A 72,089-nucleotide genomic window follows, 5' to 3' on the forward strand; every position below is an offset into this window, starting at 1 on the left:
GGATTTGTTTGGGGATTTTTTTTTCTTGCTGCATTATAAATGCTAAACTGTGTGGAATACACACTGTAAAGCACCAAGCAGGCTATAAATTGTATGCCAAATATCACACCTTATGGACTGGCTACATTAGCACAGCGAGGAAGGAAAGTTGAGTGCCGATATGGCATGAATAATATATGATGTATCCTCAGTTCTGTAATCTCAGTATTTGTTTTCCCTTTTACCAATGAAAGTAAGCAAGAAAAAATTGTGGATTTAGCAAGTGTATATTTCATTTCACGTGGAGAAATATTAAGAGTTATTAACTGGACCCGTTTTTAGATGGCATAGTTGCCTCAAGTTACTTCAGTTTTTGGCAGTGCTACAGAATTACATACACAAGTGGGCAGTTCCCAAGTAGCCAGGCATTTCACCACATGGATACAGACCAAAGAACACAGAATTTAAGTACACCCCTTTCTTCACTGGAAGACTACTGTAGTGAGATAATAAGTAGCCTTATGCTACTTATTAGCCTAATTCTCTTTTTTTCTCATCCTTGCAGCTGAGTGTCCCTTCTTTATCAATAGGGAGGAAGGCTAGTGACTAATGTAAACATGTCCTCTCTAGGGGGCCGGGAAATCAAAAAAATCAAAAGCCCCAAATCAGACCAAATAGTCCTTCACTTTAAAAAAAACCTCATTCACATATATGATCCTAGATCCCTGCAAAAACCATATATCAGATCTGCCCTGAAGGTCTGAGGTAAAGAGAGAGACCAGGCGTTTAAAGAAAAAAAAGGTCATAGGGATTATTTCCTTAGGGGAAAAAAAATCCAAAAGGCTTTGGATTTTTTTTTTTTTTGAGGCTTTTTCACCTCAAAAACAACAAAAAAGAAACCTCACAACATGAAAATTCCTCTAAATAAAGCGAAAAAAACCCAAAAACAAAAACAAAGCAAGAGCTGGAAGCAGTCACCCAGCATGGAAAATTAACTAAAAAGATGGAAAATTATCAAACAGAACAGAAAATAGTCTTATAATGGGAAATATCAGGCAACCCTAGTAAAAACTGAATCTTCCACTCCCACCTGTAATCACCACCACTGCACTCTTAATAGGTAATCTACAATTAGACACAGATGGTGAGAGAGATGGTGCAATCTTCTGTTGATACTTGTGGTTATATATTTTGTTAAACAAAGTGCTCAGGCAAATTAAGGGCACTCCTGGAGATTTCTCCTTTAGCTCTCCAAGATCACCTCTCACATCAGAGGGCAGGAGTTAACAGCCGAAACAAACAATGTAAAGACAAACTCTTAATACAGATAACCTGGATTATGATAGAATATTGTGTTTCCTATTGTTCTAGTGAATTCTAAGTGATGATAGACAGTCTATTCCACATAAGTCTCTTTTCCTACAAATGACAAATGAATTTACTAAGAATTCTATTTTGGAGAAAACACAAAGGAAAAACAAAATCATCTTATGCACAAGTGCATGCTGAGAGATAAAAGCAGAATTCTATTACTGAAAAAAAAATCAGCAGGATATTTTAGAAAAGCCCTTTTCTGTTTTTAAAATAAATTGCATTGTGTTCAGAATGCTTCAAGGTGGTGTTTGGGTTGAAATCCATACTTCAACAGGGTTGATATGTAAATACTAAGTTAAACAAGCTCACTTTTCACAGTAAGACCTTGTTTTACTCCCCATAAAATTCCACTGAAAAAAATATTTTCCAATAATTTTTAAACATTTTCTTCTCTTGATATCAAAGAATATTAAAATACACTTCTTTAGAACTTCTTTAATACATCTACAATGTTTTTTGTTTAATAATGAAAACACTGATTTGCTTCTTAGACATTTAAATGTGTCTTAACTTGAAGACCAATTTGCAAATAGTTTTTTTCTATTCATGATAAGAGAAAATTAATAAGGCAGATGCACAAAGGCTCTCAAGGAAGGAAAGATGCCAGCAGCATGTTTTGAAAATGCAAACAAAAATATATGTCTTCCATCTTAATTAAATATCCAGGAAGAAAAAAAACCAAAAATTTTCCCAGAGTAAGCAAGCAAGTGGACTCTTTGCACATCCCTCACCTTACCCCTTCTTTTTGCGGTCTTTCTGCAAGCAAACCACTAATTACTGTATTCAGAACAAAGAGCCAGAAACCTGAGCTGAGCTGAGCCACTTTTAATTCAATGCTGTTCCATCACCATCACCAGCGAAATGAAATTAGTTTGAGCAGAGGCAAATAATTATAACCATTATAAAAGAAATTCTATTTCTTCAGGTATTAAGATGTCACACAGTTTAAGACAGTAACAGCTTCTCCTGATAAAAACCATTAAGCTTACACTACATTTTCCCAGAAATAAGAATAATTCACATGATGAAGTGAAAAATTCGAAGAAAATTTATGATTACTAGGACTAGCTAATTTACTAGTCTTAAAACTGATCTCAGAATGGAGAAATCTCTATGGAGTTACCAAATCTTCAATTTCATAGAACTTGGTTAAGATCAGTCCCTTTTATCCACTGGACTTCGCACAATATTGTTGTGGATACAATATTGCTGCTAGCAAGAATTTTCTTGCTTCTTTCCAGTCCCGTGAAATATCTTTCTCTCTCACGAAAATAGTAGCAGAGTTCTAGAAACTACGAACACCTGCGACCTTGCAAATCTTTGTTTATAGTACAGTAGAAAAATATTTTGACAATGGATGTTTTGGGATTTTAGTCAATCACCCCAAGGGATGGCTGATCCTTTGACCAATTAGACTATGAAGAAAAAAGTCTATAAAAGAGTTGTAAAATAATTAAATAAATCAATCTTGCTGCACAATTCCTGCCTGGTGGATCTCTCTTCTCCTTCCTACCACTGCGGGGCACCGTGATATATACGTGACAGAATGTCTTTAGTCTCAAAACTGTTTTGACAATTTAGAATCAGTTTAGTTAAGTAATGTAAGGCAGAAAAGTCCACAATCAGTTGCAGAAATATTCTGCCCCCTCAGAAGGCAAAACTGTTCTCAGAATGGCCACCTTTGAAATGCACATACTAATTACTGTTAGGTTTGGGCTTATGATTGTCACTTAAATTGTAATGCTTTCTTTCTTTCCTCCCCGAGACATGGCAAAATACCCTGGCAACAGGTATCTTGTCTCTCAACATACATCATTACACCAGCCAAATCTATAAGACTTGCAAAGAACAGCTATCAGACTTTTAACCTGACAGTATTTGCTAAATAAAACCCCTGAGTGAGAGCTGCAGTAGCATCAATCTGGATATTTTGAAACTGTGGCAACTCTGACAAAAGTTAATTCAAGCAGACAAACAGACACTCTCAGATTATCATGCTGTTTTAAGGATATGCAACTACATATATATAAAATCGAGGGTTTTGTCTTAGTTCCATTGTGATGTCTTACACCAATCTGGTTGTTGCAGCCAAAAACCTCTTTCTGACATAAACTTTCTTTCCTATCTAAAGGAAAATAGTTGGCTTCATACAGCTTAGAGTTTAATTAGGCACCCTCTAGGACTTTTTCTGAACCAAAATGCAATGCCTTCTAGGCAACCCCAAGCATTCAAATCCTAAACAGCCCTGTCAGCCATGAACAGCAATCAGCCTTAGCCATAGGGAAAAACATTGTGCAGAAGTACCTAGGCTCAGGCTGGAGGGCTGCAGGAGTGTCATCATGAGTGTAAGTGCAAAAAAAGGTGAGGGGAATGCTCCAACTAATTACTGAATGAGGGACCTGAGTAGGCGAAAAGAAATGAAAGAGCCCATTTTCCACTCTCCGGGGACACATGCACATCAGTCATCAGCATGACACCAGTAATCCACATGCCAGATTTGTTCAGATTATTATGCAGAATGAAGAGAGCAAAGGAAATTCAGACCCAAGTTTCAAAAAAGTTTTCTGCAAAGGATTACATCTGTAATGATATTTTAACAGTGGTTAAAGAGGACTATGCACTCACCACAGATCAGTTTGCTGCCTGAGACTTTACTAATTATATTTTTCTGAGAGGACTGTCAAAAAGTGTAGAATCCCTTCACCAGAGTATTAAACCACCTGTTACATTACCTCCTTGAGACCCATTCCCAGAACCTCTTACGATCCATAGGGCAGGTCCCCCTAGTGTCAGAGAGGTTTTTGATTCATTATTCATCTTTATTATAAAGACTTTCAAGGGACACTTTTTATTCTGGGAACTGAGGTCACAGGCATATGTAGGACTTTCTCTTCACTATTATAAAATAACTAGACATGTAGATAACTAAACATTTAGAAAAACAAAACTGAAGTAGAGTAAATCGGTTTTACTTTAGAAGGAGGTTGAAACATTAATGCAGCAACATTCACCCAGCCACTGGTCAATTTTCTTCGCTTCTTTTGGGATCAAATAAGCCTCATCTTCCTTGGGTTTCCCCTCCAAGATTCTTCACACACATTAAGCATTAGAAGTCAAAAACTCAATCTTTTATTTAACAGGAAAGACAAGGGTCTTCTTGGCTGCTTTATAGGGATATAAATAGGACAGCACAAGGTGAAGAAATGAGTCGAGAAAACTTGCTGACTGCATTTTGACACAACTCTCCAAGTTCCCTGTTTTTAAGAGACACCAGTGTTTGAACTCCCAGAGGCACAGCTTCAGAAAACAAACCTCATCAAACATTAAACACTTTAGACTGCATAAGATTAAGAAGTGGGATTTTTATAAATCCTTCTTATGTTCAGGATCCCTAATGCCAGCAGAGGTTTTGCCCTTATTAAGAAAGGTGAAACTACTAGGCAATTGTGGGATATGCCCAGCCACTGCCCTGGAGGGATGTCTGCTGAGATAAAAGATTTTGCAATCGCCCAGCAGGACTCCCTGGAAAGGTGACTACTTTGAGTCATGGTGAGGAAAAGTAGACCCACAATCCTTTGGGAGACCCTATGCAGATCGTTCTGTAACCCATTGGTCTATCCCAGACCCTCTGTAATCCATTGGTCCCCTTGCTGATCCCCTGTATCCCTATAAAAGAAGACCAATTCGCCTGTGTGAGGAGAGAGCTCGTCCCTGGCTTCCCTTCACCAGAGAGGACCCACAATAAAGCTACCTTCGTGCGGAACCAGCCACACGGGCCTTCTCGTCTCTCTCTCTGGTCTGGTTTGGCCTAGAGGCTGCCCTGCAGAGCTGAGCTGGAATCACGAGCTGATATCACTAAAGAGCTGACAGCTTCTACAAGGGCCCCTCTGCCAGCAGCTGAGAGGAAGACACCGGACCCCGGGAAGGCGATTCCTTTTGGGACCATCTCCCTGGACCGGTCATCTCTTCCTGGGTCACAGCCTCGGACCCCACTACCAGCTGTAATAACTGGCGCCCGAACAGCCATTGGACCCCGGAGCCCTGGACCTGGCCTGAGCTGCGTCTTGATCGCCAAGACAGAACCAGCTGTTCGTGTGCTGCTCCTCTGAAGATACACCTACATTTTAGCAGGCCTTTTGGACGGGGACAGTTCGAGACCCTCTCCTCCGACCTAGGACTAAGTCCCTGAGGATCGAACTGCCAGACCCTCCCCCCAGCAGACCTTTCCAGGAGCCAGCCCCACCAGAAAACGGGATTTGTAAGTTTAAACTTGGGGCTCTGCTCTCCTCTTGCGTGCATTTTAAGTTATTTTGGTTTTTTTTCTCTTTTTCTGCTGAGGGAGGAACTAAGATGGGAAATAGGCAAGCTAAACCCAGCCTTTCCCAATCTGAGAGAGACCTATACCCCTTTCTTCTAACCCTTCTCTTAAAATCTGACTTTAAATTCCGTAAAGGTGTTCTTTCTAAGAAAAATCTTAAATCTTTCAGTAATTGGATATCTCTAAATTTCCCTGAAGCTACCACCGATTCTGTTCTTTCTGATTCTTTCTGGGACAGTGTGGGGAACAAACTGTATTCCTCTCAAGCCTCGGGAAACCTCTCAGTTTCAAAATTAATTCCTTTATTCCATTTACTGGTTAAAACGTGTCGTGTGAAAACCCCCCCTCAGCCAAACCCCTTCTCTGCCCTTCCCCCTCCCACCCCCCCTCTTCGCCTCCAGCAATGGCCAGCCCGAGCGCGGACCCAGCCAGCTGCCCCGGCCCTGGCCCGGCAGGGGCGCCGGCCCCCCCACTTCCCTTCCCCGATCCCCTGTTCCCAACGGTATTCCCCTGTCCGGCCCCCCTGCTCACCCCCTCGGTTCCACTGTCAACCCCCAGGCAGCGCACGCGGCACCCATCCCAGACTCATCCCCCCTCCCCGGGATGCATGCCTCTGAGCCCCCCCCAGCCCCGTCTCCCTGTGCCCCTGGTATCCCGCAACCCTCCCCGCACGACACCACCCTTCCCCCTCTCGCACCGACCCACGGTGCCTCCAACCCCCCCACCCCACCGCGTCCCACGCCCCCGCGTTGCAGTCTCCTGCCGCGTCCCTGCTCCACGCAGTCCTGCCCCCCCCACACCCCAACGCGGCAGCCCCGTCCCAGCAAGCCGCCCCGCCGCCGCTGCTGCCCCCCCCAGCACCCATGGAGCAAGCATGGTACAGCACGGGACCGGTCCCGCAGAGCTCCACGCACACACCGTGGGGCACGGAACAAGCGTCACGCCCCCCGCCAGCGTCTGCCCCTCTCGCCGCTGGCAGAACGCAGCTATCTGCAGCACCGCCTCAGGCTATCGCCCATAGAATAGAATCTCCCTCCCCCCTTCCCCCACTGCAAATTGCCCTGACACCCTGGCAGGAGCCAGCACACCCGCTCTCCCCCCTCCCAGCTGCATCTTGTGCAATCCCTGCTGATGTTCCCCCTCTCCCCGTACCCCCCCCCCCCTACTATGGGTTCTTGCGCAATCCCCATTCCCCCCGCTGCTGCGCTAGAGCCTACTGCCCCCCCCACCCTCCTTTCGCCCACCCCGACTCCACAAGGAATTGCGAAACCAGAACTACCTATAACCTCACCCCCCCCCCCAAACGACCTGCTGCTGTACAACCTCTCCACCCATATGCTGCCATAACAGGACCCCTTCCCACCCCTCAAAGCACCCCGGACCCCCCGCCATCCCTGCCCTGGGTAAAGCAGAGCCGGCATTTCAAAAACGCCTTGCTACGCCCCCTGTATCCCAGCCCCACCCTGCCACAGCCTATCCCTCCTGTTCAGATGACAGTAGCAGCAGCTCTGACTCTGAATCTGAAGACCGATGGGCACAGACACGCAGGGAAGCGAACTGGGAGGGGGATTGGGAGTTGGCTCAGAAAAGTTCAGCTTTTCCAGTCATTATAGGGAGAGGGAGGAGGGGTGGTCCATCTACAAAAACATGGGAACCTATCCCATACAAAGAAATCAAAGAGCTTAGCAAGGCAGCAAAAGACCATGGGAGAGGGTCACATTTCTTTAGAAACTTATTGGAAGCCACTTTCTCTGCCTATACATTAGTACCACATGATATTAAAAACATTATTAACTGCATCCTTTCCCCTGCCGAATATATGTTATGGGAAAGGCATTGGAAAAGACATTTAAAAACACTGTCTGACACTTATGCTAAAGATGCAAATCAGACAGATTGGACAATAGAACAACTGGCTGGAGAAGGTGACCTCCAAAAACCCTTAGATCAAGCTACAACCTTACCTGAAGTAGCATTACAAGACATAGCTATTGCAGCTAAGACATCGCTGTTTCTCACCCCTGATGATTCTGTTCCTACACAATATTTCTCTAACATCAAACAGTCAGCAAATGAAAGCTTCATTCAGTTTGTTGATCGTTTGAAAGCTAGCTTAGAGAGACAGATAGAAAGTCCGGATGGACGAAAGGAACTTTTGGGCAAACTTGCCATGGTAAATGCTAACGAACAATGTAAGAATATCTTGAGGGCCCTACCCATGGACACAGAACCCACAATAGAACAAATGATAGAGACCTGTACTAGACACACATCCACAGAGAACACAATGACCCAAGCAGTTGTAAAGGGCATCACAGAAGGAGTTTCCGGTGCATTTGCTGCAGCAGTCTCTAAGGAGAATGCCCGCTGTTTCTATTGTGGCGAACTTGGACACTTTATAAAGGACTGCCCACAAAGGTCACCCACCCAGGACCATCGTGCCGCCTACCAAAGGCACCAGAGACAGCAACAGCACCAGCAGCGTCCAAAAAACTTCTATCGGAGCGCGGTGTCAAGGCCCCGCGCCCAGACAACAAATCAAAGGCCATACTACCCCGCTCAGCTGTGAACTCCACATCAGACCACCGAGAGCAGACAGCTGGACCTCACCCGGCACCATCATCCCAGGCGATCCCAGAACACATGAGAAGGATCCAACACACGGAGCGCTACCGATCGGAACAAGACGCCAACTGGTAACATCACTGCCATTTAACTTTGTTGACAAGCGTTTTTATCGTATTCCCACAGGAAAGTATGGACCGCATGACGGCCCATGGGACATTCTTATCCTAAGCGATACCATCCATGGTCCAGAACAACTCTTTGTATTACCTGAGATACAAACAGTGCACCCTGGACAAGAGATTCTTGTCCAGCTTTGCTGCACGGACACACCTTTCTTTCTCCCACAGGGAACACCGATTGCTCAAGGTTTTTACTTCCACAGAACCGCCCAGAACAGCTTCCCCTCAATCCTACAGCAATGTGGATAGAGATTGTGGGCTCAAACAAACCGACCATCAAGTGCAGCTTGTTCTGTAAAGGAGAGAGGGTCTACCGCCCAGGGATGCTGGACACCGGAGCAGACGTGACCATCATCGCCCGCTCCGAGTGGCCAGGGAATTGGGAACTGGAGCCAGTGGCAGGTATGATCTCCGGGATTGGTGGAGTTGCAGTATCCATGAGGAGCAAACGAAATGTTGTCATTGAAGGACCTGAGGGCAAGATAGCGACCACCCGACCATTCGTGGTAAGAGCCCCCATCACCTTATGGGGCAGAGACCTTCTATCCCAGTGGGGTGCCACTCTTACCATTCCCAGCCAGGATTTCTGACTGGGGCCACTGAGAAACGCGCGCTGCCATCTACTCCCCCGCTCACCTGGAAGACTGACAACCCAAAATGGACAAGGCAGTGGCCCCTTGATAAAGAAAAACTCAGCGCACTGGAAGCCCTGGTGGAGGAGCAACTTGCCAAAGGTCATATCACTGAGACTACAAGTCCTTGGAATTCTCCTGTCTTCGTGCTGAAAAAGCCCAGCACAAACAAATGGAGACTACTCCATGACCTACGAAAGATCAATGAGGTCATTGAAGACATGGGCCCCCTCCAACCCGGCCTGCCATCACCATCAATGCTGCCCCGAGACTGGCTGCTGGCCATCATAGACATTAAAGACTGTTTCTTTAACATCCCGCTCCATCCCCAGGACACACCACGGTTCGCCTTCTCCATCCCCTCTCTTAACGATGAAGCCCCACTCAGAAGATACCATTGGCTCGTCCTCCCACAAGGCATGAAGAACAGCCCGACCATCTGCCAGTGGTACGTCGCCCACATTCTATCCCCCATCAGGAGCCTGTTTCCAGAAGCAATCATTTACCACTATATGGATGACATACTAATCTGTGCATCAGAAAAAACTTACTTGGACAGAACTCTTAAAAAGACAATTGAAACCATAGAAGAAGCAGGGTTCGAGATTCGTGAAGACAAAGTGCAGCACTCCAGCCCATGGACTTACCTCGGCCTCCAGATCCATGAGAGAACCATCATACCCCAGCAACTCTCCATCAAAAAGGACCCTAAAACCCTAAGGGACTTACACAGCCTGTGTGGATCCATAAATTGGATACTCCCCCTACTGGGAGTCACAAATGAAGACCTTGATCCCCTCTTCAACCTCCTCCACAGCAGCAAAGACTTGGACTCTCCATGCATCCTCACACCTGAAGCCCGAGATACCATCACTAAAGTTCAAGAAGCCCTGCCTTCACGCCAAGCCCATCGCGTAGAACCCAGCCTGCCTCTCCAGTTTGCAGTTTTGGGTAAAGCTCCCTGTTTCCATGGACTGATCTTCCAATGGGACCCTAAACTCAGAGACCCTTTGCTGATACTTGAATGGGTCTTCACAAGCCATCAACCTACAAAGACATTAACCACCTTCCAAGAAGTAATGGCTCATTTAATAAAAAAGGCCAGAACTCGTCTCCGCTCTCTTGCAGGGTGTGAGTTCACATGCATATACTTGCCATTGACCACTGAAGATCTGAGGCTGTTGCTCCGGACCAATGAGAGCCTCCAGTTAGCCCTAGATAGCTACACAGGCCAAATTTCCGTTCACATGCCAAAACATAGACTTTTCTACCGTGAAGCAGCTTTTAAATTGATTCCAAAATTAATCCAAAGTAGAAAACCTCTTAAAGCTCTGACCGTCTTTACTGATGGTTCGTCACATCGGTCTGTCATGACATGGAGACAACCCAATACCCAGAAATGGGAATCTGATATCCAAATAGTAGAGGGATCTCCACAGATTGCTGAGTTAGCAGCTGTTGTCAGAGCCTTTGAGAAGTTTAAAGATGAACCTTTTAATCTGGTCACAGATTCGGCTTATGTCGCTGGCATAGCTATGAGGGCTGAACATGCTTTTCTAAAGGAGGTCTCCAACCAAAAATTATACCAATTGGTTTCTACATTAATCCATTTAATCTCGCACAGAAAACAGCCTTACTACATTATGCATGTGAGGTCACACACTGACCTCCCTGGTCCCATTGCCGAAGGGAACAGGAGAGCAGATGCACTGGCCATGCCAGCAGAGACTGCAAACGTCCCTGACATCTTTGCCCAGGCAAAGTTGTCACATGCATTTTTTCACCAAAACATTCCTGCACTCGTCAGAATGTTCAAGCTTTCAAAAGATCAAGCAAAAGCTATCATTGCAACGTGCCCGAACTGCCAGAACTACCAAATACCATCTATGGGTACCGGAGTCAACCCCCGTGGTCTGAACAGCTGCCAATTGTGGCAAACTGATGTAACCCACTTCCCATCCTTTGGGAGATCCAAATACGTGCACGTGTCAGTTGACACATTTTCTGGGGCAGTGTTTGCATCAGCCCATGCAGGAGAAAGTGCCATCCACGTCATCAAGCATTTTCTCCTTGCCTTCGCCACCCTGGGAGTCCCTGAAGAAATCAAAACAGATAATGGGCCTGCCTACACCTCTCACAAGTTAAAAGATTTCTTCAACCAATGGGGAATAAAACACAAGACAGGCATACCTAGCAATCCCACAGGACAATCCATCGTAGAAAGGACCCACCAAACCCTCAAAAGAGTCCTCAACCAGCAACGGAGAGAAACAGAAATCTTGTCTCCTGTTGAAAGACTCTGTAAGGCTCTCTATGTCATTAACTTCCTAAATGGTACATCATCAGAGCCTGACCCCCCAGTACTCCGCCACTTCTCAAATTCAACCCAAGCTAAGCTCACGGAGAAGCCACCAGTGCTGGTGAAGGACCCTGAAACACACCAGGTCTCTGGGCCTTTCCAATTGATTACCTGGGGGAGAGGCTACGCCTGTGTCCAGCTACCATCTGGCCCGAAGTGGTTCCCAGGAAAAAGCATTAAACCATACTTAGGCCCTACAAACACTGCTACCACAAACACCAAGAGCTCTCCTGAGACAAATACAGGACCTCCACAAAACCAGACCAGCTCGGCATGGAGACGAAAACATTGCCGGATGCCCACCAACCAGGAAAAAGATCGTCCCACCACACGGCAGCAGATGAAACAGAAAGCTGAACAAGAAGCTACAGCAAAAAGTCAAGCCGTAGGCCAGACACAGCCTGGAAAAACTGATCCCTAGTTTATATGTTATCACCCCTTGTTACCCCAAAATATCCCCTTCCCTCAACCCTTGTCAAACTTCCCTAAACCCCAAAACCTCCCCTCTCACCACAAAGCTAACAAATCTTGCTTGTATTCCCTCTCAGAAGCCCCATCCCTGCCCAAAGATGAAATGTATCTACGTTGATGCTGTCCTCACCACAGCCTTGATGACCTAAAAGTAGACAATGACCTTTGGGACGATGGGGAATAACGGGATGGATTGCATCTTTGATTAAGGGAGCTCTGTGGGTATTCATTGTAATTATTACTGTGTTACTTATGTTCTCTTGCCTCCTACGTTGCTGCAGAAAGGCTGCTGGGAATGCCTTTTTAATAAATACAGAAGGGGGAGTTGTGGGATATGCCCAGCCACTGCCCTGGAGGGATGTCTGCTGAGATAAAAGATTTTGCAATCGCCCAGCAGGACTCCCTGGAAAGGTGACTACTTTGAGTCATGGTGAGGAAAAGTAGACCCACAATCCTTTGGGAGACCCTATGCAGATCGTTCTGTAACCCATTGGTCTATCCCAGACCCTCTGTAATCCATTGGTCCCCTTGCTGATCCCCTGTATCCCTATAAAAGAAGACCAATTCGCCTCTGTGAGGAGAGAGCTTGTCCCTGGCTTCCCTTCGCCGGAGAGGACCCACAATAAAGCTACCTTCGTGCGGAACCAGCCACACGGGCCTTCTCGTCTCTCTCTCTGGTCTGGTTTGGCCTAGAGGCTGCCCTGCAGAGCTGAGCTGGAATCACGAGCTGATATCACTAAAGAGCTGACAGCTTCTGCAAGGGCCCCTCTGCCAGCAGCTGAGAGGAAGACACCGGACCCCGGGAAGGCGATTCCTTTTGGGACCATCTCCCTGGACCGGTCATCTCTTCCTGGGTCACAGCCTCGGACCCCACCACCAGCTGTAATAGGCAATTACAACACAAAATAAGTTTTAATCATTACTTAGGAAGACCAGGCTTCTGATGAGCATCCTTTTCTCTTGGCTGCCAGCTGAGAGAAACAAACTGGTGTGAAAAGTATGAAAAAATACTTGATAATTTTCTTTTCACACAGCTAATCCAAGCCAAGACCTTTTGCCTGTTCACAATTACTATCTTTTTAAAATCAAATGTGCAACTACTGCAGTCATGAAGAGAAGGAAAGGAAGGCAAGGAAGGCAGGAGAGGCAGAAAGAAAGGCAGAAAGAGAGAAAGAAACAAACGACAGGCAGGCAGAAAGAGAGAGAGAGAGAAAGAGAGAGAGAAGGAAGGCAGGGAGGGAGGCAAGGGAGGCAAGGCAGGGAGGCAGGGAGGCAGGGAGGCAGGGAGGGTCTGCATAAGAAAAACGAAGACTGACCCCTCTTCCCACGGCTACCTGCTGAACTGAAAAAGGTGTCCTCTTGGAAAAAGTGGGCACTAGGGCAGCATGGCAATGCAATAGATCATTTTAAAAAAAACCAAGAAACTTATTCTAGATTTTTTTTAATGGAGATTCCACCCATACAACACCAGGCATCTCCAGTCCAATGGAGAAACAGATAATTTTAGTCTGAGTTTCAAACTAAGGATGAACCCACATCTCATTTATGCTTGAGTTATGCCTCTTTTCTTTAGCCTGTTCTTCAAATGTAGGGACTGCTTACTGCTGATTCCATGGAAGAAAACCCCTTGATGTCTTTCCCAGGAATCAGAAGGAAGCGGAAAAATGGGTACTCTAGCAACAAGTGAGAAAGCTCCTCTCCAAGAATAAACAAGTTTTCCCTTCCTTCACAACACTGTATCACTTATCACAGCTACAAATTATCATATTCAGTTCAGTATTGGCCAACCTTTACAGTGGCATTGTAGAAAGACAAAGTTTACATTAACTGAATGTACTTTGAATAAGGAAAATCATTCAAATAGAGAAAAGTTGACCTACGAAGAGGATTCATGCAAAACTCACTGGTGTTGATGGAGATGGAAAGAACTTCCTTATGTAGAGGGTGGCAGAGCACTGGAACAGGCTACCCAGGGAGGTCATAGAGTCTCCCTCTCTGGAGACATTCCAAATCCACCTGGATGTGTTCCTGTGTCACCTCTCAAGGTGACCCTGCCGTGGCAGGGGGGTTGGACCGGATGAACTGCAGAGGTCCCTTCCAACCCTTCTGTGATTCTGTGATATTAACAGGATACTTTTATCTCAAGGGCAGTCTCTGTTACTCTGATAAAGTCCACAGAGCCTGTAGCACAGTGCAGGGTGTGCCTGAACCTCAGCAGCCAAGGCATCACCCTTTCTGGGCTGATCACGTGAGATGAAGGGAGCCCAAATGCCCAGGCAAGGACTGAAGGTAGAGAGGCTGTCTGATTAACCAAACCATTATAGATAAAACACATTTTAAAATGCACCGATTTCTTTCTGAATGCAGCTGTTATTTTTCACATGGAAGCTGGGAAAAGATCAGGCTGTGGCCCCCAGCAGTCACAGTAGATGTATATTATCAGGAATATGCTTAGGGTGACAGTTATAGTCACACTTTCTCCAGAAAAGCAAATAATTTACAAACCAGACTTGATATCTTGGTTTGTTGGTAACGCAGAGCACTCCTCCCAAACACCCATGTGGCCCTGTGAGCCTTGATTACCTCTTTGATGCTAGATCTTCCTTGGAGAACTCTGAAATGAAAGTGATGAATGAGGTCCTGTCAGGTGCCATTCCCTGGGTGGCCTTGAATCCATCTGTTACATTGCCAGCCCTGACAATGATGAACATAAGGCAAGCAGCTGACAACACCTCTACCAATTACAAAACTTTAAAAAAAGAAAAAAAAAGAGAGAGATGGAAAAAGGTATGATTGCCACCATTTGATGCTTCACTCACTCACTCTGCCTTCAGAGGAGCTGCCTGGGGAGGGAATTATGAAGTCTGTTTATATCACTATCCCGAGCTCCGCAGGCTCTGTGCTGGAGCACAAGGTGCTGTGATCTTCCAAAAGCATCTCCAAAGCGAAGCCGCTCAACAGGATCAGCCACACACACTCACACAAGTGTGCATGCACAAACGCACCGATAGCTTCAGTAATATAGGTGGACGGCAAAAAGGCAGGAAGAGTCTTTGCATGGAGTTCCACAGGCACAGTTTATTGCTTCCACACTGTGAAGGATCCCAGAGGCAAAGACTGAGAACAATGAATAGTCCAGGTTTAAGTACGGGAGTAGGGTGAGCACCAGGGACCAATGGTCTGAGGGCATGGGGGCGGTACAAAGAAAGGACTAGGGAATGGGAACCAATGGGGAAGCTCTGGGGGTGTGGCAAGGGGCAAAGGCCAATGGGGGGAACCTGGAGTGAAGAACTTTCTAGGACATGGAACATATAAAATAGCAAGGGGGGGGAGGGGCCACGAGCCAATCAAGAACGCAGAACTGGGGAACATTACCATAACCAAACAAAGCATTTTGGGAGAGGCTTCTCTTCTCACCCTAACCGAAGTCTCTGGTACTACAGTCTTACCCAAAAACTCTCTTTGTTCTTTGTATCACAGGCTAACCAGCCACCACATTTTTATGCCATTATATGGAACAGGATATTCAACATCCCTGGTCTCCATCCACTAAAGCATCTACTAAAGCTGAGCATTAGATTGCTCAGGTGCATTGCCTTTTCTTTTGTCTTTTTAACTGTCTGTGGTTTATGCTTATTGCAGACAGGGATTCCAATGGGTTTGTCACACTAACAATGACCACAGAGCAGTCTGATGACACTTCTATTTCCATGTGCCATGGACGTGGTGTCTCTGCTAGTCAAGGAAGAGTCTCACAAAAGGATGAAAGCTAGGAAGAATTGCTAGCCTGGATTGTTGCATTTATGGCAGACCACAAAGCAGCCTGGTTTTCTCCATAATTCTAACATGTGATGAAAGGTTCTTACACAAGAAGTGTTCCTCTGGGGATTCTCTACTTTTTTGTCTCCAGCAGTCACACATGCCTGGTTTTATACCTTAAAACAAAATGCATACCACTGCACTTCCATTCCAGAGTCACAAGAGTCTCACCCTAAAAAAATTCTGTTTAAACCACTATGAAAGAAAACTAGGCAGTTTTACTTTTAAACTAAAATCTTTTTCTGAGGCATCTTTTCATTTTCCACCTCTAAAACATATAAAATCCAAAACTTAGAAGTGTGTCCCTCCCCACATGTCACTTCAGTGTTTTATTTTAAAAAGGCCAATGTGATTATTTTCTGTCCTCATCACGACTCAGATTTCCCATGCTCTCTCTTACATTTTGCACCACAGAAAACTTATATTACACTGGAGAATAAGGAACTGCAAAACAATTCTAAAACAAATACCTTTTCAAACAAATGCTTACGCGTGGATTTTGCTCAGAACTCACAGTTTTCATTAAAAGTTTAATGAAATTGTTTTGTTTATTTTCATTTTTCCAGAAGGGAGAAGTTTCATAAAGTTGATACTAACATTTTAAACAAAGGCTTTTACTTTTAATCAGCCACTTGAGTTCTGCCTATAGCCACTAAAATGAAACATCTCAAAAAAAAATTCATCATGGAAATAACTTCATCTTAGAAACCTGCCTTTAGATGTACAGATCCCTCAAGGTGCTTCTCTTTTGTCATTTACTATTGAGGGAGTGAAAGTATCTGCTGTGGACGAGATATCAAAGTTTGGTTAATAGCAAGTGAGATACCAACATAATGAGTAATATATTGCAGAGGCCTTTCCTTTGTTTTCTCACATCTAGGTACAAAAACTAGAGTTGACTAAAAAAAAATGTGATAACTTATTTCAGGAAACAACTGCCTTTTCATTAAAAAAATACTACAGCTCTTGAAAATTCTGTTTTAAAATAGAATATCCCCTGCACTAAAAGTAACAACTCTGCTTCTCCTGTTCATGTAGGATAGCACTTCAGGCATAGAAAGAAGTACAACACAGGAAGTACTGTTGACAAAAATTTTTGCAGAGGCAATGCAAAAGATCCAGTAGCAAAACGATCTGTACTTTTGCAGCTTTAATGTTATTTCTTTTAATTATTATGTCAGTTTAATACAGCAATATATACTTGTTTATATGTATTTTAGATGTAAGTTTTTATCATCCTTGTGGTCTTACAAGGTGAGCCCTCAGTGCTTAGAAACATGTTGCAACACTCTGTAAGCAAGGTTTGTGTTTCCAGTAGGCAGGTCCCAAGCTGTTCAAGCCTAGGACAGACTGATCCTGAAAATTGCATTATTCTCTCCTGTGACCACAGCAGAGACTCAATTTTCTGCACAGATTTAAAATCATCTCTTATTTAAAGTAAGGAATAAGGGAAAAGGCAGCAATCCACCAGATGAGTGCTGCTGAGAACGTAGTACAGATGATGTTCACCACTGGATTAACATCTGGCAGACATTACTCCAGAGAGGATACTGAGTAAGCCCTCTTTGTGGCAGCGGTGATCTTGGTGTTCAGACTATAAGTGAAAGTAGTAAATAGAAAGACTGTAAATAGAAATGCTAACTCTTTTTTCTAGTTGGAAGGCACAGGAGAAATGGCTTTGACTGCTGATAAGTTACTGGATATGAGGTCCACAGTACAATTAGAGAACCAAGTTAATTCTGTTCTTTCAGCCTAAAAAAGGCAACCAATCAATATTTATATCTGTATTACCTGGAGAAAAAGAACATTATAAAAAAGAGTTACATTTAAAACAACTAAATCTTTAAGTACTCAAGGCAATATACTGCAAGCAGTTACTGGACTTGCCTGATCAGTAATAAGCAAACAGCAGAAGTGCAGGAAAGAGGAAAAAATAAATTTTTAATATGGGGTTTTTGAAATGCCAGAACCATAAATAATTGTTAGGTGCTAGTGACCTCAAAAATCACATCCAATCCTGACACTCAGCATCTTGAAAGTGAGTAATGGCTCTTTGGAGGTCCTCCCACCAGGCTAAATGTACAGACATCTCAATATCTCCTGTCCAATTCCTGAACAAAAACATATTAGCAGATGCTGATGGGAGTAGAGAGATGCAATTACACCAGGAAATTACACCTGCCTCAGACTGCTGGCACAGAGAAGCAGAGGAACACATTCAAGGCTTCACCCTGCCCATGAACCTGCCCAGCCCTCTCCCATGATCCATCCAATGGAGAGCTCCTCTCTCCCTGTGCTACTCCCTGCAGTTGTGCCTCAAAACTCTTTCTAGAGGCCTCCAGCACAGAAGAGTTCATGACACGCACAAACAGTATTTACGAGTGGTTCCCTCTGAAAAAGCTTTCCAAATATTTTATCCAAATTTCAGGTTTGAAACAAAGCCAGAACAAAACCTACTCTTATGCTCATTTTGTTTTCAGACCAGTTATAATGTTCTTTTACAATAAAATACTGGAGAGTAAGGCAGTGTTTCACACCCAACACAGCACCAATGGGTTTTTCATACTCCCACACCACAACCTATGTGGTCTGGAGGACCACTTTGACAAGCAGACTGGAGAAACCTATATAAACTTTCCAACAACAAAACTATGTAGTCTGGGATTTCTAAGAAATGCAAAACCTTACAACCTCTAAAAAGATAAGTTCTTTCTGGCTCTCAGGGAAGTTTTTGTGCTCTGATAATCCACTGAGAGCGACTTCTCCTAAACCTGGGGCTAACTGAAGCCTTTATGTAATTCCCAGAGACAAATTAATGTTTGGTGTAAATACAGAATATAAGGATGAATGGCTGTTTCATTTTCATCAGCATTTAAAAAAAAATCAGATTTTTCACTTCATACCTCAGAGCTAGCTCTTAACTTCATATCTTTTCCTGAAAATAATCACTGAAGTCTGACTAATCCACACCTCTTTCCATCACCTTTCTATCCACTAGTGACAAATAAACTTTATTTGCAAGTTTTCTGTAAAGCATAGAGCTGATAGACATAAATGAACTGTCACTGTCAATAAATACTGGAGCTAAGAATTCATCAGTCCTGATAGGACTCTTCTATTTGAGCTAATCAACTCATGCTGACATCTTAAACTCTAAGAGTCTGACCCAGAAGCTTCCAAAGCATCCCAAAAATTATTCTGATCGATGGACCAGATTAATTAAAGAATGGAGAAAGATTCCCATATTGCTGCTAAATTACAAGGGTGATTCACTTCTAAGGGTACAAGCCTTTAAAAATGGAATTAAACCTAGCAAACAAAAGGAGAAAAACCAAAGCTCTAGGAAGAGTCCTGCCAGTGCAGAAGTAGGGGAAGGATAAGAGTTATCTTTACTCACTTCCAACTCCCACCCCACAAAAACTGAATGCAATGATGGAGTTGGGGGAAGTGTTTAAATGAAAACCTAGGCTTGCAGCACCTCCTGACAGGAATATATGGTGACTCACTGCAGCATCCTACAGTATCAGCCATCCCACCATCCCTCATGCTAAGGCAGACAGTAGCAAGAAGCACTGGCACTTCCACACCAGGAGCTGAGCCCCTGGAAACTACAGCCTGGGCTGTGCAGAGCTCCTTAAACCTCTTGTACTTTTTGAAGATTGTATATTAGGCTTGAGAACCTGTTTCATTAGCCAGGCAATGATCTGCCCTTGTTTGTGAACTCGTTAGGCCTTCAAAGTTTAATGTTCCTTAAAAAATTGCTCAGCAAGGTAAGATTTGGGGGCTGAAAGGAAACTCTAAGCTAGTTTGTTGTTGTTGTTGTTGGGGATTTTGGGGGATTTTGTTGTGCTTTTATCCCCTCTCTGATTCCATGGAGCTCTTCTGTCAGAGACTGCATCTGTCTGATTGCTACTTATGCACACAGAGATCTAACTAGTGTGGTCCTGCTGAAAAAAATACTTTACTTAAAATAAATAAATAAATCAATAAAATAAAAGAAGATAAAAGAAAATAATAGAAAGCTAGAGTCAGAACAAAGCACTTGTTTAACTTAATGCCCAAAGTGCCCTTCTTTTCTCATACTGTATGTGCTGCTGTTAACTTCTAGCAGAGGAACAGATATTTCAGGAATCACTTCAGAATTAGTTCCACAATGGCTGAAGACCAGTCAAAAGAAACATCCAGAAAGTAATAAGCTGTAAAAAGGGAAATGCAGTGAACTTGCTTCAGGATTTGTTCCTTTCAAATTTCTTTCATCATTTCTGTGGCTGGAAGCACCGCAGGGTGAGAACAGGAGAAGACTTTGTGCAATATTTGGAGGTGGTGATGGGTAATCCATATTGCCATCGGTACTAACCTGAGGATAAAAGATTTAAAGAAATGGCAACACGGGGACTCAGGTGTGGGAGGTGTGAAAAGAAAAAAAATTAGAAAGAACAGTGAGATTTATGTAAACCCCCTGGGAGTGCACTGGAAATTTCTGTGATGAAAAATTGAGATTGCTCTGAGTGAGACTTTATTGAAGAAAAAAGTCAGTGTTATGTAAAGGGAGAGAGGTTAGCTGGGTCACTTACCAGTCTGTCCTGATTTTCCCAGTTCTTTCCCTGAAAGTGTGTGCATTGCCATATGAGTCTCCAAATCTTGCTCTGAAGTGAAATATCATATGGATGGGAAAACTTTTCAGAGTTTGATTCTCAAAACCTAAGGCAGTATATGTATGCAAGGATGAGGGGGAAGAAGACCCCAACACAAAGAGACTTAGCTTATGTGGAAGCATTTAGACAAATATACCTCACTACAAAAGGCTGTGCTGTCAGTTCAACACTGACACTTGCAGAAACAAAACTCAGCCTAACACCAGCTAAGCAAATGAATGATACTGCCCTTCTATTCCTTCCATTAGTTCAATACAGGCAGGTTTTATTCCCAGCCTTCATCCTCATTTGGATATAGTAGAAACCTTTATCATTGTGGAAGATACAGAAGTGAGCTCTGACTATAAATTCCTGTCACTGAGGATATAGAAAAGCAGAGAAACAGCATCATGAGCTGTGAAAGCAATAATGGAACTTTAATACCATAATCCATGCATGTCTGAATTTAGTTACTTAACACATACATCCCCAGGACTCTCTTGTCTTCTGGTGTGCGTTCCAGGCACAAGCGCGTATTTAATGTTTCTTATATTTTCTCACTGCAGATCATTTTTGTGGTCACAAGAGAGAGATATACTTTGCACTGGTCCTTTTCCCTTTATGCTGGAAATTGTTGGAGATTTGCATTAAAAGACACTACAACCTGTGGTGTTACTGACTTTCAACAATTTTGATGCTCTTCTGCTATACACACTCCTGAGAGAGCATGAAAGCATCTCATATCAAACAATGTCAAAACCAGAAAAACTTATAACCACTATAAAAACTTAAAGCTCTCTGGCACTTGAAAGCAATTTGATCCCTTTGCTGCACTACTAGCCATTACTGAGCTCATCCAAAGAGAATCAATTTAGTTTCCACCCTGCCTAACCTACTGAATCCCTCACTACACAAGATTTTGGCCGTAAATACTTCGCAAAAGACAGCATGGTTTATCTTATGTCACTCTCGGATAAGCATAAATCCACTTGCATACAAGTCAGCATGAGCTAGTTTTTCCCGTATGTAACTGGGGACTGCTTGTCATCTTCATTATTTGGCCTGAATTCATACAATGTTTAAAAGAAAGAAAACCTTCCTTACCCTGGATGACAGAATAATGCTTATAGGAAGTTTGTTTCAGCTTTGCTTTGTTTGGCAATGTCTACCGAAATCAGGACCTCTTCTCCCTCGTTTGCTAGCAGTGTCTCAATTGAGCTGTGTCTAACAACTATAGTCCAAATTTACCAGAAAACTATACAGCAGAAGACAATTTCTCAGAAGGTGCTCTATGCAAGATGTATTAAGTACAATAAATTTACACTTTCTTCTGGCTTACTGCACTAATAAAATACATATTAAAAACATTCCTTTTTGTAGCAATTTATCTGATACACCTCCAGCAGTATGAAGTGTGATGTAACAACACTTTTAAACAAGTCCCAGTCATGAGTGTAATTCTGTGACTGTTGGATTCAGTAGCAGGAGTCAGTAGAAGCAAATGTAATTCTTTTACACTGACTTCAATGGATTTGGCTGACAAAAGTCACTGCTCGCTCAGTCGGCAGATTTACTGGTCTCTGCTCTGGAAAGCCTCGGGCTGCCTAGAGAGACGGCATGGGCGATCCAGTGGCTCGGCAGGTCCGATACGCGACAAGTGTTGGCTGTAAAGCTATCATCAAAGCAGAAGCAAAGAGTAGAAATATAGCCCAGACTCCGTGCCTGTATTTCTGCTTTCTTTATTCCTCCTGTCCCGGGAGAGACGAGAGAGTCTGTTCACAGAAAGAGAGGCAGGAGCAAGAGGGGCGGGGCTAGCTGGGATCACTGCTTTATTTGGGGAAAGGGAAAGGGGAGAACTAGGGGTGGACCCGGGGTAACCAGCCAATCGGACTCTGTTTCAGGGGGGTCCGTGCTACTTTCAAGTTTTACCCGCGCTTGGAACAAAGGGGATTCAGAGCACATGGCAGAGACAAGTCTGGACGTGCCTGGGGAGTCCCAGGGCTGGGCTGCACCTCGGGGAAGGCAGCAACATTTGGCCTCTTACTGCTTTGAGAACTGGATTTTGCAAAAAGCTCGGCCACCAGTGTGACTCCGTTGGACATGAACCCCATAGCCAGGCGAGCAGGAACCAAATCAGCAGGATTCACCCCACTTGTCCAGGAGACTTGCTTTCTAATACAAAGACTTTGAATGCAACTGCAGGTTTCTCTGAGGTACAATACTGCCATTTTGAAGCACACCAAAAGGTATTTATGGCAGAGAGTAGAGCCCATGTGGTAATTGGACGGATTTGTGTCTCCCAGCAAAGTCTTCATTCTTTCATCACATAGTCCTACAACAAAGGGGAATGGCTTAAAACTGGAAGATTGAATAGATATTAGGAAGAATTTCTTTACTGTGAGGATAGTGAGGCACTGGAGCAGGTTTGCCCAGAGAAGCTGTGGGTCTCATCCCTGGAAGTGTTCAAGGCCAGATTGGATGCGGCGCTGAGCAACCTGGTCTAGTGTAAAGTATCCCTCCCCACAGCAGTTGGAACTAGATGGTCTTTAAGGTCCCTTACAACTCAAAGCACTTAGCACTCTATGATCCAGCTGACTACACTGGTATCTTTTACCACATAACTTCTGTGAGGCTGCTTGCCATTTCCCAGGCAGATTGAGAAAAGTCAGGTTAAGGAAAAAACCATCACTCCTATCTAGGCATCCATGTTTTGCAACAGTCCTACCCAGAAGAGCTGAAAAACAACAATCAGTCATAGTACCACGTAAAGAGAAACAAAAGGATAGTTTACCACAGGTATAAAAAGAAAATTGTGCTTTTGAGAGTCTTTTTTTTTTTCTGCAAGTTGTAGTTATCAAACACTACTTTACACAAAGAGGTGTCTCTGCCTAACTCACTGGGAGGAGACTGATTAGCTTTGGAATGAAACAGGTTGGCTCAAAATGCCAACAACCTTTTGGTGGAGGGCTCTAGGACTTCAAGGAAGGTTTGGAGATTAGAATGAGAGAAGCTTGAAAGAACACTCTGAAGACCCAGAACAGCATGTTAACAGAAACAAATGGTTAGAAATTCCTAGAATATAGACTGTAACACTTGTGTTCTCTCTGTGACATGAGAGACTGGCTACCATGTGTGAGCAGGGCAATAAATGCATTAGTAACACATCAACATTTGAGAGGGCTCCTTATATTTCCAGCTTGTGTTAATACATCATTCCTGCTCAGTTCACACAGTTCATTCAAAGAGGGATATCATTTAGCTTTTCAAGAGACACAAAATAGACGGCATTCCCTTGAACTTCAATCAGTTCAGCAATATAAGGCATTATCCAGTAATAATCCTTTTTTTTCTGAAATCTCAAAGGATCCCACTTACTGCTCAGCAGGCAATAACAGGCTACTTTTATGACTTAACAAATTCTTATGTGCATTTTCTGTATTCTACATTATCAAGTTCCATTCCTTTTTAAAGACTGCAGTTTTACAGTTACAGGCAAATTCTGATTACACCAGACAATACCACTAAAGAAATATCTACCAAGGAAAACACAGACAGAGTAGTGAAGGAAGCTTACAAGATCTCCTGAAGTACGATTCCAAGTCATGCTCTGGATTCACATCACCAGCTGCTGCCAATAAACCTAGCAGCAAGCAGGTACAATTCCATGCTTTCCAACTCAAACCTCTTCAAAATGCCTTCACTGTAAGGGGCTCATGGGTCACCCAAGCTCAGGCAGACAATGGACTGACTAGACATGAGCAAATTTCGGTCGCTGGATGTGATTCTTCAGTCTGCTATTTCTTTTGTTGCAGAGGATGAGGCACTGAAAAAAGCCCCTAGTGTTTCTCCCAGCAAGCAGAGAGCCTTCAGCTGCGGGAGGTGTTAACACCCTGCTATCATCCAAGGCAATAAAGCATTATTTACAGAGCTCTGCCCAGAAGCCTGGAGCTTCCTGCAGGGTTGTGGCCCAGACCTTTCTATTTTTTGTCGCAATGACCGCCACTGACCACTGCCCAGGCTAGCTCCTGCGGTATGCGACAGGAGTGGGGAGCAGCTGGAGGCTCTCGGCTTTAAAGTTGCTCCTCAGGAGTTCAGCTCTGCCCAGGGGAGCTGAAGCTCCAGGCACAGTGGCTGTCAGCAGTCCCGACGAAAGAGAGGATAAAAAGTAGCAAGGAGGCTTGCCACACGGGATAATCCAACTTTATTGGAGGCAACTCCCAGGAGACAAGCCTCCAGCAGCTCCACGGAACCTCTTATAAAGGGAGGTGTTACAATGGGGATGGCTTAACTGGGGACCAATAGAAATCTCTAAGGGAGGGATATGGACGAGGATAGACATTTCCTTGGGCCAATAGCCTCAAGGGGAGGAGGGAAAGGGATCACATGTCCCAATGGGGCATCGAGGTTTAGGGGATTTCCAAAGGGGGAGGTATCTAGAGGGGTAGGGTCTCGGGGGATTGATGGGGACCATATAAGGGTAAATTGGGAGGTTTCAGATGATGGACACTGGACCTTCGGGAACAACAGGAGGGGTTTGGGTGATTGATAGGGAAAGAGCTAGAACAAGGGGAGGAGAACAACCATGTAGGGAGCACCAGGGGAGCGGCTTGGGTCTGTGGCAAACCAACTGGGAATAGGAGTGGGGAAGGTAGGGATGAACCATTGGGGTACAGAAAACTTATATAAAAATACAATAAAGGTATCGCATCACGACATCTCCCCCTTTTTTGTTTTAAAAATTTAAAAACTGTCCTGATACTGTCCTTCTGCATCACATATCCATTCTGGCGGAGGTACACCCATCTCTTCTCTGTAATCTTCAGCCATCTGTAGGTGGTTCACTTGAGGGGGTGCAGTGGTGATAGCCGCAAAACAAAGTCTTTTCAATAAGCTGAACATAAACAAAACTAACAGAATAACGAAAACAATTCAAAGAAGGTCCTTAATAATCGAGGAAGTCCAACCAGAAAGTCCCCACTGGTCCAGCCAGTTCTCAAACCATCCTTTCGATTCTTGCCTGATTTTCTGGACCATGTCCTGCATCTTCCTCAGCGTCGCACGTACGTCTGGGGCTTGGCATGACAAGTTCATGCAGCAAAGACCCTCAAACTCTGTGCATTCGTGATTGTGTAGTAGCAGCAGGTAATCGATGGCAGCCCGATTCTGCAATGTCGCCTTTCTGGTTATTTCCTCATCTTCGAGGAGGTCACTGATGGCGGCTGAGGTCAAATTGGCTTGTTTAGCCACCCAACACTCTAGGGTGCCCAATTCCCCTAGAGCCTTTGCCGCTGCTACCCAAGGCAAAAAGAGGGACACGGCGGATCTTTTTAGGTGTGACCAATGGAAAATTTCAGAGTCACAATTTTCATCCGAATTTTCTGTGTCTCTCTTTTGGCAGGCCAATTCTGTTTTGTTCTGCCAATTTTTAATTTGATACATGTTGGGGGTAAACAGCGACAGTCGCCCAAATGCGCACGGTCCTCCAAGAAGGCAAGAGGGGATGCCTGCCCAAGCACGATTGCCGCAGATAAGGAACACCCCCTTTGGTAACTGCGGGGGTGCTCCATCCAGGGTGGAGGCCATTTTAACGTGGGCAATGCCTCTACACCACTGGGCAGCTTGGTATTTCTGATCGTGCTGGACAACAGAAATATAAGACTCTTTCCGAGTCTTGGGGTCGAACATAAAATGAATACAAAACGGGGCGGATGAAGAATAATGTCAAATCCAGCAGGCTCCTCGGGTAGCTTCGGGAGACTCCCAACCCAGTCCCGCCAGAGGAGTAGGGGGTTATTCACCGGGGTCTTTATGGTCCTGGAGATAAAGGACCGAGCTACCCGATGGGTCTGCCGGTTCCAATTTTCTTGGATAAAAAGCAAACGGGGAGGGTATTCAGAAACATTTAAGGGAATCCCCACCAGGCAGGTCGACATTGGGTTATCTGCGGCTGCCATACTTAGGCAAATATGGTCTTCCCCGAGGGTCTTTGCCAGGAGCGCCCAGACGTTGGTCTTTGGTTGTGGGATGATCCACGGTGACGCTGGGAAGGCCAGGACTAGCAGGATGAGCAGGTGGGGAAGGTCTTGCATCTTCTTTCTGGTTGGTGGCTTTTAAACTAAAAACAGGATTAAAAATCATTCGCAAGAAAATCAAAACATAAACATGAAAACTCAGGGATAAATAGGGATTTAGGGAAATCTTGGGGATGGTGATGCCGCTTCCTCCTCCCGGTGCACACGTCTACCTGGGGGTCTGGGGGTCTCACCGGATGCTTGAGAGTATAAGGTTTCACCCACTTTAGTGGGATCCACCTTACACCCAGGGGTGTGGATACACGAGCATACCCACGACCCCACGTGACCAGTTTGTAAGGTCCCTCAACCTTGCCAACTCTCTGGATCTTTAATGAGGACCGGCAGATGTTCACACAGAGAGTAGTTGCTGTGTGGGCCGAAGTGTCTTGCCACTGGCGGGTTCATGTTGTTAAACGAGCAGTTCAAAAAATTGATCACAAAGAGAGCTTTGCTTAGCCGATCTTGTGGGGAAAGCTCTCTACTGCTTGCCCATTGGTGCTTCAGGGTGGTTTTGAGCGTTTGGTGAGCTCGCTCAATCACCGCTTGGCCAGTCGGGGAGTAAGGGATGCCCTTCTTATGTCTTACTCCCCACTCGTCCAAGAACTCCTTGAAAGCCTCGGATCTATATGCGGGGCCATTGTCTGTTTTGATTTCCTTGGGGACCCCCAAGACTGCAAACGCCTGGAGGAGGTGTTTCCTGGCGTGTTCAGCCTTTTCTCCTGCGTGGGCAGAGGCGTAGACTGCTCCGGAAAAGGTATCTATGCTCACATGAACATATTTTAGTCGGCGGAATTCGGGAAAGTGCGTGACATCCGTCTGCCACACCTCACAGCTAGCCAACCCTCTGGGATTCACCCCAGTGCCTAATGAGGGGAGGGCTGACCGCTGGCAATGTGGGCACATATCCATGATGGCCTTCACCTGACTCCGCGTCAGGTGGAACTGATGGACCAGCCATGGCACATTTTGGTGGAACATTTGATGGCTCAGTTTCGCCTGCTCAAAAACTTTCAGTGTCCTGGCCATCTCTGCGGGGGCGGCAAGGGCATCTGCTCTCTCATTGCCCTCGGCTATCGGGCCTGGCAAATCTGTGTGTGACCTCACGTGCATCACAAAGAACGGGTGCTCTCGGTGGGAGACAAGATATACTAACTTCGAGAGCAACCGGAAGAGATGTTCGTTTGAGACCTCTTTCAAAATAGCATTCTCTGCTCTTGCTACCACTCCTGCAACATAAGCCGAATCTGTTACCAGACTGAATGGTTCAGGGAACCTCTCAAAGGCTCTGACGACAGCGGCCAACTCAGCAATTTGAGGGGAACCCTCAACATAATCAATATCTGCCTCCCACTGCTGAGTTTGGGAGTTCTTCCAGGTCATGACTGGCCTGTGAGATGCCCCAGACGCATCCGTAAAAACTGTCACAGCCTCTAGAGGATGCCTGCTTCTAATATTTTTTGGGAGTAGAACAAACTGTTCCTGGAATAATTTGTGAGCAGGAGCGTGGACAGAAATCGGTCCTGTGTAGCTATCTAAAGCTATTTGAAGGGTCTCATTCTCAGCTAATAGCTGTTCGAACATCTCTTTGGTCAGTTTGGCGGAGGACAATTTGTCCTGCTCCAAACGGACCGGCAAGTGGATGCATGAGAAGTCACACCCAGCCAATTCCTGAAGCCTCGCCTGAGCCTTCCGGCTCAACTCGGCCATCAGTTCCTGGGCCTTCGTGATTGTTTTGGATGTGGTATTGCTCAGAAACACCCACTCGATGATGAGGAGAGTGTCTTTCTGGCTCCGGTCCCACTGGAATATGAGCCCGTTGAGGTGGGGTAACTTTCCCATGACAATGAATTTGAAGGGCAGTTCCAATTTGCAACGATGCGCCTGCCTCTCACGCATCTTAACCTCTACCTTTTCCAAGGCAGCCCTTGCCTCTGGGGTCAAGGTCCTAGGAGAACTCAGCTCCTCCTTCCCTTTCAACAAGTTGAAAAGGGGGGCTAGGTCTTCAGTGGAAATCCCTAGCCAGGGCCTGATCCATCCTAAAGTGCCACACAGTGAGTGGAGGTCCGCCAATGTTTGGGGATCACTTTTAATGGCCAATTTTTGATGAACAATGGTCCTCTTAGTGATCTCCAACCCCAAATATCTCCAAGGAGGCATCTTTTGAACTTTGTCTTCCTGGAGAGTGAATCCAGCAGATGTCAAAACATTGACAACTTGGTCAAGGGTGTCTTGAAGCACATGGTCATCAGGGGCGCACACTAGCACATTGTAGTGGTTTGGTCGAAAATACTCATTACTGTTTATCTGCTGTGAGATAAGAATTAGGAGAAATGCAAAGCAGGCACCAAACTTGAAAGAATATAAAGAAGTTTATTAACAGACCTAAAAGAAGAAGGAAAAAAAAATTATACCACCTTCAGAACTCTCCTCCTCCTCCCACCTTCCTCCCTTCTCCCACTGACAATGTGAAAAGATAACCCTTAAGATGTTCAGTCTGTTTACCACTTCCATAATAACCTTGTTCAGTCCATTTAGAAAGAGAAGTCTCTTCTTGCTCATGCTATGAAAACATTATCACAACGAGACAGCTGCCCACTTCCAAATATTGTTCAGTCCATTTAGGAAGAGGAGTCTCTCTGCCTGCGTGTGAGTCCTTTCCCCCGACTTGCAGCTTTTCCCGCAACTGCTTTCGAGGGTCCACTCTTGAAGTTTTTTGGGGTACAATTTTAAGGTTGAGCCGTTCAGAAACAAAAACAGAGGCCCTTCTCCTTCCCTGGGAGCAAAGGGTCTTCATCATCTTCATCGTTAGGACTATCTCTGCGAGCATCTCTAGGAACTGAGGTTTTCTCCTTTCCCATTTGGAGCAAAAGTCCTCATCAGGTTCATCTCTCCCTGTCCAAACTTCTCATGAAATTTCAGCTGCGTCAGCATCTGCCTATCTCAGCGCAGGTGCTTCTGCTTACGAGTTGAACACTCCACCCCCCATATCTTCATGAAATTACAACAGGATACTCTGATATATCATAGCTTCACAATAGAATTTCAGCTTTAAGCATCTCCTCTCTCTCTTCCCTCAGGTTTTCAGCTCTTCACAGCAATAAAAGGGTTAATCTCACCTCGGCCTTGCAGCTTTGCAGCTGGAATGTTGAATTTTTCTTATCGCAGTGGAGAGGGGGGAGAGCCGAGCCGCTCCGGCTGCCCACGGCAAGGCAGTGGGGGGGGTTCCACAGCTGGAACAGGTCCATGGCTTCAGGATGGCCATGGCCCGGCCCGGCCTGGCCCAAGTAGGGCCTGGCCGGGCCCACTGGGCCCTGCTCGGGCCCTGCAGCCACCTGTCCCAGCGCCGGAAACGAGAGAGAGCTTGGAGGGGGAGTTTGCCTATTCTTAAATGTGGATAACAGAGGTGATCACAACTTTAAGTGGCTTAGAGAATTGTCCATATTCAAACTGGCCAGCTGATAGGTTCTATCAGTTCCCAGAGGAAACTGTAAGCACCCCTTAGCAAGGACGTCCCTTCTGGGACTATGCTTGCTAACCTATGACACACATCATCCATATAATGTAGGATGATGGCTTCCCTCATGGTGGCATGGATCGGGGACAGCAATGAGGGGATGTACCATTGGCAGATGGTAGGGGAGTTCTTCATGCCCTGGGGAAGAACTCACCAGTGGTACCGCTTCATTGGGGCTTCTCAGTTGGTGGAGGGAACTGAGAAGGCAAACCGTGGAGCATCGGCAGGGTCCAGAAGAATTTTGAAAAAACAATCTTTGATATCAATTACAGCCAAATTCCAATTTTGGGGGAGCATTGCTGGGAAGGCATCCCTGGTTGAAGGGCCCCCATGTCCACAATGACTTTATTTATTTCCCGAAGGTCGTGGAGGAGTCTCCACTTGTCCTTCCCCGGCTTCTTGATGACAAAAACCGGAGAATTCCAAGGGCTAAAAGTTGGCTCGATGTTTCCAAGAGCCAACTGCTCTTCCATGAGTTCGGTGAGTGCCTTCAATTTCTTTCTTTCTAGCGGCCACTGATCCACCCATACCGAAGAATCAGTTGTCCAATCTAGTTTTTGAGTGGGGCGCTCCACAGTGGCCACAATTAAAAATCCCGAGGGGTTTTCGGGATCTCTAATCTAACCCCCCACTGGGACATGGCGTCCCGTCCCCACAGGGGCACCTGGTAATCAGTCACGAATGGGTGTAAAGAAGCCAATTTCCCATCCAGTCCCTCAATTTGTACAATGCTCTTTGATATTTGTGCCAATCTGGTCCCTCCGATACCTTGGATTCTTCCTGCCACGGGTTGCAATTCCCAATGTGACGGCCATTCCCCGTGGGGAATGATCGTGACATCTGCCCCCGTGTCCAGCAGGCCCTCCAAACAGATAGAGTCCTTGCCTTGCTGGACATTGCAATATATGATGGGTTTATCTTCTCCCACCACTTCTGCCCAGTAGACACCTGGTGTTTTGCTATCTACTGGGATTCTCGCTGGTACGGGGATAGCCTGGGCGATGACCTGCCGTTTGGCCAAATAGAAGGGTGGGTTGATGCACCGTGCCACCAGCTGAAGTCATGCCAGGTCATTCGTGAGAATGGCTGGGCACACTTCTAGCTCTTGAGATGTGTGCTTAGTGTCTCCGATGGCCATGTACTTACAGCTTCCCCCTGAAGGCACCAATCCTCCTTCCAGTGGTTCCACTGCAACTACCGTCCACTGGTCCGATGTAAGCAGGTGGTCCGTCACCGTCTTCAGAGACAGTGGTGGTTGAGGGTGCCAGGTTTCGCCAGGGTTCCTTGCTGTAGAGGGAAACCCCATGAAACAGTCACGTCCGGTAAATTTGTCGTGTCTGGTGATGGTTGTTTCCCCGCCTTTCTCCACAGGTCCTGCCTCATTTTTGTCCCCATGCGAGGCAGGACCGCGCTGTCCACCTAGGTTTTTTTTGGCGCAGCGCTGGGCGCCGATGGTGGTGGCGCTCTTCCCCCCCTTTCCCTTGCCTCATCTGCCGCTCTTTTGGGGCAGAATTTTGCGAGGTGCCCCACCCCCTGGCAATAAAAGCATACAATCTCCCCCCTAGGTCTCTGTGATGTTGGTGTCTTTGCTGGAGTTTGTGGGTGGACTGCCATGGCCATCGGTGGAATGGGCCATCGAGGTGGTGGTCTGACGTCCATTGTGGTGGCCTTCTTCATGCAGGCCTCCACGAGCACAGGGAGTGTTGGCTCTGGATAAACTGGCATCCCGGCGATCACCCTCTTGCACGACTCCTTGGCGTTCTCTTTGGCCACCTTGAGGATGATCGTCGGCTGCATATCTTGATTTTCCACTTGTCGCTCTACCTGCGCCCTTTTCTGATCCACAGACTCAATAAAAGACTGGTTAGGGGCTTGTTTGATGGTTAAATAACTTTTGGGGGCTTCTGCATCAGGCGCAGGGAGGGAAAGGAATGCCTTCTCTGCTGCCCCCATGACCCTCATGAGAACGGCCTTAGGTAAGATACGGGCCTGTTCTCTGGGTTCTTTCCAGTTCCCCTCGCCGCACAGGTGGTCAAATGTTAGAGCCGATTGGTCAGCATCAATAGCCGTATCTCTGCATCTGCAAAGCTCAATGAGGAGTGCCTGTAAGGACGGTTTCCATGTCTGCTCCCACAACAGTCGGGGTTAACAGACATGTAAACAAGTCCTTAATGTCCCAAGGGACAAGCTCATTTGATGAAAATGTGGCCTTAAGAAGGCCTTTAAAGTATTCACTTTTCCCGCCAAACTCCCTTTGGGCTTTGCAGAGCTCCTTTTTATTCTGGTAGGAGAAAGGCTTCCATCCTCAGAGGCCTCCTCCTACCCCACCATAAATAACAGGTGCGGCGTGGTAGACCGGCCCCAGTTCCGGGTTCTGGGCCCCTGGCCCATCACATCCGGCTCCAATGTCATGGGAACCGGATGTTAGAGCGTGGGAACCGGAAATCAGAAGTGGGGAGGCGGGGTCAACAGAGAAGTGGGAGGGAACAGAGACAGGGCCGGTTTCCGCCCCGGAAAAGGCGGACCGGTCCTGAAGCACCTCCCACGAGGGAGGAGGAAGGGGCTCAGGGTCCTAGGAAAAGTGGTGTGGTGAGGGGCAGGGAGGAGGTTTGGGCAGAGGAAGGGAAGAGAAGGAATTTAATGGAAAGGCATTATGGGGAGAAGAAGCACAAGGGGGGGGTCCGACCACGTGGTCCCCTTCATCTTGAGCTCCTCGGGAGCCATTTTGAGGGTTCAGGAGCGATAGGAGTGAGGGACTACGAGATGGATAAGGTGACAGTAACGGGGTTTGGGAACAACGAGAAGGACGAGGGGAAGGATAGGGAGATGCTCAGAAGAACCGGGGAGATCGGGAGGGACATGGAGATGGACAGGGAGAACAAGTGGAATCAGGGGTGGATGGGTCTGAACTGGGGATATTAAACCTAACAACTTTGGGAGACGGAACTGGGGTAGAGGGTTTAAGGATAGAAGTCTTGGCCGGCGGGCCCTGCCGACCAAGACCAGGGGACTGGGGGGTTCGCGAGGAGCCAGGGAGATTGGCACTACTGTGGCTACCCTGTGTTACACGGGTTGCTCCTCGGGAACCACCCAGCGAGGGACTAGGGGAAAGGGTAGAGGTTTGAGGAAGAACAGGGAAAGAACTGGGGGGCTCTCTTTCCATTCCCAACCTCTCTCTCACTGTTATCCAAATTAAAACATATAATGGAATAAATTTGGATGCCTGAGTGTCCCCCTTGTTCACTTTTTGGGTGAGCGTCGCTCCCACAACATTCCAGAAGGGGAGCGAGGTCACATCTCCTGGGGACACCCGCAGGAAATGGAAAAAGAGCCAACGAACAAATTTCTTTAACAACCCCTTTTTGAACTTTTTTCCCCCTCCCTCCAGGAGTCCCACAACTGGGAAATAAAATCCTTGCTGCTGTGCTGACAAACGTGCGCCCATATTTGAAAAAATCTGAGAAACACAAAACTGATAAAACTGGAGGCCAACCACTCTCAAAAAATAAAACTGTCAGCACAGCACTTACCCCTGCCTACAGTAAAAGAAAAACTTAAAAGAACATAAAAGGAAGGGTCCGGGAGCACTCAGGGGTTCACACACACTCACCCCTCCACACAAAGGGGACACCCCTCCACACACACTATGGCCCCACTCTGATCCCCTGGCCAACAGGGATACTCACCACTTGCTCCACTGGACAAAGGTACTGCAGGCAGGGTCCCTCTCCCTGGACACGATCCCTCTGGCGCTGAGGGACTACCGTGTCCGTCCCCGGGAGTGCCACCTGACAAAAATGGGTCTGCTCCCACTGGGGTGCTGACGTGCCAATGGATCTCCGAAAACGATCCTTTCCGTGGGGTCTCAGACCCTCAGGGAGGCCCCACATTGGGCGCCAGCTGTCGCAATGACCACCACTGACCACTGCCCAGGCTAGCTCCTGCAGTATGCGACAGGAGTGGGGAGCAGCTGGAGGCTCTCGGCTTTAAAGTTGCTCCTCAGGAGTTCAGCTCTGCCCAGGGGAGCTGAAGCTCCAGGCACAGTGGCTGTCAGCAGTCCCGACGAAAGAGAGGATAAAAAGTAGCAAGGAGGCTTGCCACACGGGATAATCCAACTTTATTGGAGGCAACTCCCAGGAGACAAGCCTCCAGCAGCTCCACGGAACCTATTATAAAGGGAGGTGTTACAATGGGGATGGCTTAACTGGGGACCAATAGAAATCTCTAAGGGAGGGATATGGACGAGGATAGACATTTCCTTGGGCCAATAGCCTCAAGGGGAGGAGGGAAAGGGATCACACGTCCCAATGGGGCATCGAGGTTTAGGGGATTTCCAAAGGGGGAGGTATCTAGAGGGGTAGGGTCTCGGGGGATTGATGGGGACCATATAAGGGTAAATTGGGAGGTTTCAGATGATGGACACTGGACCTTCGGGAACAACAGGAGGGGTTTGGGTGATTGATAGGGAAAGAGCCAGAACAAGGGGAGGAGGACAACCATGTAGGGAGCACCAGGGGAGCGGTTTGGGTCTGTGGCAAACTAACTGGGAATAGGAGTGGGGAAGGTAGGGATGAACCATTGGGGTACAGAAAACTTATATAAAAATACAATAAAGGTATCACCACATCTTTTTTTTTTTTTTTTAACTATTTTACAAATATCCCATTCTTTTTCTAAACCTACAGCAATGAGTATTTCTGCATGTGACCTCTATGTTTCTCAACACCTTAAAGAAATATAAATACAGAGGTAGAAAAAAGGGAAGGACTATCTTCACACTATCTCAACAAGACGAGACAGATTTTTGAGTGAAAGCCAAAATGCTATGCTACCGTGCAGTCCTGGAATTGAGCCCAACACACAGTTGCATTGCTTCCATAATATCATATCTATGCATCAACATCACGCTCTTGCTATAGGGAAAGTGTAATGATAATAAAACTTTCTTCCTAATTCATTCTGGGGATGTGGTTATTAGCAAAAGGGGATGCTGTTCTCTGGGTGGCTGTGAGACAGACAAGGACTCTCAGCATTATGCTATGAGAACGTGGGTCAGTGGCATTACCTAAAGTGTCTGCAGTTCACACTTCTCAATTAGGAGGTAATCAGGATGTCATTATGAGTAAAAATTGTTGGAATGACCTTTGGACTGGTTTTTGTCTTGCAAATCTCCAGAGGCAGCTTGACTGAAGGAAAGAAAGGAGAATGAGCTGAGGTAGGCTCATGATAAATAAGAACAATTATCACACTTATTATCTTGTAAATAATATGATTTGCCATTAATCCATGACAAAACACCTACTTCAGGTAAAAGCCTGCAGCATGACTTCCTTTTATGCTTCCCTTCTTACTGACTGGTATTTGTGCTAAAGGACCATAAAAGGAGTGTTTACTTGGAAGCAGAGAGCTGCCTCTGCATCCTTGATCTTTTCAATAAGGGAGGATGAATTATGCCCCTCACAGAAGCAACAAATTGATTCTTCTGACTCACTGCTGCATATTTAAGTATCAGAGCCCCATTAGAAGAAAAGGCACTAAACGCTCTCTCTCCTTCTTGCTCACAAGAGACTTCAAAGCACTTCACATGTTGCAGAGATTAGTCTCCTTTTCCATGGGTAAATGCTCTAAGATACATGATAGGTGGACCAGATTTTTCTAAATTCAGTGCCTGAGCAGCAGAACCCAGACTCATGAGCAGGACAGCTGTACTAGTTTGAAAACAAACCAGTGGGAGGCACCAAGTCAGAATAGCAATTTAATGGAAATTAAAGAAAAGGGAAAAAAAACTAAAAGAAAACACTGGTTCAAACTGACAGAGTCAAGATACAACCCGAGTCCCTGTTAGTCAGGGTGGTGGTAGCAGTCTGATAGAATGGTGGCTGCAGTCCTGTGAAGCAGTGATCCTGTAGAAAAAAAGGGTCTGCTCTTCCTCAGAAAGTCCAGTGGTGGCTGTGTAGCTCTCATCCTCTGGAAATCCAGTGGAAAGGGAATGTCTCTGGTGTTCAGAGTCCCAGATTATATCCACGATGGGATGCTTGGTTCCTCCCTCTGGGTGGAGCATCTCACAATGGGGTAATGAGTCATGAGGCCAAGTGTTGATGAGGCTCATTAACAGAAGATAGTCCAGAGGGAGTTATCTCTGAGTCATGCAGCAGGGCACTGATGGGCCATTAACAGAAAGATAGTCTGGGGGGAGGAAGCAAGGAAACACTGCCCCACCTGATTTCAACAACTCATGAGGATGGTAATAGAATACACTGCAACCCAGGACAACAGCCTGCCCTGAGTTTTCTCCGGTGACTTCCATGTTTGCTGCTCCCCAACAGATCAAGATACTATATTACACATATAAAGGAAAGCTGCACTGGTAACCATCTTCCTTACAAGCAGCTGCTGCACAATCAGCTGACCTGTAATTGATGTGGGGATAAGGGGCACTGGGCTGTAGTAGATGATTTCTGTTTTTTCTGTTTTTATTCTGTCTGCATGTGTGAATTGAAGCTTTTTGCTTTCTATAACCCTAGATGGACCCCCCTACTTAAAGCATTCAGACTTTTCAGTTAAGGATCACCATTCGTATTAGACAACCAATCTTAAGGGAAGCAGGTGGACTAATATCAAACAAGTCAGCACCAAAGCCAGCACAGAACCAGACTGTGAGGTTCTGTCCCTGTCACAGTTATCTGGCATACAGAATTTTTAGAATGACATTCACGTGAATGAAGTCAGCATTTTGAGCCTAAGCCCACAGTAAGAATTAGGTAGAAATGAGGCCATTTTGCCATGTGTTGACTACTGAAGGGAGGTAGTTAGGAAGCTGAAGGCAGACAATATTGCAAAAGCAGATAACACTGCAAAAGCAGATGGGCCTGTCCTGGTTGAGAAAGCTATTTCTTCTGTTGCTCCTTGCTTATAGTATTAATCTCACATTAAAATCTAGCTGGGGAAAATACTGAAGCAGAATGAAATGGACATTGCTAACAGACAAAATGTAGGAGGGAAGAAGGCCTGGAAAGAAGGAAACATCATCTAGTAGAGCACTAAAACATGAGCAGTTCCTACTTGGGGCACTCTGTGTCTCCAGGGAAGTTCTGTGCCTCACAGCTCGCTCATTGATGGGGCTTAGTTGGAGCTGGGATCTGACAGTGCACAGATCTCCCAAGAAATTTCCATCACCCAGATAGTCAAGCTGGCAAGTAAAGACCATGAAAAGCTTCTATTTTTGGTGTTACATGCACACACACAGAGGAGGCATGACAACAATGCAAATTAAAGGCTAAAGATGACTTTCATGTTAAGATGACTGAGACAAGTAAAAGAAAATAAAGTGCATAAAATAATCAAGCAGGTGCTAGTCCTGCTAAATTGAGTGCTAGGATCACACAGTTTTTAAAGACAGAGTAGAAGGAATAGCTACTTGAAATAACTTCCTAAAACTCTTTGAGAACAGCCCCCATCTTGAAGGACTACAGTGAAGGAAATAAACTTAGGAAGGAAATACCCTTAGGAAGGAAAACTTAACAATTGAAAAGACCAGAAAACAGAAACCCACATTCCAGCCATTGACAGATATGCAGCTGCAGCAACTTTGAAATATACTGGGCAAAACCAGAAATAACAACCTGGACAGAAAAAATATATGAGCAATGTTGCTTAATAGGGGATGGGAGGTCCCCAAACCCTTTTACCTTGCCATCCTGATTCCACCAGTTGCATTACCAAAAATATCCTCCATAATTCATTATGGTAGGAAACATTAAAACACCAGAAGTAAAAATTATAGAGCTCTATCTCTTTATCTTTCTACCTATTCTGTATAAGCCATTGAAAACCTTGGAATTATTTAAGTACTTTAATATCAATGTCGGACCAGGCCACAGCACTTCCAATTTTGTCATCCTCAAAATTAGTGATGCAGGACAGTTGATAATGCTGTCACCATATGCTCAGCCAGCAAAGAGGATGGAACATTCCCTCAGATACTTTGGTGTTAATTTGAAGCTTAAATCTAAATAAAATGTTACCAGCAAAAGAAAATAAAAAGAAATTTGGATTAGATAAACCTACAGAATTGTAGATAAGATTAGACTGCATGTTATCCTTTCTTACCGTGGACCAGGAATTAGAAGAAACCTAAAATTGCAACCTTTTTCATAAGACTGGGGCTTGCAGCAGCCTCTGCTTCAGTATGCAATTCTGAAATTGGAGACATATCACTTGTTTGAATCATAATATTGTATTGGAGAAAATATGGTCAGATGCTAGCAGCTGGGCAGTGGTAGGTGTTCCCTAGCTCAGCTGGATGTGACCCTCAAGACTGCAAACACTGAAGTGAAAAACAGGATTTGGTCTGATATGCCAACATCCACCTGGTACTACTCCTGACATCATCTGCTCAGCAACCCCATCAGCACAAGCTCTTCCAGTGCCTTCAGGCTGAATTCCTTATTGCTCTTTTACTCTGGCTTGGACAGTACTAAATGGAAAATATCTATACAGATACTGCAGGTGACAGCTTTGCAGCCAATTGCACTTTTTGCTTCACTGCCTTTTTCCTCTCTGTGGTCTTTTAACCTGCTTGTCAGCCAGTTTACTCTGCTTTTAGCACAACATGTGAAGGACTTTGAAAAACTTCTGTCCAAGCATGGCAGCTTTCAAATAATGAAGGAATGTGAAATTTGCAAGCAATATTTAATAAATCTCTCTATTATTTTAACCAATAGTTCAGGCCCAATAGAGGAGCTGTCAAGTGTGAGACACTGTATATTTGTGGATTGCTCCCAGATTGCTGATGCAGCCCCAAGCTTATACACTCCTAGTTTTCTGTGACAGCTTAACAGAAGAATCTTGGGATCTGCAAAGGGACAGAAGGAGCACAGAAGCTCCAGCTCTGCCCCTCATCCTATGATGGTCCACCTCATGCCTGGGGCCATGCTTGGAGCACAGTTGCCTCCATTAATGCCTTGTGGGTCTTCACAGACTGGCTGCACTGGAGATGCCTGTGGTTGAAGATGAAGAATGGGCTCCTCTAGGCATCATCTCTCATTTACCTTGTCACTAGAAAATTAGGACAATAAACCTCTCTGACATCCTAGAAACAGCCCAATGCACTCCATCAATCCTGCAAGAGGCTTGTGTCAAACAAAACTGATTGTTTGGGTTTACAGTCTGGTTAAGAAGAAGCCAAAATCTTTCCCCCAAGCAGGACCCACACACAACACCTGCTGAAGGAGAAAAGATGAGTACAGACCTAATGCAGCTGCACACACACTGTTATGGATAGATGTGAGGGGTTAGATAAATCCCTGCCTTTTTCCCAGGCCTCTGGCAGCAGGCAGTAGCTTTATTGAGGTGGCCAGCACCCCAAAACCCACTCTCGTTTGCAAGTTCTTTAATAATGGCCAATTCGGTCTGTTATAGAATGAATTATTTATTTAATAGACACAAAACTAACAGACCTAAGACTTTGGACAGACTACTTACTACACAGGAATAGAACAAAAAGAGACTACTAGTAAATAAATACAGCACGAAGTTAAAGGTACCTATTAATTTTACAACTAGCGAAAAAATAATATAACTTAGGATTCAATGTTTCTTACCATCCAACTTGTGATGGAGGACACGTTGAAATCCTTTCCGTCAATTCCCAGGAAAGTAACCGTGGAATTTGCGTCCAAACTATGGGAGGAAGTCTCGCACGTTTTCAGGGCATGTGTGTAGAACAGTTCTGCCTCTGTGATAATTCATGTGTGCTTTTATAGACATAAAAACTGTGTCTTTTTGGTCACCGATGTTTATTTTCTTTTATCTCTTCCCACATCTGCTCTCATACTAAGATGTGTACTCTGGGAGGGGGCTCAGACTCTCGGGTGCCTAGAGGTGACCCCTTGCTGGGCTCTCTGACCCCTTGCTGGGCTATTGACCTGGCCTGAGTTATCTCTTCCAGATTCCCCAGCCATGACAGAGAGGAGGATGTCCTGCCACACACACACAATGATTTTCATGACACTCTTTTCAACATAAACAGTAACTATGCATCACAGAAAAACTATTCCCAGACATATGCAGCATCTAACTGGGGAGAAAGTACCTTGGAATTCTCTTTACTGACAAAAGTTATTGGAAAAAGTAGATGGAGGAGGGGGCATCATCTGCTTCTCTTGGTGAAGACAGCTGAAAGAAGCCTGATTAATCAGTCAAAATGTTAAACATTTGAGGATGTGAAAAACTCTGTTTTCTGACAGGATGTGGCGATAAATATACCGTTTATATTCTCCTATATAGATATATGTGGGTTGTCATCCTTGATTCTCTGGGACAGCAGCATATAAAGGCTTAACCACACATATATAACCCATTAGACATAAACCATTGACCAAGTCAGGGACTAGATACAGTCACACCCAGATTGTCCTCTGAGAAGGAGTCTGGAAAGTAAGGTAATCCTTTCCTGTACCTCATGAATCAGTGGGATGGTCTCCTTGATAAATCTTGTCCAAAGCTTCCTACTGCCCATGATATCATACAGAGACTGCACTTGTGTCTTCTGCTTTGGTCTTCCAGTGACATTATCATCACATTCGCTCTAACTGCTACTTTACATTAACTACGTGTCTTACATTAACTGCTGTGTTTTACAGACAAACTTATCTGTTTTGTCTACACTGTTTACACCTTGAATCTGACAGAAGTATAGGCCAATCATCTCTGGAAGCCTAAAAGTCTTTATTCTATTGTCTCTCCAGTTTTAACAAGGCTTACCAATTTAAGCACATACTGCCCTCCAGAAGTGTATTGAATGATGTAGAAAAGTTGTCTCCTTTTCAGTCTGACTGTAAAAAATGCATGGGATTTTATTTATAGAGTCGTTGTTGGGTTCATTTTTCACACTGCTTTCTGCATGTTTGTTATTGAACACAAACTCCTAAAGCAGAGCAGCTGCTGGATAACAAACTGTGGGAAGCCTCTCACTTGGGGCTTGATGTGCTGTACCCCATATCTCCAAGATTCTAATTTTGCACCTTCCTTTGATTCATGCAGGTTGTTCTTTGTTGGTACTTTGTTGTGAACTTTGGAAAATTAGGAATCAAATATGTAATTCATACAGGCTGTAGAGTTTGTTTTCATTAGGATAAGTTCTCATTTAAGAGTTTGTATGATTCTATGTACATATTACATCTCAAAATATATGCAGAGCTCTGTGAACAAACTAGATTGCTTCTGTATGTTTAGAGAACACCTTACTAATGCACAGAGGAACTACAACTGTACCCACACAACCTAACACTAGGATTTGGAAGCTCTGCTTGCAAGCAGAATCAGCAGATGAAATCCTCTAACTGACCAAAAATTACTCGACTGACAGACATGTGAGTTACTGCAGCACAAATTAGTAGTCTCAGAGCTCCCTATTGCTGCACACAACCTGTTTCTAGCATCTGAGCTACCCAAGTGTGATGTGTTTACACCACATGAAGGAGCAATCTCACCCTCAGGTGTGCCCCCACTGCTTTGTAGTAAGGGCTTTTCATTGCTGTCTCACACTACCTTCTGTGGCCAGTAAGGAAAGGAGCCTTTCCTCCTGAATCCTCTTACATATCTCACACATTTACTCTGAGGAAGAAAAGCACCCAGCATATTTGAATCAATTCCCCATAGGCACTTCTTCCTACTGCTGGTTTGTGGTTCAAAGCATAAAGTTTTATGGTTAAAGTTTAAAGGTTATGCCCATCCTATTTATTTTCTTCAAGAATGAAATCTCCACTTTTATTGCTTTTTTCCTTAGAAGAAAAATGACCTTTGATTGCAGAAAAATATACTTGTTGCACCATTACTGCTGAGGTGTCAAGTCCTCACTGCTTTGAATAGGTGTGTGAACAGCCAACCTCCTCTTGCTGCCAGAAAGCTGGAATGCCTCATTTTATGCTGCTTACACTAGTTGCTTGCAGCTGCTCCTGATGCTTACGGTGCATGTGCCACTAATGTACATTATAATATTTCCTTTTATTTAAGAGAAAGATGTCTTTCCACCCAGAAGCCATTTAATATGCCACACCAAGAAATGCCACAATATAGTTCAATATATTCTTAATAGCTCTAGTTGTCTAGAAAAAAATCTTTAGAAATATGTAGTATGACTTCTTTGTTAAAATAGTTAATGACCTTTTTTTATGATACATGATTTAACTGATGTAGTTCATTATTACTTTTGTTGCTCTGTTCAGAGATGTTCTTCCTACTCCAGATACATAAGATGTTTGGTCAATTAAGTATTTTGAATAGTCAAGTATTCTTTAATATCTGTTCACATATTTGCATGTCTTTATTCGTAAAATAAAGCCCTGATTATATAGGGGTGTGTGGGAATACTGTGGTTTTATATTCCTTGCCTTTATGTGACAAAAAATGGACACTTTGAAATAATGAATAAGCCTATATATTGTGATAACAGGTTGTAAAAAGAAAATAATTGTGTGCTGTAGGGATGTATAGACTTTGGTTTAACAATTAAAATTTTGAATAAACTTTTAAAGGTAACCCAGAGTATAATAGCCACTTCACAAACACTAATTGCCAGGACATTAATGGCAGATGTTAATCCTTCAATCTGCCTGCTTTATGAAGACAGGTGTCAGTGTATCAAAGCAGATGCCTGGAGAAACCCACAGACTCCTGGAATGTCTCAGGACTGAAGGTTCCTGCAGAGTGGAGTTACCCACTGCTGTCATACATCTGCCACAACCTCAGTAACTGTGGAAGGTATCTTTCAGCTTTTTACCAGCTAGGCTAGTGGTTTAATGCCTTAGAAAGCCTTGAGCAGCCTAGAGAGGTAGCACGGGCGATCTAGCACTTTAGTAGCTCTAAAATCGGTACCTGTATCAGCTGCAAAGCAAATACCATCAGCAGAAGCAAAGAGGGAGAAATATAGCTCCCTGCTCGCTCAATTTCCCGCAGTTAGAAGCTTTCAAATGAAACAGACAACAAGAGATGTTCACAGGAAGGTAGCAGAGCCAAGAGAGAGCGGGACCTCCCTTGATCGTCTCTTTTATTCAGAGAAGGGGAAAGGGGAGGACTGGGGGCAGACCCAGGGTGACCGGCCAATCAGACACTGCTAAAGAGTTTGAGTTACATTTGGTTTTGCCTGCGTTTAGAATAAAGGAGCTCGGAGCACATGGCAGAAGCAAGTGTCTTTGGGAGGGGGAGGGGAAGCTCAGAACAGGCAGCAACAAGTAACAACAGGGATTTTAAAGGAAATTTAAAGCCTGAGGTCAAGAAAATCTTATCTGCTACCCAAAAATTACTTTTACTCTGTGATTCAGTATGTTCTTGTTCCAGTTTGGCCACATTTAGAAATATATCCTCTGAGAGAAGGCAGGTCACAACCATCCCTCCTCCACCAGGTTTGGGAAAAACAAATTTTCCTCAAAGGAAAATGAAAGAGATAAAAACTATTTCTTTAACAAACACACGGGAAAAGGATAATAATGCTAAATAATAAAATCTCTCGCTGTGGAGAAAAAACCTGGGAAAGTGTTAGAATCCTCCCTTTGGTCTCCTCGGAGCTGGGGCTTGGCCCAGGGCCAGGCCCTCTGTGCTTGGTGGAAAGTCCTCCCGATGTGTTCTGATATTGAAGCAGTCCAGCAGAAAAGGGAGAAAATCTGAAATTCCAGGGAAGGAAGAAAAGTTCAACTCTCAATCTCTCTCCGGAGAAAAAGAAGCTCAAAAACTGGCCAAAAGCTGACTGGAAAACAGCAAGCCAGGTGCTTCCTCGCTCCCCTGCCGCAGCTGAAAAAAAAAATTCATTATCTCTCTGTGACCTCGAACAAGCTGCAAACTGCTTTGAAAAAGTTTTGCTCAGTTCTTCCTTCCCCCTCTCAGGCTCAGTTTAAAGGCATAGAACAGCAGAAGAATTAATTTCTGGGCATAGGGCAGCGATATGGGATGCACATCATAAAGTCAGCCCAAGACACTTCTGCTCTCTCTCCCTGTCCTGTATGATTGCAACCCAAATTGAAAGGGCCCCCTCTCTGACTTGGATTCATAAAAGTGACAGTTCTCCTCAACTATTTTCCTAGCTACTGTAACTCACATCAACTTTAAAATCATATTTTAATCAGGTTGGCCTTAAAAATCCCACTGAACTTCTCCGAATGTACCTTCACAGACATCATGTATTCTGCTTTTCACAATGAGATGATTTTTTATATTTCATTTCTATTTTTACTATTTCTCTCTTCTGTAATCTGTCTGGCAATTCCAAAAGCAAGCAAAGAGTAAAGAAGAAAGGTCTATTAGCTACAAAATGTGAAATAATATCTAAATATCTCCATTTAAAAAGAATTTTCCTCTATATGTCCTTCAAGATGTGGATCCTGGAGAGCTTGACCTATTACTAACTTATAGTTTAAAAGGAGACTTTTCTTGCCAGTTGCTGGATGGTCAAGAGTTCAAAAGTTATTGACCAATGAGGAGGGCAATAGCACAAAGCAGTTTCAGGTCCCATGACCCTGTTTCAACGAAATGGATTCTTTTTGAGAAGCCCTGAGGATAATAAATTATATAGCAAAATAGACTCATTAAAACCCTGTGGCTGAAAAAAGAGGACCAGAAAGTGCTGTAATGATGATAGGCCATGTTTTTACTCTGTAATGAGCATAAGTTAGGTAGTGGTGTCTAATTTTCTTGGAATGCAGTTTTTTGCATATTCAGAACTCAGTTTCTGCACTGGGATAAATACATGACTCCAAAGCCTCCTGACTGTTTAATCCCAGTGAACTCCCATCACACTAATTACAATTAATCTGGGGACAATATCAAGAAAATAGACATACAAACAAAAATCAAGCAGGCACTACTGCAGCTTTTCTGTGGCCTCTCTTGAATAGAAAGGAGAAAAAAAGGGAAGGGCTACTAAGGGACTAACAAAGTAAGTGACCTTAATTTTTTAGGAAATTTCCTATGAAGTTTATATAAAGCTGCAAGAAGGAGAAACTGCTGACAGAGAGCACAGTAAGGAGTTTCTTGGTTTCCAATATCAAGGTTTGATCACTAGTGGATAAGTGGAATGGGGTTGCATTTGTTTTTCAGAGTCAGGGCAGCTGGAAAAAAGATAAAGGCTGCAGTGGCTTGGCAGAGGGGAACAGTTTGTGGTGGCCTCACATAGTACTTTTCCAGGCATCAATCAACTTACAAAATGTCATTTCCTAATCCTTACAGTAGTCTAATTAACATTGCAAAACTTTCCAGGTTAGACAGGAGAAGAAAAGCAGAAAGACTTCATAACCTACTATGTTGCAGTGGCTAAGTCCACTTTACACCCCCCAGGTTGCCTTAAAAGTGGTCTCTCCTTACAACATGGTGCTAGAAAGTTCTCCCTTTGTCTACATGCTGCTGGTCACTGGCCCTCTCCCGATGTTGGGGTCCCTTCCCCCTGCCATGGAGCCCTGGGAGAGGGGCCCTGGGGGGGAGACATGGGGTCTCCCTGCCCCTGCTCAGCTTCATTCCCCATTGGTTGGTTTGGATTCCCTGATAACGCCAAGGACCCTCGGGTCCCGTGACTGCGGAGTTCCTGAGCTGAGCCCCAGCCATGTGGCTGGAGAAATAAACATCTCTGAAACATCTACCAGGAATCTGTCCATATATACTTCGTTTCCATGTGTATTGGGTTGACCCTGAGTTGATGGACAGTCTTTAAGGCCAATTACGCTTCTCACAATTTACATATTTAAACCGCACAGAAAGGCGGGACTGCCCCTTTTGTCGGAGCTCGCTTGCTGGGAGGTGGGGGGGCTCCGAGCCTCCCGGCCCCACCGGGCCGGGCCAGGGCCACTGCCCCTTTCCCCCTTTCCCAACACTGCGGCACGGACCCTGGATCACTGCGGGGGGACTGTCCCAGAGCCGCAGGCAGCTAAAACCAGCCATGGACTGCTCACAGCTAAACCCATCCAGCGCGGCTTCTGGGGACAGGCGGGTCCCTCTCCTCTCCATGCGGAGCTGGCGGAGTCAACGGGAGCCGGCAGAGCCTCCTGTCTGCAGCCAGCACACTTCATGCTGAACTGAAGAGGACACCGTGCAGCCAGCAGCACAGAGGGAGCGAGGCTTTCCCCACCGTAAAGCCTGAACAAGAACACCCTTCAACATGGTGGCATCAGAGTCAGAGAGAAAGAGAAGTGAGTCATGTGGGACGGAGCTGAGCATGGCGACGGGAGAAAAGAGGGCGGTGGCGCGATTCAGGCGCGCAGCTTAAAAGAAACCTTCTTGCATGCCGTGGTAAGAAACTGTAATACCACAAACTGTTTGTCTCTTTAATCCATTTGAAGAACATGGGGGGATGGAGTATCTTCGTGTGCCTGTGAAGATTGTGAAGAATGCCTGTGCCAGGCTATATAGAAGTAGTAAGAGGCTGTTAGAGACTTGTGGCGAAGAAAAGCCTTTGTGTGCAGGCCAAAATAACTTATCCTTAAAAAGATGAATAACCCCATGTGATGGCCCATGTTTTGTAGTGTGAAGGAACTGTGAGATTTTTCATGGGAGAGATGTTCTACACACAGCAGATTGTTTGTTTCCGGGCGGATCTGCTGTTAGTGGCAGTTTGGGAACCACGTGCAACTGAAGGAAAACCCTTTTTTCCTTAAGCATAAGAGAGAGACTTTTCAAGAACTGGAACACTGACTAACATCCCATGTTCTGTTATCCCTCGTGTGAGCTGGGTAAAAGGAGAGAAGTGCTGGGGGGGGGGGGGGGGATTTGCTTTAATTTTGTTTTGTTATTTTCTCTTTACTTTTAATTCTATTAGTAATAAAACTCTTTCATTGTACTGCAACTGTTTAAGGTTTGTGCCTGCTTTGCTTTTCTCCTAATTCTTATCTCACAGAAGGAAAATAAGTAAGTAATGAATATTTTGAACCAAAACCACTACACCATGGGACTCCTGGTTTGAAATATGCTTGTTGCAGTAATCCCCGCAGCGACATCCCCCGTCCCATCCCTTTTCCCATTGGCCCCTGTCATGTCATTCAACCTTGCCTCTGCCCCCTAGCCCTCAGACTACTGCTTTTGAATGCTCTGCCTGCCTTTGGGAGTTTTCGGGATAAAACTGGCATGGGCTTTCGGTTTGGTTGTTCTTTCTTGCCTCTGTTCCCTTCAGGGTGTTGCAATTAAACACCTCAGAATTGCACACAGAGAGCCCCTCTCGCTTCTTTGTCTCCGGTTCGTGCACACACTGTGGGTGTGAGCGGCTGTTCACAACCACCTGTGAAGGTGAGATTGTGTGCTCGCGTAGGTGCTGGCAGAGTGCCACCCAAGCGGTCCACAAGGGACCCAGCAGGGACAAATGAGTCATCGATCAACTGAAGCCCTCTTCCATACTACTATCCCGGGGTGAGAGTTTGTATGACAGGGCTTTCGGTACTACTGTATACCGCAGCCGTAGGGAGGAGAGGAGAGAGATCCAACAGGCAGGAATTGTGCAGCAAGATTCCGCTCTTCAATTATTTTACAAACTCTTTTCTAGACTGTTTTCTTCATAGTCTAATTGGACAAAGGATCAGCCACCCCCTGGGGTGATAGGCTAAAATCCTAAAACATCCATTGTCAAAATATTTTTCTACTGTACCATAAACAAGGCTTTGAAAGGTCGCAGGTGTTCATAGTTTCTAGAACTCTGCTACTATCTTCGTGAGAGAAAAAATATCTCACGGGCTTAGAAAGAAGCAGGAAAATTTCTTGCTAACAGCATTTTTGTATCCACATTTTGGCATGCAGAAAAGCATGGCCAAACTTTTTCCAGAAGGAGTCAAGTTAATTTCTCAGACTTTGAAGCAGGTCCAAGAGAGAGAGGGTCCAAGAGAGCCTAAAAAGAATTTTAAAAAATAAGAACAGTCAAGGTTCTGTTAAGAAAAAGCCATGGCCTTTTTTATTTCTCCAAACTTAAGAGGTCTGTAATGTTTTTCATTCCCTCTCTTAATGCAGCTCAGGGTGACTGGATCTTAGTCACACCCCCCTGAAACAGGCCGCCACAGTTATTTTCGTTTTTGTAGGATTTTCTTTTTTTGTGGATGCACAGAAGCTCCCTTCAAGGAGCAACAAGTCCTACGGACCCTTTGACTTTGCTGACATAAATTTATTCTGCATCCATAATGCCAGGCAAGTGCATGAGAATCCTAAAATCCACTTAACTTCACACAATCAAAAAAACTAGGATTATTAGTTTAAATATAGCTTTCCAGGTGAAGGCACATTAAATGCCAGACTGAAGAGTTTTATATTGACAGCAACAGCAGGATCTTAGTCCCTAGGGCTGAGTGTAGGAGTTTGGCAGCACAAGACACTCAGACAGATGTCTTCTGCTTCCTGCCTTCAGTCATCCAGGTACCTCTGCTAGTTTGCTATTCCAGCCACCTGTGTTTTACTGATATGACAAGGCTTGCAAAAATGAAGCAACTTAGAAGCATACTTTATCCATTTCTCCAGGACTGGTTTTGTTCTAATAAATACAAAGACAGTTTGGTTTATTAAATCAGGAGGGGAAAAATAAGACTAGACATCAGGGAAAATACAGAGAAGACATCTTACAGAGCTCGTGCAAGAGAGAACAAATAATACATCCCAAATCGCAGCAAAGTAATGACCTGAAATTTCAAAACTCAAAGGTGTTGGGGAAGATGAAACAGGAAAGCCTTATAAATATGATTGCCTGACAAAAGATTTTGGGAATATGAAAACTACAGGCAACATCGAAATGAAAGCCACTTTTGAAATACCAAGTCTTAGTTACTGAACAACTGGAAAACAATGGTATGGCCGACTGAAGGTAATCCCCTCTTGATGGAACAATACCCTCTGCTTGCAAGCAGGTCCAAGGGTCAGAGCAGACCCTACTAGCTCAGCAGAAGGGGTCCAAAGAGTAGTTTTTAGAAGTTAAGATGTAACACTCTATGGTAATATAAGAACTCTTATAGGCTGTATGTAAATGCTATAGGATTTGTATCTTGTATTAGATTGGTTAGTGACAATTAGAATATTCAGTACAGAAGATGATTTATTGTATTGTAACCAGGACTTCAGACACTTCCATTCCACTCTTACTCTTGCTCTTACTTCCACTCTTGCTCTTACACTCTCTCTCTCTCTCTCTCTCTCTCACCCGCTTACCCGCTTGCTCTCTTGGGCCTGCTCAGAGCTGAGTCTGGCAGCTCTGAGCAGTGCCCCTATACCCACGCCCTTTGCAATAAACCCCATGTGTCCCAAGACCTGCCTATAGAGATCTCTCGTCTCCATCCGTCCGACCGAACCCATCAGTAACCTACAAAAGGCATATTTGGAATTAATCTTCAGCGTATCGACCTGCGTAAGGTACTAAAGCAAGCATCTCTACAGAAAATGAGTCTCCTGCAGCTTTTCTGCATGTAGTTGACATATGTTTTTTTGATAGGGCATGTTGTCTCTCATTATTATGAACAGCATCAGGAGTCCCTGTTACTTGCATGGTAGCTGTAACTCACGTGATTTCAGTGGAGAGAGGGCATGTAACCAGGGTAACAAGTCCAGAGCTCCCTGTTAGTTTTATCAGCCCTGTCCTGTCTGTATAGACATAAGGAGCAATGAATCTGTCATCAGTATTTACTCATCCCCTTCATGGTCACACCTCAACACATCATAATCTTTAATGCGCTTGCCCTCTCTCTCTCTGAGACAGTTTTGATGGATCCGTCTCAGAGGTGTGAACTCTAGGAGAGGAATGTACACAGGCTTGGTCTGCCTCTCATTACCTCTCTTTACCATTTGTAAGGTAGAGAAAAATATCGTTTCAGACACCTGTAGCAGGTCAGGAAAACAAACCCAATTCCCTGTCCCTGAAGCCAGGGTTGTCCCCAGGCTCCATGTGCAAGTTTCATGGCAGGAGGCTCCCCTAGACCATGGCCAGGCACAAGGATGGGGTTCTGACTTTTTCTGCAGGAGGGGACCAGGATTCCCACCATGTGTCCATCTTGATAATTCTCACAGGCCACCAGATGCTGTGCAACAGGGACAGTTGTCAAAAGGAAGCTGGCATCACACAGCTCACTGACGTGTTTCTCCTCCTTTAGCACCTCCTCTCTTACTTCTTGGTCTTTTCAGACAAAATTCTTTAAAGCTCCACATGAAAAGTAAATAAGCAGCCCCAGCTCATTCTGCCTCCTAACAAAAGCTGTAAATACCATATTCCCAGCCATGCATATTCTCTTTGAACTTTATGCTAAAGAGGTTTATGTGCCTTAGCACTGCATCTCTAAGTTAGACCATGTATAGTAATTAATACTCTCTACTGACCACCTGAGCTGAGGAACCATTCTATCCCCTGCAAGCAGTTCAATCGTTACCTATAACAATTCCATTACCAGGAAGTTATTCCAATTTTAGACTTTAGACTTCCATATTTCTTGAAGAAAAAAAAGTATACAAAGGGAATTAAAAGCGCAACTACCTCCAACTCCATATTGAAGGACTCTGCTGCAGGCCAGCATAAATAGAAAAAAGGAAGAGGATTACCCTCCACATACCTAAGCTGTCTTATCTGGCTTCACTGTCCCAGTCCATACCTAAGATTGGCACCAGCTGCTTCCCAAACATGGTGTCAAAGTGATATGGTGAAGTTTCCACCAGAGTGGTCCAAATGCAGCACTGTTCCTGCAGAGGATGCTGTGCCAAGATTTTCCTTCCATTTCCATGTACATACTTCTCATCTCCTTCTCCTTCTCATCTCCATCCTCAATTTCACCCCAAGTCCTTTTTATGGATAAATTTAAACTCTCATCACTGATTCAACACCAGGCAACGGAACTACGTTGAGGGAGACACACTGAAAATACTCAGAGGACATGTATTCCTCTCCAGTACCCACAAGGTCATTTCCTACACACCAAGATCACGGACTTCATTCTATTTATTTGTTAAACCAAGAGCATTGTTTTGGATTTCCCTTGAATGAGTGATATCCCCACAGGATCCCCAGCAATGAGGCAAATCAGGGTATTTACATTTGCGGTCTACCACCTTAGCCATATCTCTTACCTCAGTAATCAAGTTAACATCTCATTTGCATGCTCTCTGGAAAATTCCCACATGAAAGCAGGCCTTTTCTTCCTTTTGCTTTTCTCTCTTGTTCTGGAGCCTGTGACGAAGATTGCAACAGGAGCAGCTCGTGGTGTGAAACAGATTCATTCTGATGTCACAAATAGTAATAAGGCAGGGGACTCATCAGGTCTTTTCATGACAGTCTCAAGATTGGAATTGTATGGTCTTACTCAGAAACAGGAACTACCACATCCATCATTCCCGACCAGCAACACATATTCATTGGCAGAGAGGAAAACATTTGTGCTGTGCTCCCAGCACTTTGGCAGTAAAAATAAAGTACAGCCGACTGCTGAATACAAATCCCAAAATATTACTTACCTACTATATTAATCAAAACCCATTTATTTTAGAAATAATCTCAGAGAAAATGAATGCCTCACCTGTAGCCCCAGACAGATGTTCTTTTGCTGTAAGGACACTTAGGACACTATATGAAGTGCTACACATGAGTATATTTGTCTAATCTGGTGGGGTCTTGGCTTGTTTATCTCCTCAAGACTCTTTTAGAACTTCAATCTGGAAATAATAAGTAACCCAAATCGATTTTGGTTTCCCTCACCTTCATTTTCTAAGCTCTTCATTTTCCTTGCAGTCCTGGTAAGCCAAAAACCCAGGCTTGGTTACCATCTGAGCTGGGTGGAAACAGGCATCAAAAGGAAATGAAGAAACATTTACAGTTTATTTATGCTTGGGGAGGGGGGGGGGGGAAGTGGGAGGGGGGAGAAAGGAAAAAGTAGCATAAATTAACTGGCTTTTGTGACAAAAATTAGGGAAGAAATGGTAAAATGGCAGCCAGGAGAAAAGTACATGTAGAAATCATACCCTGACCTTCTGCAGCAAATGCAGATACATTCTTGTGCCCTCAGCTTAGAGAAGGGCATCTCCTGGCATAATTTGTCTTGTTACTTTCAACTAACCAAGTAATCTGCCAAATCAAAAGCATCATCCCCATCCCTATTATCTCATCATTTTCATTACAACAGCTGAACCTCTCAGGCAGAGCTGAAAGTTTTAAATATGACTCAGGGAATCTTAGAAAATTTGATTACTAAATCTTCTCATTCTATCCAAATGTTGTAAATTATACTGTGTTATGGGGAATTATAAGAGAGAATTAGGTTGTGAGCTGTAAAACCTGCCTGCAGAGGCACATGGCAGAACAAAGGAGCACATGGCAGCACAGAGAGGGTTGTCTCCACCGGATCCGGGAGGGAGGAGGTATCACACGGCAGACCCCTACAAAGAGTGTTGCTGACGTGGCAACACAGGATAGGTCACGCCATATAAGGAAATACTGTGCCTTAGAAAAGTGTATAAAACTCACTCCTTTGAATAAATGATTCAGGTTCCCTGCTGGTTTGAGTCCGTGATTCAATCGCCGACACGGTGTCTTTGTGAAAGGATATGAGGAGCTGCCTCCATGGTCATTCAGCAGCATCAGGGCTAGTCACCAGCCCCACACACTGATGTGGAAAAAGCACAGCAATAGCACCAAAGGGGAGGTAGTCCAGGGTTGTTGGAAAGGTATTCCTATTTCATCAGGCTAGTGCCATAATGTAGACTGAAATTAAGACTGACAGTGGTTGAAGTGTGCTAGTATTAAGCAAGTCAGACTTGCATTTTCAGCTCTACTGTACACTCATATCATTGTATTGCTTTGGCTTTATTGTGTTTAATTATTTGTTCATACATACAACAATGGCTTCATTATTTCCCTGGAAAGTAATACTGGATTATCAGTATATATGGCTACATTTCTCTTTATTTCTGTTAGGTGCTAACTGAAACAACACAAAAATCATAGCTTTCCCTTGACAACTGTTCTCTAGTTTTACACAGAAAAGGGCTGGCTTTTTTGGCACCCACAAATCTTACAAACTACTTATATTTACAGTAAGATCACATTCCGTAAAAAGTAGTCATAAATACTCTGATCAGAGTATTTATTGCAGCTACAAAATATTTTACAAAAATTGGTAGCAACTTGGGTAACTGTCTCTTCTTGTATGCTGTTATCCATTAGTTTTCGCACCTAATGACCAAACTCTTATATTGCATGTCAGATTATCGTAATCTGCCAGGCAAAATAGTAAATGCAATCAGCAGCAAATGGCACCACCAGTAGAATCTAGTGCAATGCATTATTATAATCTGTCCTGCTCACTATAATCCACAATTCATTTTATTCACTTGTGCATTTTTTTTCTTTGAGGCATAGATTTCTTTTCAGCTGAGATCAACAGCTGGAAGAGAGAATTCAAGTGTTTTTGTCTTTCATTAGAGATGTAATAATAGAGTCTGTAGCTTCCCATTCCTTCTGTGGCTTACTTGCTGCAGGTATTGGCCATTATTAGTTAAGGTTGCAGCACCCAGCACCTAGAGCATGTGTACAGTGTTGCTGTATGGCTTTTCTCCAGCAGCAAACTGCATATTAAAGTTAGTTCTGCAGTTTCATTAGAGAGGTTATGCAGGCAGAATTAAATCTACATTATACCTACTTCTACTGTAATCATACCTTTGTTTACTGCATAAATATGCTTTTCAAATGTGCCTATTTATAGGCAATAAATGTGACTTTAGCAAGGCAATGCAGATTGCCTCATCTCAGCCCTTAGTCAGCCTAAAAGGATACTGCACAGCCCATGTCTTCTTTTGAGATGATACTGGAAATGCCATCCACTTGGTTTCAGAACAAGAAAGCTTTGCTAAGGGCAAAGGCCTATCCTTTACAGTGTACACATCTATCTTTCTCTTATTTTCTAATCTTATACCTGAATCTGCTTTATCTGTTAAAACCAAACTCAGCTGTATTCTCACTTCATTAAAACCATCCAGCACTGTATCTGTAGCAATCAGGAGCTCACTTCATAGTGCTGCTTTTTGGGTAATGCACTCCAAACTGCCCTTTATATATTCTTTCCTTCAGAAGCTTTTGCTGCTCTTCTGGATCCCTTTATGACATGAACACTCTTCTTGGAGTTTGTCAACCAAAAGCACTTTCTGAGTGCCTGCATTCATTAACTGAGGAAAATAAGTTGTGCATGCAACAGTGGAGCCTTCTTAAGTGAATCCCTCCCTATGTTTCTTTGAGACAATAGACTTCTTAAAGAGATAAGATCTGGTGCAGCAAATCTATGTACTCTCCTCTAACAACTTATTTAACATTAGTTAAGGCAGCAGTCTGGTGATCCTTGTGAAAGCAGGATACCACTGTAAATAATATGCATAATAGCATTTCCCATTAAAGTTGCAATTATCCTCTGGGTATCAACCACGTATATTACTAGTCTATGCAGAACCATCAAGCAGTAAGGAAAGCATATGTCACATGGCAAAACTATCTCTAATGCACTCAGCTGCCTCCATCAGCATTCAGTTTTGCCTCATTTCAGAAACATTTGCTCTCACATTGATATTTGACGCCTTAGCATAAGTAAATCCCCAAAAACATACCACAGAATAGAATATTTCTCTGCTTCTTCCCCTTTTTCATCCTTATCTTTCCTATCCCCTCACACATGTTTACAGAATGTTTTATCCTATGGTCCTACTATTTGTATAGGTTGTTCTAATACTAAGCTGATGCCAGATTGGGTTTTTTCGGTTTGTTTGTTTTCTCCAGGAAAAATATGTCCAAAACCTGGGCATCTTTAACTGGAATAATTGAAAACAACTTAATTCGGTAGAAAAGTTATAATCCTTTTGACTTGACTATTCCTTGCACACGTTGCAACAGCAACGTCTCACTTTATGGGGTAGACAGTCAGTCTATCTCAGGGTAGAACATGTATCCTTAAACCAAAACCAGTCTTCTCTTCATGTGTTGATAGCCCAGAGACAACAGAAATGTAGAGCAGGCTGGGCATTTCTGCATTTTGTTAAAGTGAAAAGACCATCAACATCAGGAACATTAGTGGTTGCAGAACAAAAGATTTTTAAGCAGTGTATGAAAAGAAAACTAGTCACCTAAATTGAATTTTCAGCTGAGGACCTAAAAAGACAAATTTAATCATCCACCTAAAATTATCACACAGGTCAATGTTCCCTATTTTCCCATTGCAAGGGAAAGGTGCTGATTCTCCTCCTTGCCTGTGAGACTGCCAAGCTCTTTTCTGTTCTGGCAGCAGGTGGCAAAACTCTTCAGAGAACTTGTGGAGGTGCTCCCAAATGCCAACCCTTGCTTTAGAATCATGAAACAGTTTGGCTTGGAAGGGTTCAAAAAAAGCACCATCATTCCAACCTCCCTGCCATGGGCAGGGACACCTTCCACTAGACCAGGTTGCTCAGAGCCCCTCCAGCCTGGCCTTGAGCAGTGCCAGGGACAAGGCATTCACAACTTCTCTGGGCACCTGGTTTTTCTGGGTAGTAGAGCTGTGCTCACAAGTAAAAAAGAAAACTATCAGATAGGACGAAAGTATAGCCCTAATCAAAGCCTGCAAATTCCTGTACATTCTTTAGTAATTAAACAAGAATACAGCCTGCAAGCTTGATGTGCCCTGCTCATCCGAGGGTGGTTATGGCAGTATGGAACACAGCTTGGAAAAACAGGGCTACAGAATTGAGTGACCTTAACTCTGCTTTTCGGATGTCATTCCATCCCCTTCTGGGACCACAGACCTTGGGGAAAGGACAGACAAGTCTTGGGGGTCCTATGTCTTATCACAGAGAAGATTCCTGGCTGTTTTATTTATGCCTCTGTTTTCATGCACAGCTATGGCAAAAATAAGGTATGACATGAACATTAAGAATTAAGTGTAAAATGAACTCTCAAGATGCAAGCTTGTTTCTCATAATCTCCCTATCAATCCCATCTTCCCATCCCAGCCTGCTTTTAATTGCCTTGTGTATGGGTTCCCATCACTGTTACCTTTGCCTCTGCAGGTAGAAAGCACACCATCTTCTGTATATCATACCATCAAATACCATTTCTGAACATTTCTGGAGGCAAGAGAAGCTCTGCAGACTTTGTGTTGCAGACACAGGCAAAGGGTATTAATGAATTACAGGAACATTGTCCGAGACTGAGGAGAGGTGTATCTGAACATTAAGAATCAGCTGGGAAGTGGAAAAGGAAAGGAATTATTCTTTCTACAAGAGATTGTCCAACTGTACTTTTGATGACATTTTAACTGGGATGCACATGAAGGGAAAATGTTTAAAATACGTATTGTTTCAACTGTGAGGAGGTTTTCTTCCCTGTCAATGCAAATCTTCAGAGGAAAAACACATATTTTTGCAGGCCTGTGTAACAAATGTGTAAGGCAGAAGGATTTCCTCACTGTGGCAATTTATGAAGACATAAAGAAGGGAGGGGGGAGATAATGGGAACAGACTCCATCCAACAGCTATAGATGCATGTCTGATTAGGTTTATAATTCCCACTCCAAGCTCAAACCTGAGTCTGTTCATAACCTAATCCATCTCCCCCATCCCTCCGTACAGGATCAGGCCCAATAACAATATGAAAGTCAAGGAATGGACGGGCTGAATTATAAAGACAGTTTTCACAGAGGAAAAAGTGCCTCAAGATGATAGAGCTGATAATGCACTGCAGTGTCTGGAGACAATTCTCTCATATCAGCTCCCTTACTGTGTCACAGAAATGTTGTTTGCTTGGTTTTAGGTTTAAGATGAAGTCAAGAACACTTCAGCAAAACTCTATGCCACTCATGGAAGGAGTTCTCTATGAGTGATATGTTATTTTTTTGTTTTACAAGGGGACCCAGCAAAATGTTGGGAATGCTGGAAATAACACAAAGGGAACTGAGAATTTACAGTGTAAATAATGATGTTGTTTTCTGTGCATATCTCTGCACGGCAGCTGTATGCTTTAGCTTTGCCTGAGGACGTACTTTGAGCCTGTGCCCAAAGGTGCAAGCCTTGATTCTGCACAGTTCAGGGAGCTGGCATCCTTGGGATTCCAGAGAAACCAAGCAAATACTTACCAGCTTTTAAGAAAAGAGGACCGAGAACTGGTCAGACTGGAAGATAGAGTCTCTAGGAACCAGAAAATTCATGTACATCTCTCTGGCCTCAGAGACTCTGAAGTTGCAATATTTAAACCAACACACATCTTCCACTCCCTGTCTGCCCTTCCCCTCTAGATGATGCATCCAAGTGCGGCATTAATATTTGCCACAACTCTATGATGAAATGGACCTGGGTACAGGTTCAGCTGAAAAACCCAGGAGAGAAAAAAAACCAACCAAATAGTTTTACATCTTCCTGAATCCATTTCTCTCTGCAGCAGCAAAAAGCAGCTCTGCCACACAGCAGAAGGTGGAAAACAGTAGCAAGGGATTTCGTCTGCTGATGCTGTCCCCAAACTGCAGACTGAGCAGCCTCAGTGATAATTTGCAGGACTCAGACTCCCACTGATGAGCTTACCCAATGCTAGCAGAAAAAAAAAATTAGTGGAAGCCTCTAATAATTACTTGTGCATTTTGAATAAATTATTTGTAAAATTCCTGGGACTAAATATATTCAAATTTTTTATATTCAAAGACATTGTATGTGAAGACTTTTTGAATGGACTTTTTACAAGGGCATGATGTGACAGGGTTTTGACTTTAAACTGAAAGAAGATAGGTTTGGATTGGCATCCCAGTTGTCCATCAGTATGAATCAAATGGCAACTGCCTTTGCAACACAGTCTCTCATCCACTCCATCACCAGCATGTCACAGAACCAATCTGAAGAATTCTAAATTGCCTCCTGCACTGTAGCTCTACAGTTATAACCAATTCTTTTGGAAAGGCTGTTTTCAAGCAAGTCATGTACAACATTGTCTTTATCAACATTTTCCTCTAAGATGATAAGGTGCAATTTTTGCTAATGGCTTTTCACCTACTTTTTATTACTGTTGCTAAGAAGAAAGTGCTAAAAGTAATACCTGTGATAAGAACAGGATGAACAGTAGGAGGGGGTGGCAGACATAAATCTGTTTTTCCTCACCTTCATGAATATCTGCCATCCTTTCCGTATCACATTATCATCAAGGGGGCATATAATGTCACCACGTGGCTGAAAAGAACTTCTGCTTCTCTTCCCACAAGTTTTTTAATTCCAAATTCCTACCTGATAGCTAGGAAGGCAAAACCAACTTTCAATTTCCTCCTTAACTATTTTCCCATAACTAAAGAGATCTCTGCAAAAATGGTTTCCTGCATCTGGTCACCCTCTCTCTGTGGAGCAGACAAAGATAATGCTCATTTTTTGGCAAGGAATAACCTCCTATACTGGCAGTGTTTAACATCTTTGTCAGACACATGGACAATGGGATTCAGGATACACTCAGCAAGTCTGCTGATGAGACCGAGCTGTGCGGTGTTGCTGGAGAGATGGTGTTGCTGGAGAGATGGGGTGCCATCCAGAGGGACCTGGACATGCTTGAGAGGTGAGTCTGTGCAAAACTCATGAATTTAAACAAGGCTAAGTGCAACGGGCAATCCCAGGCACAAGTACAGTCTGGGCGGAGAACGGACTGACATCAGCCCTAGGGACAAGGACTTAAGGATGCTGGTGGATAGCAGTTCAACACAACCTAGGACATCAGCCCTAGGGACAAGGACTTAAGGATGCTGGTGGATAGAAGTTCAACACAACCTAGGACATCAGCCCTAGGGACAAGGACTTAAGGATGCTGGTGGATAGAAGTTCAACACAACCTAGGAATGTGCACTTGCAGCCCAGAAAGCCAGTTGTGTCCTGGACTGCATTCAAAGTGCTGTGGGCAGCAGGTAGAGGGAGGGAATTCTGCCGCTCTACTCCTCACTGGAGCACCTGCAGTGCTGCATCCAGCTCTGGGGTCCCCAGTATAATGTGGGCCTGTTGGAGGAGGCCACAGAGATGACCAGAGGGCTGGAGCACCTCTCCTACAAAAACAGGCTGAAGTAGAGAAGGCTTCAGGAAGATCTTGTAACACCTTTCAGTACCTAAAGGGGCTACAAGAGAGCTAGAGAGGGACGTTTTATAAGGGCATGTAGAGATAGGATAAAGTGGAATGGCTTTCAACTGAAAAAGAGTAGGTTTAGATGAGATATTAGGAGCAAATTCTTCAGTGGACGGTTGTGAGACAATGGAACAGGTTGTTCAGAGAAGATGTGGATGCCCCATCTCTGGTAGTGATCAAGACCAGGTTGGATGGGGCTTAGAGCAACCTGGTCTAGTGAAAGGTATCCCTGCCCGTAGCTGGGAGGATTGGAATGAGATGATCTTTAAGGTCCCTTCCGATCTAAACTAAAGGCTTTGTTTGTCCATTTCTTTCAAATAACACTAAGCAATGGGAATATGCTAGATGTGAAAAGAAGAAATAGAACAAAGGGAAAAACAGGGCCTTCTCTACTGAAAAGGAAACCTTGCATTTCAGGGAACAATACAGCATATACTCTGTAGGATGCATTATGAACCCATTAAATGGCGTGGGATTTATGATCAAGCTCTCTTACAAGAATACCTAAGCAACAAACAATTTGAGGTACAAAATTCTCTCAAAAGCCTTTGCTGCCATCTCATGGCATATTTGGAGAAAGCCAGCACAGCTCTGGCTTTGAGAAATGCTACAACTTCATCAGGCATTCACAGCACCTTCCTAATGCACGGACTGCCCCAGTGTCCTTCAGGAGCAGAGCTGGGAACACCATGCAGTTGCTGCAAGGTGATTAACCATCATTCTTGTTCGTTAATACCTTCAGATTGTGGGGAGCACGACTGAAACCAGGCACCCTAAATGACCAAGTCAGTGTTCAAATAAAGAAAATGGAGACGGCTAGAACACAAGACAAAGTTGTGCTTACAACTGCTTTCTTCTCATTTCCAAGCTCTGAAATGAATAACCTAAACAAACACAGAAAAAAATTGCCATCATATAGACATATCTACAGAAATAAGAAACTCTGATGTTCAAACTATTAAACACTCTAAGAACCAAAATAAAAATCATTAGAAGAAAGAAGGTACTTAAAAATCAGCTGTCAACTTGTATCTAGGATATATGTATAATACACTGTCCTTCCCTTGTCTGCCACTCTGGCATTCATTAGTGTGTAATTAAGCTATTTCTGTAAGGCACCCATGCCATCTCCAAAGGACCTCAAAGCCTTTTTCATAGCTTCTGCTATTCTTGGACAGCAGGCACCTTGTCACAGCACAGCAGAGAAACCAGATTTCCCTTCACATTGCAACATTTTAGTCACTACTTCTGCCCAAAAGTTGTGACAGAATGTGCTGGTGAACTAAGAGGATTTCTCCTTTATGTATACAAACCTCACTGAAAACTCAGCTCTCTCAAAGAGTTCTGCAATAGAAGCTGGTTTTGGTCAAATTTTCATGTGAACACTCACAACCCAATGCAACATTTACTCTTGTATCTGCTGCCCATCTGCCCTATGGCACTGACCACAACTTCAGCAGCCGCATACCTCCTGGTAAAACCCTACCCACCATTTCCTCAGGCAAAAAGTTTCTGCTACTGTGTAAAAGAACACATTATAAACAAATTTCCCACAGAAAAAGCCATCTGTAAGTTTTTCCATTCAGCTTGCTTTACTTGAAGCTGAGGCCTGCTATTTTAGTTGTTCCTTCAAAGCTCACTGTATTTTGATAAAGGACACCAGTGGCTGCAAACCCTTTCATCAAAGAGGTATTGACTATTAATTTTTCAGTTGTGCCTCTTTTCCACAAGGAATACAGAGAATTCACTAGTAATCACACGTTCTCCTTTGGCAATTGTATAATTACACAATCATTTCTTATAAAAAAAACTTTTCCCTTTAACTTCCACACAAAATAATTGCCCATGGCTTTTCTTCCATTTATCTCATATGAAGAGAGGGAAACACAGTTATGTGGAGGGTTGCTCTGGTTTCCTTTAAGCAGCAAGACACAGGACACGTGCAGCTAGAAATGTTATTGTAGTCCTGAAATAATGGAAAATAAAACTCTAGGAAAAAGTATTCCAGTTGGCAAGTGACAACCACACACTACAGGATGGAGAAGTTGGACATTCCAGCTGTCACTGTTCTCTCTCTCTCTCTCTATATATATATATATTGCTCCTTCTCTCACTTTTTAAATTCCTGTTTGCCATTTTGTTATTAGTCCCCACACAGTAAACAACATTTGCCAGAATTTGCAAATTCTGGCAAAACAAACTACTGAAAGGATTATTCACCCCTCTGTGAGATTGCTCTGTGAGATGAGAGCTACATGTTCTGCATTCTGTGACTAAGATACAGTCCCATGTGTTTCCCCTGTTCAATCAAGCATGCAAAGAACTGTCACAATAGCTCCTGATGCCAAGGAAATAAAATTTAGGGTAGAATGGAAAACCTGAGTTGTATTTTAATGTCATTGTGTTTGCACCTGGGTTTTTTTCTACTCTTTGGTATTTTATTATTTTTTTAATCTTTATTGACAATTCATTAAAACCTCATCATCCCTCTCAACAGAAAAAGAAAAGGGAGTTGTTATTGTAACTGTCTAGATAATTGTTACTGAACCATCAAACTCTTAGAAGTGGCTATAGATCTTTCATGTCAGACCACTGGGACTGATACAAAAACATTTCCAGACTTCTGCAGGGTTTGGTGGTTTGGTTTTTTCCCCCCTCACATTTAAAAGAAGATATAAAAAGGACAAATAAGCCAAAACGATAAATTATGACAGAAAAAAAAAAAATCAACATTTGAATTGCTTGATGCAAGAAAGACCATGGGGCTTGAGGAAAGATTAGAGCAGTGTCAAGCAAGAACAGAACTGAAAGTTATTTAAAAGTGATAGAAACCCTCTAGGATCTGCAACCCCACCATTGTTTCTGTTTGGAAAATCAGTTGTCAGAAGCTCCAATTAGACTTAATTGAATTCTGCTGTAGCAGTACCTAGAATTTTAATTGACTGGGAAGGTGATCATAAATCTCTGTTCAAAATACAGCTGGGCCATGAGCAATCCCCAGAAGAGCCCAACAAAGTGCCACAGAGAAGGACCTGCTTATTCTGCAGGCAAGGCTGCCTCTACACCATAAGACAAACATTCAGAAGAGAAAATTCCAGTAGAAAAATCCAGTCCTGCAGTCAGTCATATTCTCCAGTGCAGATAGCTATGAATTACCAAGAAGTCCTACCACAAACATGTTCGTGTACATACTGCCAACAACATCCTTAAAGGTTGTTTGTTCCACCTCTCACTTGCCTCTGCTCTTGCACTTGGCTTTATTGCTGGGTGTTTAGTTTCTACTTTAAATACATTGACATCATTGCTATTCCCATGCTGGCCTCCATTAGACACATGCTTCTCTCACTCTGCTTTTTTCCTTTTAGGTCAGGTTACTTTCAGTCTGAGATTCAGCTGTTCTGGAGATGTGGTCTTTGCAAATAAAACTCTGCAAGGTCACTGCACTCATGGTATTGAACTGCAATGGTTTTCACATGCTTAATTCCTTGTCTAAACCTGCCCAGTCTCAGATTTAGACAGGAATAACTGAGTAAAAGTTGTGAATTGGGATGATTTTGCTGATTCAGTGAGATCACTAGTAAAGGAAGCAGAGCAGCTGAGTGACAGAGCTGGAAAATATATTATAGGGAAGTTAAGCTTGCAAGCAGCTGTACCAAACAAAGAGGCCAGCAAAAAATAGAAACAAGATTGGGATAAAATTAAGAAGTTTTAATAGACCGAGGGAATTAGACACAAAGGAAGATCAGGCATCAGACCTAAATCCTTTTTCAGGATCAAAAGGGTCCAAAGAGGAGACAGAAGGAACCTAACTCCATTTATCTCACCTAGAGAGAAGATGTCCCATCACACAGTTAGGACTCAGGGCTCAGAGAGAGATAGAAGAAAAATGCCAATGGTGTGGAGAAAGATAGTTTACAGATCAAAATAAAAGGCATTGCAAGGATGAGCGCAAGGCTGAGCTCCTTCATGGTGTATATGTGGTAGAGAGGCATCAAGACTCATTAAAGCAAAGTTCATCTCAGAAAAAGCAGAACTGCCACAACTGAGCAAGAGACAGGAATAATTTTCAAGTCCTCCATGTTATCACTTCACAGCAGAGGGTTTTCTCTTAAAGAACTGGGGCTTTGTAAACTCCTGGCAATGATGCCTCCACATGTCTCACAAAGGATGGCACTGTCATGGTATGAGTCAATGGAGGCAACCTTAATTTACCATTTATTTTATTTCATTAAATATTTATTTATTATTTATTAAATAAATAGTAAATTTGAGGCAAGGAGTGATTGGTCCTGTGCACCTCCCAGGTAAGTACCCAAGCTGAAATTGGACGGAAGAGATGTCTGACAACAGTGTCAGCCAGGATCCACACAACTTCCCAGACACTAAGGAGATGCTCTGTAGTAGATAATGAACCTCAAAAATCCACACCAAATGTCAATTTTCCCTTTCCAAAAAGAGCAAAGAAGACTCAAAATGGCCATGCAAGTGAAAGTTCCCTCTCTTCAAAAGATTGAATTTTAGAGCAAAGAATTTGGCCATAGCAAGATCTTTAGTTCAAGGCTGCATGTAGCAGAGCCTGGTATACTAGTTTTGGGAGCAAATTTAATAACCTGTATCTGAGATGATGCTATAAAACAGGGCATTACAGTGAAAGCTCTGGAAATGATCAAATGAGTTACAGACAACAGCTAGAGGATGCTCCAGAGTAAGAATTTGGAAAGTGACTGTCAGTAGAAGTTGAAAGTGACATTCATGGCAGGTTGTTTGATGTTACATTGAGCTCTTGGACCCTGAACATCAGCAGTTTCCCTATATAATGATTTTACGGTGTTTTTCCACTGTTTTCTCTCCAGGAATCATCAATACCTGAAGGAAAATGTGCCCTTGTCAAGAATGCCGGATGGTGTTGCCAGCAGAGACCTCTGCCTGGGTATCCTCCACTTCAGCCATCTCTATCACTCTTCACCCTCAGGAAACTGCCAGTTAAGTCAGCCCCAGGCAAAGATGACAGGCACCCAGCAGGCTGAGCAACAGCAATGTCACTGCAACGTGTCTAAGAAATACGCAGGCCCTCCAGGGGTTAAGTTGCCGCCAAGCTCTGTGCCACCACACCTGCACTGCCTGAGGGGCTGCAAAGCCTCCTCCCAGGCTGAAGTCATGGGCATCTCTGTCTAAGAAGTAACCTGAGGATCGGGAAGATGTCTGCAACAGGCTCTGTCCTGCACACATCAGATACCCACCAGACTGTATTTCATCCCAAACCCAGGGAAGCAGGAGCTCAAGTCCCAGTGGGAGCTCCCACTTCAGAAGAGTAACAGATTTTGAGGCCTTTTCTCATGTTAGCTCAACAGTCAGTTTCCACAGCCAGAGAAGGGACAATGGGAAAAGCCAGCCTTCTCAATGACTGCCTCCTCCACCAGTACAGGGGTGCAACAACAATGGGTTGGAGTGTCTACAGAGGAGACCAGGCATCACACAAGTGGTGGCAGGAGGGACGGCAGCAGTACAACACTGCAGCCTGTGAGAGTTAAGTGATTTTTCTGACTCTAATGATCTGCAAAGGCAGCCTACAAAGGAAAAGCAATTTTCTGGTTGTTTTTCTTTGTGCTGCATAGAAGAGTGTCAAGGATGTCCTTGAGCCTCTTTCAAACCTGCCAGTTTCTTCCCAGCTTTTCAATGTGTTTTTACATAATCTGTTTCTCTTAGAAGACTTTACGGAAAGATGGCAGAGGGGAAGGATCTGAGCTACTCCTACTGAAAACCAAGTGGCTGTTATTAAGACCATGAAGTGTATGTCAGGCGTTTTGTGTGTTTTTCTCACCCCTTCCCAAAATCCCAGAGACAAGGACAAGAGCTGTCTCTGCATACCTCAGCTGCTTCTTTGAGAAATGAAACATTTCTCTTGCCTCAAGGGAAATACAGCAAAGAGCAGCCTTCATACCCATGGTGTTTCTGATTTTACAAAGACAGAAGGCCATTTGCAAGCTTTTCTCATTGTCGTAGTTTGACGCATAGTTAGGCGCCAAGCACACAAAATCTAATTATTTGCATAAGGGGAAATAAGGATTATTGAGGAAAACAGAAAAGACTGCAAGGCAAAACAGGCCCACATTTAAGCAGTTACAATATAAAGAGAGTTTATTACTAACAGAATGAAAAGTGAAAAGAGATAATAAGAAAACAAACTTTCAAACACCCTTCTCTCCCAGTGCCTCCCTCCTTCCCACTGACCTGTGCCAGGGATAACAAAACATGGAATTTGGTCAGTATTGCATTTCTTAAGAGTCTTTTTATGCATAAGGCAAAGAGTTTCTTCTGCTGTGCCACGGGATTCTTCACAACTCAGCAGTACGCCCAGAAAAAACAATCTGCTGAAGTGAAAAAAAAATCTCTCCCATGAAATCTTAGAGTCTTCTCACACTGCCAACCATGGGCCATAACATAGGGTTTTAGTCTTTTAAGGATGAATTATTCTAGCCTGAAAACAAAGGTTCTCTCCTTCAAAATCTCTAAAGGCCTCTCACAGCTTCTATCAAACCTGGCATGGGCATTCTCTTACCTTCACAAGCTGCGCATGGATTTTCCATCCCCCCATGTACTTTAATGAGTTATAGAGAAAACAGTCTGTAATATTACAGTCTTAACCATGGCTTGCAAAGAGAATTTTAGGCTCCGCGCTAGAAGTGCCTCTGCCCTCTTTTCCCACCGCCATTTTGGCTTCGTCCAATGTGACTTTACTTTTCCTTTCTTTCTGACCTTGGAGTCACCATGTCCTTCTCCCTCACGTGACTTACTTTTCTTTTCTTTCTCACTGACTTGGAAGAAAAGGTGGCCTTGTTGGCTGCATATGGTGTTCTTTTCAGTTTGGCACAAGCTGTTGGCTCTGTTGGCTGCAGAGAAGCTCCACCTGCAGCTGCCGGCTTCACACAGGGCTGCAGTGGCTTCAGATGAAATCTTGGCCATGTGGTCCTAGCCGTGTGGCAGCTCATAGATGTTTCTCAGCTGCCTGCGGCTCCGGGACGGCTTTTTCCCCAGTGGCTAGACAAAGCTAGACAAGTGCCGCCGTGCCGGGGGAGGGAGCCTGGTCTGGAGCTCGGGCCTGTTCCCTCCCCTCCTCTCAGCAGGAGACCAGCAACTTGTCCATCAGCTAAATTTTAAAACCATTACACTCATGTATCACAAGAGATACATGAAAAATGGCCTGTTTTCTCCTCCTCTGAAGTGTCTCTCAGCCCTCAAACCTATTTATGTGCAGGTGTAGTAGTTTGAAAAAAAACCAGTGGGAGGCACCAAGTCAGAATAACAATTTAATAGGGAAATTAAAAAAAAAAAAATAAAGGCAGAAAACACTGGTTTAAACTGACAGAGTTAGGATACAGCCTGACACCCTGTTAGTTAGGGTGGTGGTAGCAGTCTGATAAAATGGTGGCTGCAGTCCTCCTGAAGTGGTGGATGTGGTTCTGTTGAAGCAGTGATCCTGTAGAAGGGTCTGCTCTTCCTCGGAAGGTCCAGTGGTGGCTATGTAGCTCCTGTCCTCTGGGAATCCAATGGAAAGCATGTCTGTGGTCTTCGGAATCTCAGATTATATCTAGGGTGGAATGCTTGGTTCCTCCTTCCGGGTGGAGCATCTCACAATGGGATGATGAGTCATGAGGCAAGGCACTGATGGGCTCATTAACAGAAGACTGTGGTGGCCGATTGACCAGTGGCACAAGAGACAGAGAGGGCTCTTGGTAAGACAGTCTCTGGTGCCTAAGACTTATCGGTTATGGTGAGGGAAAGAAGCCTCTCCCAGGATGCCTTGTTCGATTATGGTAATGTACTCCAGTTATGATTACCCAGTTGGCTCTTGGTGTTAGCCACACCCCTGTACTTAAGCTCGAGCTGTCACGTGCTCGGGGTCATTTGCCTCTAGAACCCTTCACAAGTTGTAGCAATAAACTTCTTTCTGTGGAACTCTAAGCAAGGACCCTTCTCAAATCCTTGCCGTTGGCTTAATATTACTGAAGCCATCCCTGCATCTGTGTGCTTATGCATGTGAGCCACAGAACCACAGGGGACTCAGTAATAGAAGATAGTCCGGAGGGAGTTATCTATGAGTCATGCAGCAAGTCATTGATGGGCCAATTAATGGAAGATAGTCCAGAGGGAGGAGGCAATGAAACACTGCCCCACCTGGTTTCAACAGCTCATGAGGATGGTAATAGAACACACTGCAACCCAGGACAGCAGGACAAGACAAGGCACACACAAACAAGTCTAACCTACCACACATTAAAGGACATCACGGAGGCACAGGGCCATTGGACGAGTGATCTGGGCAAAACCCCTGACAAGATACAGGTGGTATCCCAGGCTTTGGACAAGCATGGGAGGGAAGGGCACAGGGACAAAAACACCTGCCAGCTCCACTTTCTCTCCCCATCCCACCGCCCTGCTGGCATTCAGAGCCCTCCTTCTCTGGGCAGCACTGCATTGTGAAATATCCAGATCCAAGCCAAGACAGCCTTCAAGTATTACTATGTGGCTCCATTTTATACAGTATCTTCCATAAAGCAAGTTATTATTTTTCTGGCAATTCACTCATGAGCAATGGGCAGATTTTCCCATTTGATGGTAACAACCGTAAGTTGACAACGCAGACATATCAACTGCATCTCCACAGCATCCAAATACAGACCTTTTAATAGAGGTTTTATTGTTGTTTTCTTCAGCATACCAAGAATATCTCTTCTAAAATATACCTAGCTTGTTTGGTGTCATGGATGGTCTATTTCTCCAGCAGCAAAATATCCACTCTGTTATCAGATTCTGAGTTGAAATCAATCCAGAAATACAATGTTAGTACAATAATGACACACTTTAGCAGAATAAATCATTGCTTTCCTCACCACAATAGTGGCTCGTGCTGCAATGAGTCACCTATTTGGAACACATTACTCCCTATAATTAACAGCATGGTTCCCTTCCCTTCCTACATGGGCTATGCATGATCTTACACGCTCCCTTTTAAGTGCCCATGGATATTTGATGCTCACCTACAAGGGTTGCATAATGGAGGCAGTACACCTTCAGTGAAGAAAAATGACAGTCAGAATAAGAAGACTGAACCAATTCATCGCTTAATGCAAAGTGTTACTTTGCTGCAACCAGAGCATTGTGCCAGGATTGATTACAAACAAGATGACACCTCCATGTGGACTGTCTGCTATATTATTATAAATAAATACCCATTCATTTTGGAGCCTGTATTACTGCAGAGAATAGATTATATCTCAGATACACAGTAAATATCCCACTGAGTATAATGTCTCTTCCCAGCAAGCAAATGAGTTTTGCCTCACATAACACGGTTTTGTAAACAAGATAAGGAAACAGAGAAACACCAAGAGATGGGGAGATTTGCAAAAAGCTCAACTGATAGCTGTTTCCATGAAGGACATGCTAAAAATTCAGTGAGTTGATGTTAGAGGGAAGTCGAGGCAGGGGAGGCAGTTACAAAAGGCTTGTCCTTGCTCCTGAAAGGGAGAAACCCCTAAAAGGTTTCCAGAGTCCTCCAGGTGTCACTGAGACAAAAGCAAACCTTTCTGGTTTCAGACATTTAGTGGTTCATGATAACCAGCTCTATTCAGGCTTGCTGCAGCATTCAAAAAAATCAAACCAAAACAGTTTAAAAGTCTGCAGACTGCAAAGTGAACACATGGAGAAATTTGGCTTGTCTTTATCTCCTTCCCACTCTCTGCTTGTTGATTAGTCATCTCCAGGTAGCGCTGGAGCACTCCCTGCTCAGCACAGTCCAGGACCCCCCTGCTCCCCTCAACAACCTCCTAGACAAGATAGCTTGCTCAAATATTGGGTCATGACGTGGCAAGCACAACAAGAGCTGGTTAAAGGAACACTGTGTTACTACCAGTTCCACTCTGTGCCTGTGCTTGGGGCTACTCCTGCAGCCCCCAGGTTCAGCAGTTCCCTGCTCATGTACTTTCACTGCAAAAGAAACACGCTCTTTCTTCCTCCATGCTACTCAGCCTCTGGTGGTTTGCAAGGACTCCGGCTTATTTGTCAAATGCTCTGCTAGCCTAACGCAGATGGTGACAGCTCCTGAAAATTCAGTGACAAGGGAAAAAAATAAGAACATCTTTAATCAGTCTTCTATACATGAAGGAAGGGGTGACAGCCATGCTGGACCACCCTTACACACAGATATAGGCTGGGAGAAAATGTCGCTTCCATGATTTACAGAGGATCAGCACTATTGGAAGTGTTGCATAAAATTATGGTGCTTGCATCTCTTCACCTTCCAGGCAATCTGCTGCCAGGGAGTTTGGTGGACAAGAGGCTCCTCTGAAAAAAATTAAAGCTTCTTACATTAATTCTGCCTTGGAGGGACTGGGAAGCTGTGGCAGGACATGTCTGCCCCCTCTCTACCACATGATTGGTGCATATGCAACAGATAACTCGGGCAGGTCACAGGTCCAGCATGGAGTATCTCTGGCACCAAAAGGGCTCAGGCCTCCAGCTAAGAATCAACATCTTAGTCTGGAAAGCAAATGTGGGAAGAGATGGAAGAAATATTCTTGACCAAAAGACATGGTTCTTATGTCTATAAAAGCCCACACAATTATCGCAGAAGCAGAAGTCTCTTACACACTCCTCGGAAAGGTGTGAGAAGATTTTTCCCTGCAGACTTGGACCAACTTCAGGTCCCTTTCCCCGGGAATTAAGAGAGAGGATTTTTTGATGTATACTCCATCAAGACTGGATGGTAAGAAACATTGAATCCTAAGTTATACTATTTCTTAGCTAGCTGTAAATTTAATGGTACCTTTAACTCTGCATGTATAATACTAGTATGCCTTTTTGTCTTATCCCTGTGTAGTAATAGCCTGTTTTAAGTCTTATGTTTGTTAGTTTTGTGTCTACAAATAAATAATCCATTTTATAATAGACCAAATGAGCCATTATTAAAGAACTTGTGAATAAGAGTGGATCTTGGGTTGCTGGCCACCTCAATACAGCTACTGCCTGCTGCCAGAGGCCTGCGCAAAAGACAGGAGCTGATTTAAACCTACATCATCCATTCATAACAAAAGCTCAAGGTTTCCTCACATTTTGGCTACGTGAGTCCAGCTGAGTCTGTGGATGTGCAATAAAATATATTTGTCATAAATGGCCAAGATGTGGGATTGGGGTTTTCCCTCCTTTTTCTTTCCATTCACTGGATTGCCAGATCAATGAAGAAGCTTAAAGAAGAGGTAGACAGATCCATGGGAGCCAGCTCAGAAAAGATCCACACCCAGATCCAACAATTTGCACTCCCCTTGATGCCCACACCTTCCATCCTTCCTTCTCCAAACTGAACAAGTAAAAACCTCTGAGATAGGTTTCTTGGGGATATGTCAAAAAGAGAAGCACCCTCAACCTTCCTACACCCTCTACAAAACAAGTAAGGATCATCCCATTTCACAGATAAGGAGGCTGAAAAAGCAACCCTGTTTTTTCAGGGCTTTTTCTGGTTGGAGCCAGATAGAACTGAAGAATTGTGGAAAATTGAGGAAATCATCCAGATTTGCAGCTGCCGGAGCCTCTGCCTTGCTGTACTTCCCCAGGGAGGCCTCACATATGTGGAAAAAACAGCTCTGAAAAGCAACAGTATTGTTTGCTAATGTTGGTAGAAGAATATAAAGTGGAAACAAAACCAGCATTTTTCTTTCCCTCTCCTTTTTTACATTTTCCTTCACTTCACCAGCAGGGGAAAAGAATTCCCTATGCAGGCACAGAAAAAGGGAAGAAAATCAAGCCATTTTCCATCTCCAATCAAAATGGTCACTTCCCCTTTGATTATAAATTCCAAATAAAATTACTATTGTTCCATTTCCTTTGAATGCATTACAAAAAAAGCAATTGCCATTTTTCGGTTGCATCTGCAGCCACCTTCCTCCCTATGCAATATTTTCACACCAGGTCTTTCCAGACATCATTCATAATTAACTGATATTTAGCTGACACATAGCTGATCTTTCCATTTCTCTTTCGGTTTAGCAGAGCCCTACAGACCATGGTGAGGAGGATTTCAAGCAATCACATGGTTTCCTGTACCCTTGGTCTCTCTTTCCTGTGCAAGAGAACACTGTTATGGAAAGACAGGGCATCAAACCCTGTGCTGGCAGCACCTTTCAGCGCCCTCCTCACATGGAGCACATTCTCCCAGCCCACAGATGGTGTCTGTGGCTCTGCTGTGCCCTTACCAAGATTTAAGAGGAAAGCAGAGGCAAGTTCAGAGGTTGCATGGCTCATTGCACTACTGTGGAAAGTCCACCTTGTGGCTCTTTCACGCCAATGGAAGTGGAATAGAAAATTGGGCTAAGTACAGTGTAAGCTATGAGAACATAGCTTACATCATAGTAAGCCATGAGAACAAATTGTAGCAAAACACAACTGTGTTTTGTGTTTGAGTGCTTTGTGTCCCTACATGCAGTTTAGAAACAGACACAAAGTTTGCATTAGATAAAGGATTTTCCTTGCATCCTAGTAAGCAAAAATAAAATGGACAACATACCTCCTTGCTATGTCTGCCAGTGTCACACTGAGGGTTTTGGTACCTGTCCCCCACCCCAGGTTGGATGGGGCTTTGAGCAACCTGGTCTAGCAGAAGGCGTTAGAAGTAGATGATCTTTAATGCTCCTTCCAAGCCAAACAATGCCGCGATTTTATGATCATTCCACCATGGGAGAAGCAGAGTTGCTGAAGAAATCAATTATATCAAATATGCCCAGGGATGCAATCCAAGTCCAGAAGTCCCATGCAAGGCCATACTGAATGGATAGGACTGCTTGGTAGGTTTGCATTTGGGTAGCAGTGTTGACTATTTCCAAACTTCACAGTATGCAAGTGTCAGGACATCAAAGGGCGCTCCATGAGACCTGCTCAATCTCTTGCTGTGTATATTAGCCAAGTCACACGAAAGCAAGAAGTGACACACCCCAAATGCTTTCTGCTCTGCACCCAGGGTTGATGTGTGACACAGTGAGAGGGGCAGAAATAGTCTGTTGTCAGGCAAGGAGAGATGCAGTACCCTGGTGAGACCTGATAAAGCC

This window comes from Corvus cornix, chromosome 4 (genome assembly GCF_000738735.6).
Source record: "Corvus cornix cornix isolate S_Up_H32 chromosome 4, ASM73873v5, whole genome shotgun sequence".
NCBI lineage: Eukaryota > Metazoa > Chordata > Aves > Passeriformes > Corvidae > Corvus > Corvus cornix.